Source organism: Acomys minous (assembly GCF_964271855.1).
Source record: "Acomys minous genome assembly, chromosome: 5".
Taxonomy (NCBI): Eukaryota; Metazoa; Chordata; class Mammalia; order Rodentia; family Muridae; genus Acomys; species Acomys minous.
In genome coordinates, this window is record NC_140494.1 from 94,926,754 (window position 1) to 94,998,842 (window position 72,089).

The 72,089-nt window shown below is 40.9% G+C and overlaps 1 long non-coding RNA gene across 1 annotated transcript; it reads right to left on the minus strand.

Moving 5' to 3' along the window:
• Positions 1-31,811: 31,811 nt before the first annotated feature.
• LOC311597678 lies at positions 31,812-43,064 on the minus strand. The gene is made up of 3 exons (XR_014779319.1): positions 42,988-43,064; positions 42,386-42,507; positions 31,812-31,928 (listed from the first exon to the last, which is right to left on the minus strand). It is a non-coding gene; the product is annotated as an uncharacterized lncRNA (long non-coding RNA).
• Positions 43,065-72,089: the final 29,025 nt, after the last annotated feature.

Here is a 72,089-nt window from a genome sequence, read left to right on the forward strand (position 1 = left end):
CCTGAAGAGGCCAATATTTTATAAGAAAAGAAAATTGTAAAGTGACATGGATTTCCAAATATTACCTGAAAAGTTGTCAAATCAGATCTAGTGATATAAAAATAAAACATGTCATAACCAGGTGAATTCAAACTGGGAACATAAATTATCTAAACAACCACAACTGGGTTAGCGGCTTATTACCCCAAAACCGCCAACCAAAACTGAAACAGGAAAGAGGAGCTAGCTATTAGAAACAGTTGATAAAGTTGAGACCCCATTCATCATACAACCCAGAAAATGTTGTGGTCTAGGAATAGAATTTCCTAAAATAAAGGAAAATTGGTTGAATTATAACGTCTTACTACTGATAAAAACTGAATCCCACCCACCATGGCTGAGAGCAAAGCTGGGATTTTTCTCTTTTTACTTTTACTCTGCCCCTGAAAATCCGATGTAAAATAATAACAAAAGAAAATAATAAACAGCTCAGGGGAAGAAAAGGAAGCATAAAGGTGGTTTTGTTATTATTGTTGTTTTGTTTTTGTGTGTCACTTAACTTAATTGAAAACAACATTTATGGGGCTGGAGAGATGGATCAGAGGTTAAGAGCACTGGCTGCTCTTCCCAGAGGTCCTGAGTTCAGTTCCCTGCAACCACATGTTGACTCACAACCGTCTATAATGTGATTTGACGCCATCTTCTGGCGTGTAAGTGTACATGCAAATAGAGGGCTCATACACATAAAATAAATACATCTTTTAAAAAAGAAAAGAACACAACATCTAAAACAATGGATATAGAAGCGTTAGGAACCAGGGTTTCTGTCATTGCTACAATCAAAGTTGTCTTTCAGAATACGTATGCTGGTAATTCGACCCTGAGTGCACTGGTGTCGGAAGGCTGGTCTCTTTAGGTCATGAGAGTCCACCCTAGAGAAGATATTAACGCTATTATAAAAGGCCTTCTAGAGAACTCATTCATTCCTAAGTGAAGATGCAGTCTTTCTTCTCTCGAGAGGACACAGCCACAGAATTCCATGTAGGAGGGAAAGAAAAAGACCAGCACTTAGCAGACAGCAAGCCTGCTATTCCCCTGACCTTGGCTTTTCCAGTCTTCAGAGTTATGAGAAAATAATTTTTTGTCTTTATTAATAGCCAGGTGTTCTGTTGTTGAAAAGCAAGATGGATTGAGACAACTATCTATCAACTATTAGAAAATGAGGTTTGAAACATCACATATCAGAAAAAAAAATCATTATATCAGAAAAAATCAAATACCTTCAATGTGTGAAGGGACCAAATTTAAAGTAGTATGCTACAAGAAATTGAAAAATGCTGTGTAAGTGGACTGATAGACAATATTCGTAATCTAGTGTGTTCAATACTGTTAACGTGGACACTTTACAACGTGGTATAAAGGTTGATTTGGCATTAACTCCCATTTAAAGTATCAGCATTTTGAGAAGGAACTCTAAAACTCACATGGTAATTGGTCTGACATGTCAGAATAGGCCAATCCCAAAGACAAGAAAAAATTTGGTAATTTTAAGATCTAAATATGAAGTTTTCTCAATTTATACCCACTGATATCCTTATGAAATCACATGATTACATAACTTAAATTGCATAATGAGTCCAGAAATAAAGATACATACATATATGTCATCATATATTATATCATGTGTATATATTAGCATATTTTCATATAAATGTGTTCATGAGTGAGTGTGTATGTGTGTGTGTGTGTATGTGTGTGTGTCTAATTCATTTCAGCAAAGTTGTCAAGCCAGCTCAGTAATGAAATCAATTTTTCTACCATACTGTGCTGGGACTTGGATATTTAGTTATAAGAATCAAATTGTAATTTTGACTTCACCACATGCACAAAAATCAATTTGATACAGAGTTCCAAATGCAAAGCACAGGTCCACAGACCACACAGCAAACAATAACCACACACAAAATACACTGGAAGTGGGACTTCTCAAAAATTAAATATGTCTTCTAATCAAAAATACATGATAAACAAAGAGGCCAGTGAAGAGAATAGTTACTATCCCATGTATTTCAAAACATGTTCCTGCATATTATGAGGGACATGGGAGAACTTATGAACAAATAGTAGGAAGAAAACACAAGGCAGAACAGACAAAATATTTAAACAGACACTTATGAAAAGGAGACAGAGTGATTACTAGTAAGTGCCACAAAACTTGCTCTGCAGTAAAACCCAACAAGCACTAACCCATTCCGTGGTAGTATCACACACCACAGGTATGAGCTAACCTACATTTGCAAACACTGATAGCAGGCAGGCCAATGGACCATAGCTTGTACCTCACTAGTGTACCCTTACTTACTTTAACCATATGGTCACAATTATTCAGAGAGGCTTCTTGGTTTCCCTTCCCTTTGCTGTGGTAAGCTACTCTACCAAGAGCAACTTCCATGTAATGAGGTTTATTTTAACTCATAATTCCAGTCTACCAAACTGTCATAGCAAGGAAGTACCGTGACAGGAGCCTAAAGGAACAGGTCACATTGCATCCGTAATGAAGAGCTGGGGCTGCCTTTCACATTCTTTTTTCAGGCTCACGCTGCTGCTCAGGATCCCCTGCCAGAGGACTGTAGCCATTCACAGTAGACTGGGCTTCTTACTTTGATTAGTATAATAAAGACAACTCCACCCAGGCCAACCTGATCTACATGATCCCCTATTGAGCACTTCTTCCTAGGCTATTTTAGGTTGATCAAATAGAAAACAAAGCAAAAACAACCACCACAAGAGGGATACAGAAATAGCTCTGCTATTATAATCCATCAGTTCCTCATATTGTAGCGCTTTTTAAATTTCATGCACAAAATTTAGATACTTATAAATGCTCTGGTGAACTTAAGCTCTAAACATTTGTTTGTTGATTTTTACTTAGAATACTAACCAGTCTACTTTAAGTTTAATATTATATGTATAAAATAGTTCTCTGTTTTTTTCCTCAAAACTTCTTATCAGCTACATGCATATCATGGGATTTAAAAATAATTTGAAAATCTCTTTTAGCTGTAATAGTTTATCTACCTGTATTTATAGTAATTTTATATGTTTGTGTACTTCTGATAGTTTTAGTATTTTTGCCTTCTCTCTAAGCCCCTTTTACTTTATTTTCCTTCTGATCTGTATATACGTTTTTTAAACTTTCCTATATTTCATGGTGAATTTATTCTTATCTGTTAAATTGTTGCTTCCTTGGTGTCTTCTGGGAACTTTTTTCTCCTGTGGCCTCCTCTTCTGGTTTAGAAACAATTCCTTCCTTTCCAGCGAGAATCATCTTAGTGGTACAGGGGGAGCTCACACAGGGATGAAGACAACACAGAAGGGGGGAGCTACACAGGGGTGAACACCACCCAGAGCTCTGTGGATGCAGAAACAGGTCTCAGGTGCTTTATTCCGTGACTAGAGAATTTAACCCTTAGGTTAGTTAGACTTTGCACGGCTTAGTCTTGTGTAAAAGAATCTGAGCACTGTTTGGGAGACTTCAGCTCTGAGCCAGTAGCATTGCTCAGTCTGGGTACCCCTACCAAGCTCACCATTGTGAAAAGCCACATTGCTTATGTGTGACATGTGACAAGTATTTCAGACACACAGAGGCTTTGCACACATGCAATGACTTGAACCTCTGGGTTTACGTGCTTTTGTGGAATTTCCTAGGTTACATGAATAGACGTGCTTTCCCTCCAGATCACCTCAGGCTCTTTGGGGGTACTAAGAGACATTTGCCAAGATTTTATACTCCATTTTATACTACTATTGTGGACCACTGGCTCATAAGTTGCACATCAGTGTCAATCTTCCATTTGTTTCAAACACAGTCATTTTATAAACATTTTATATGCTTTGAGATAATACCATAATTGTATTATTTCCCCTTTCTTTTCCTTTGTCTCAAATCTCTCATATACCTCTCCCTTGCTGTCTCTCAAAATTCATGGCCTCTCTTCCTTTATTGTTACAAATTTAGTCATTTTTAATAAGTAAAAAGAACTCAATCAAGTCTATGAACAGTAAGTTAATACAGCCTAGTGACTTCCCCTCTTTGTTCAACCCTACAGTCATATTTTTCCAATATTTTGGTGCTGTTACATTTTAAATTAGACACTAATGTTATTATTGCCTTACAGCCCAATTTAGTTTTTCCCTCATATCTCATAATTTATCCCTTAATATAATTTCCTTTTTACTAAAGAATATCTTTCAAATATTTTTATTGAAATTATTTGAGTTAACTCTGTCAGTTTAAGAGAGTTATCAGGTTTGTGTGTGTGTGTGTGTGTGTGGTGTGTGTGGTGTGTGTGTGTGTGGAGTGTGTGTGTAGAGTGTGTGTGTGTGTGTGTGTGTGTGTGTGTTGGGGACACATGTAGGAATTCATCTATATATGTGTGTGTATAAGTCAGAGGGCGACCTTGGATGTCATCCTCAGGAATGCTACTCACTTCCTGTAGACATAGTCTCTCATTGGCATGGACTGACTCATCAGCTAGTCTGGCTGGCCCTCAGACCCAGGGGTTCCTCTATCCCAGTCTACTAAACCTGGGGTTACAGATGAGTGTCACGGTGTCTGGCATTTTTACATTGGAATCAATATCAGGTTTCCATGGCAATTACTTTACCAACCAAGCTATCTCCATAGCTCCAATATTCTGAGTTTCTGTTTTAATACAAATGTATTTTTCTACTCTCTTTCTTCAACAAAATTTAGCTTCCTTTCTCCAGATTATTAAAACCATCATTTCACTGCCATTTCCATTCCACACTTGGAGTTGAAAAGTCAGCTCTGAGTTAAGCCTTTCTTCAAAGGCAGTTTATTCTTGTGTTGGGGTCTTTGAAGCCCTCTCTGTGTGATTCCTTTGTGCTGTGCAGTTATCTTTATCATCACTATTATTTTTATTACTGTGATTATAGAAGTAGTAATTTTTGCTTATGTTTTCTTAAGTATCTCAAAATCTAAAGAGTTTTTTCTAGACATTTTCAACTTTTAGGGGACTGAATAGTTTTTCTTATTGAACAGTTTCTCACATACTTATTTTGTGTGTATGTGTATGCCAGCTATGTACAGTACTCACAGAGGTCAGAGGCAGGCATGAGGTTCTGTTGGAGGTGTAGTTACAGTTGGCTGCGAGTCCCCTGACATAGGTGCTGGGAACTGAACTCTGGGCTTCTGAGAAAAGAGAAATCACCTCCAATTGCTGAGCAATTTTTCCAGCTCCTAATCAGCTCTTTGATTGTGCTTGACATAACCTCGCCCATTTTTCTCCTTTTTCCTGTTTCATATTGCTTAACTTCTGCATAAAACAGTGATGTTCCTCCAGAAACCTGTTTTTCTATTGTTATATTTCTTTGAAGTACTGTTGAATAAGGAGTTAACTAATCTACCAGCTTTGCAACATTTCAGTGATAAACATCTTCAGTATTGTGTTCCCCTTATTGCTTTCTGAAAATCCATGTCTTTATTCATATTTTACATATTTTACAGGTCCAATAGTTTCAACTACTTAACACTCCCATTTATATGCAGCTATTCCAGTACATGAGGGCTCTTTTCATTATTATTATAATTTATTCAGATTACATACCAATTGTTATCCCCTCACTTGTATCTTAGCGTTCCCACCCAGCCTCCCTCTTAGGGTCAAATATGCTGTTAGTTACTTTTGCTGTCACCATTCGTAGCCTGTTTCTTTCTGTTCTGAGATGTATGATGCAGGGTTCTTTTGTCATGTGTAGAATGAAATGCATTCAGTCTCAGCCACTGGGAGGCTCAGCTTGGCTGTGCCCTTTTTAGATCACCTATAAAACACACACCCTACAAACTCACATTTTATTTACTTTTCATGCCAGAGAGAATGGTAGGTAGTGTCCGTGTCTCCTCTATTTCAAGCCCTGTGAAAGTTCCATTCATTGCGGCTTCTGACCGTATGTATGTCTTCCCCAAACTTTAAAGTCACAATCTCAAAACAAAAGAGTTAGTAGGACATCACAGCTTTCCTTCGATCATCCCACCTCAGCATTTTCTCTTTTTGTTACACGATTGCTTTATGTTCCGCTTTGGGTATGTGGTGGTTGGTGGTTAGCAAGCCCATTTGTCTTCTTTGCATCTCAACACTTTGTTCTAGACCCGCCTGCTCTTCCCCAAAGCCTAAGCTCAGAAATTCTCAGAAATTCTAGGCCCTTAGTACTGGTGATATCTATCTCTTTAGAGCATGTTTTTAAAACAATAACTTAGTTTACTACTGGGATCCCAACTCCTCCTCTCAGTCATTTGTCTGTGGTGCATCCACCTGTCCCCTGACCTTCCTGAAGGCAGTGTCAGGAAACTGCCAGTACCTTTATTCTTCGTCCACTTCACAGGAATGACACTACTTCGGATTAGAGTATCATTATTTTAGAAATGGAAAAACCTCGTGCTGACAATTCTATTTTCCTAAGCACATTTCTCTTCCTAATAACAGCCCGCCCCGCTTTCCTGTCTACATGTATGTGGGTTTCCCACTTGCAGAATCCCCTGACCACCTTCATCCTCTCCTTGGCTGCTATTTCTCCCCAGGGTCCATTCCACCCTGTTCTAGTTGTAGAAAAAAAAAATGAAACAGTGTGCCAATTCTTAAGATATTCTATTGTAAGCAATAACTATTAAAACCAAGGAGAATCTGAGGGATTCACAAATTGTTTACGCATCTGTATAGTAGTCTCAGTGTAAAGAGAAAGGGCTGGGGCAGAAAGAAATGAAGAAAGGGATGAGCAAAGTGGCAAGCAATGTTGCTTCGTGGAGGAAAGTGAGATGAAAGTTGCAGGCTCTTTGGGAAAGCAGTAGCCATTTCTACCCAGTTTTCTCCCAGCTAGGCCACATGAACTGAACCCAGTGATAGGCTTGGAACCACAGGATGAACTAGAGGGGCTGTGTCATTCACCCTTCAAGGGCTCAGGTGTAATAAATTACATGCAATGTGCATCCCACTAGAACTTTGGCATAGGCTGATGGGGCTTGGCTGAGACCCAGGCAATGCACCAGTTCTACAGTGCTCCCAGGCAGCACTGTCTATGTGGGTGGGGCTGTCTGAAATGGCTGAGCTGTTTTCTAAGAATTGATTCATCTTCTACAAAAGAAATGATGGAAGATAAAATGCTAGAAAAAGTAAGAGAAGGAACACACAATTTCCTCCTAAAGGAAGAAAGAGGGTGGAGGACCTGGCTGAGTCTTTGCTGGCTCTGTGACAGGCTCTTTGCAAGGCATCCATGGCCATCAGAACCTCAGACCGAAGCATAAATGTGTGATAGTCACAGCTACTGCAGTTCTTGGCACTCTGGGATGGCAAAGGAAGGGACACAAAAAGAAGAACACAGAATCTTCAGATAAGCGGCATTCACTCCTCTGGATCTCTGAATTACTTCCTTACAATGTGAGCGACATAACAATGATTCCAGTGTGCAACACCCCAACACAGTCTGTTGATTAAACAAAGCACTATTCTATAAAGAAAAACGCAGAAATATTCCCTGAATACAAAACAAATGACAGCGATTAGAGTAACAGAATTCAATGGAATATAAGGGAAGAGGTTTCTTCCTGTTCGATAATCTTTCCCTTCAATTAGTTATGTAATGGATATAAATTCTGCTTTGCTTAAATGAGAGGCAAAGATTCTGAAGATGATGCATTGATGCAATCCCAAGCATTTGTGTGCTCTGCCATCTTGGTGTGTTTCCTCTTTCATCCAGTGTGATGATTTGGATAGTAAATCTAAGCATTTACACATCATCAGCTGTTTGCTGTGGTGACTATATCCTTCCAAGTCAAGTAAAATCCAGCTCAAAGCCTCAGTCAACAATATTTTTCAGATGTTGAGTACAAATCATTTTGGTAGCTTCTTCCTTTCATGGGGATGCACATATTCTAAGAGAATGCAGCCTGAATGGGGATGCCTAGGGAGACTGGTAACTCTTACTGCATACTGACTTCAGTCATCACCACTGGACCTTCAGTCACACAATATAATATACAAACAGGGCTTTTCGATGCTATTGAGCACATAGAGATGATGGACCCGAGAGGGGCATTAATTCTTACTATATCTCTCAGGGACATGGTATTCAGCACTCAGCATTTGACCCACCATTGAAATGTCACATGAGGTTTAGATACCTTCAGAAAAAGTATATAGGGAAATTCAGGTCTCGGCCATTTTACATCCCACACTTATTCCCTCTCAGAAGTGTGTTCCATCTTTCACAAGCTCTTCTCTCCTTCCTTCCATTTCTGTGTGCACAAGTCTCCATTCCTCTCCAACAGGGAGAATGCATCCCTGTCCTATTGATAGGCCAGTATTCTCTAACAACCCGTTCTATAACATTCTCTCTCTATAATATATTATATAATACATAAAAAGTTATATATTAATGAATTAATAATGTTATGTGTTGATTCATTTATACATAATTGTATATTAGGTATTAGATCGAGTGAATGTTATACACACACACACACACATACACACACACACACACACATTTCCAATGTGCATTCTTTAACATTCTATAACAACTCCCTGTGAGTTTGTGGGAAACAAAGACCTCAAGGATGCAAAGATATTATCCTTTTGAGATTTTTCTGTTTGTAGGTCATCAGTCAGTAGCAGAGAAAATAAAGCAGTAGTTGTGGATGTTAATGAAGGAGAGATAAATATGTTTTTTTGTTTAGATCACAAGTGGGGAGTGAGAAAAGGACTCGTGAGAGAGCAGGTGATATTTATCCCCTTAGAAATCGAACCACCATGTGGGGGAGATTGGTTGTTAACCAGCTGAAAAACATCCTTGAACAAATTCTGAGAAAAACAGGAGGCGGGGCCTTTGGAGACTTGGGATAGTTTTGGCTGTTCATCGCTCTAGGGAAGGCTTCGGGGCTCCTGGTTCTGGCTGAGCCTCCGGGTTCTGATTGTTCCAGATTCCAGCAGAAGAAATTCTGCTGGTTATGCCAGGAGAATTGTTCCTTGGAACTGATATCCTTACAGTTTCATTATTGTACTCTTTAATCTCCTTTTCCTATTGTTTAGGTTAGTTGGGTTATAAGTGAAATACTCTCATTTAATAAGTTCTTACTAAAATATAATTGTTAAGAAAATTAAGCCTACATGTTAACATCACTGTCAACTTTCCATCACTGGGACAGAATGCCTGAGACGCTTCACATTAAAAAAGAAAAGGTTGGTTTGGATCAGTTGTATAGGTGCTAGTCCAAGAACGATAACTCTTATGTTACTCTTGGTCATGATAACAAAGAGTCAACAGAAGTACTTTTGAAATAGTATTGCCAAGCTCTTACCTAGGTATTTGGTGATGAATGGGACACAAAGATGACAGAGTCATAGCTTAGCCTTAACCCAATAGCATGCAAATCCGGAGTACTCAGGAAGACCCACGAGTTATGGTACTTTGTAATCACTCATCTAGTCACGTCTCATTCCATTTTCCTCTTCAAACTGCCACTTTTGATCAGCTAGATCTGCAGGCAACACGCTGGTTTCATACTTGAGGGTTTGTCTTTGTCTCCGAAGACAAATTATTAATAGAAACGAAGGAAGCAGAAAACGAAGTCCTGGGAAGGAATAAACAAGTGTCAACGCTTCGTAGGAGAATTACGTAGCTGTAACTGTGGGGTTTTATTTGAAAACCTTGGTGAGGAGATGGTCAGAGCTGAGAGCACAAAGCTACCCTTTGAAAATTGTTATTTGAAAAAAAGAAAAAGAAAATTGCTATTTGTATCAGACATACTTTTCATCTGTAAAAGAAATTGCTTACCTTCCTTCATCCATAATGAATGTTTTGATGGAGAGTCCTATTTTGAGTTAGGAAACATGGTCTACTATCACCTCTCCCAATACCTGCCTAGATTTCTCTAAGAAAGAACCATGCAGTCATAGACCATGCAGTCCTATGTCCCCTCCTAACTGCCCTGCTCCAGATGTTTCTAAGAAAATGAAAGGAGGTTTAAGAATACCTAGTCTGAACAGAAGTGACTCACTCCAAATGACTCAGTGTTTCTGCATAAGGGAGTCCCATATCACCAATCACTGATTGAGTTGAAAGCCTTCCTTTTAGCTAGTAGATTCTGCTAATTAAACTACAAAGTGTGGGATGGTATTTGTTTTGTTTCTTGAATGGAAGCATCTTTCTGAAGAAGCGGTCACCATGTTACAATCATCTCACAGTGCTCAAGTGATGAAACAAGTCTCTCCCCAGAAGTATTAGTGTAGAGCAGTAAGAGCCCAACACTTAAACACTTAAGTTGGAAACAATGCAGTTATAATCCAGAGCGTTGACTTGTTCTGAGTAAACTACTTTACCCTCCATTGTCTTAAAGAAGGTTTCAAAGGCCAACTCCTTTGATGAGCGAAGAGTGCCTGGTGTAGAGCCTGGTATGGGTGGAGGATGGATGAGATGGTAGGTGCAGGCTATGTGCTGTCACTTTGCTTCTTGTCAGTGTGAGATCTAGTGGGTGAAAGATAAGCATTTGGTATAGTAATCACACATTCCATCCTGAACTGCTAGACTCATCCATCAGCCAAAAATGTATATTGTAGTCAGCCCCATGATTAGAATTTGGATCACAAGCCCCTTTGAATATATAATTTAAATCATCGATATTCTTTCCCCTGAAGAAAAATACACATATTTCAAAAACATTACCCACATACTCTATGGTTCATAGCGATTTTATTCGCCGTAGCCAAAAATGGAAACTTCTGAAATGTTATACTTGAAGAAACAAAATATGGTATATATTGAGAAGAAAACCACACTTAAAAAGAGAAGAGAACTCAGATACACACTACAAGATGAACCTTGAAGCCATTATGCTAAGCAATAAACTTTGTCCAAGAGGCAAACAATGCATGATAGCAATTTCATGAAATACCAACAACAGCAATGTTATGTGTAATGACAAAAATCTAACAGTAGTTACCAAGGGACAGGAGGATGAGACCATCATCCAAGTTCAGTTTGAGATGATGAAAACATTCCAGAAATGGATGATGATGAGAATAGCACAGCAATATGAATACAGATAATTCCTGTGCTGTCTATCACAAAGATTAATGTCAATTTTTATGATGTATCTACAACCTACAAAAAGCCCACACACAGAACCAGAAAAATCTGCTTTTTAAAAAGATGTTTGAATGCTTTGCCCATGTTTACATATGTACATCTGTGCAGGCCTGTTGATTGAAGAGGTCACAAAGGGGCACCAGTTCCCCTGGAACTGGACTTTCAAATTGTTGTGAAGTGCCATGCGCATGCCGGGGGCTGTACCCGGGTCCTCTGGAAGAGCAACCAGTGCTCTTACCGGCTGAGGCATCTCACCAGCCCTAGGAGTCTGATTTAATACATTTAATGAAAAGCTTAAATTTTTTAAATAAGTCATATCAAGGTAATATTCACATAGTTTAAAATTCTTCAGTGTTAAGGAGACAATCGATTCAGTATCAGTTAATTCAAGTAGATGTACAATCAGTACCATAATCCAGCTGCCTGATAACTTTTATTACCGAAACTTGTGCCTTACATCCATTTGCGGTGGCTTGCTCTCTTCAAATCTGTCTCAGACAAATGGCTGCGTGATTTCTCTCTCTTTAGCTTTGTCTTTTCTAAAAGTTGACACAAAACCCATGATACACACTACTCTCTCTAGTTTCTTTTCTTGTTATTTTTAGATTCATCCATGTTGTTGTAAGCATCAGGTCCTATCTGATTGCATGGGTATGCCACCAATTTGCCAGTTAGTTGATTGACAATGGGCTTGCTTCTAGTGTGTAGCTACCATAAGCCATGTTTCTGTGAATCTTCCCTGGCAGGTGCTTGTGTGAACATATGCTTTCATCTCTTGTATAAATTCCTGCAACATAACCTCTACTTACTTGTTCAGGAAACTGCCAGACTGCTTTCCAAATCATTGGAACCTCTCATATCCCACCAACAGGTAGGCCAGTTCCTTCACAGGTTCTTTTGTTCTAGAATTTTCATTTTGAAGATCTGTAGAGGTCTGAGGAACAGCTGTGTGTAGGCAGAAGGGGCAGACAGGAGCCATTCGATTAGGATGTTTGATTGTTAACTAAAATTCTGTGGAGTAGTAGAAATTCATAATCCCCTCACCAGCTTTTTCCCTAAAAAAATGTTAGAAAGATCTGTAACTAAATTATCTGGCTTTTTCCATCTTTCCCTTGGACTTTGTCTACAAATCTTTTTCTAAAGTCACTATACACTTTGACCACAGAAGATGGAGAAAGCAAACTGGTGCTGATCTGGATGCTTCATCCCTGATTTCTTTTGCTATCAGCACAATACCACAAAAGGGGTCAGTTACCATAAAGGGGTTCCCAGGGGCTCACAGTTCTGTACCAGGGTCAAGAGGCTGCATCTGGTGATGGCTTTCTGGCTGACAGAGACAGCCAGGGCATTGCGTGGTGAGAGATGTGAAGGATAAGGAGACAAAGCCAGCCTGGCTTCACAGCAAACCCACTGTGACAATAACTCATTAAGCATTAGTCACATAGATGGATGAATCCGGGGAGGCCAAGTCTCACCATCTATCCACCTTGGAATGGTCTCACCTTATCTAGTTCTTGATAAATCATGTTGGCGACTGAATTGCAACACAAATTTCAGAGGGGAAATGCTATTCCAATCCCTAATTCCTCTCGTTTCATATCCTAGGAATGTATAAATTTGAAGAAAAAGAAAAGAAAAGTCAGTTTTTAAAAGAAGTAATATAGTAAAATCTGTCTTCAAAAATGAAAAAATGAAGTTCAAGTAGGTGAAATGACAATATAAAAAACACACTTTCAGACTAGGACTTAAATTTTGATTTTTTTTTCATTGTGCTAAATTGTATTGAGCCTACTGGTATTGGCATCATTGACTTAGAAGGTATGACTGTGTGTTAGAGAACACCCAGCTGTTATTTTCTCCAGTGCCACAGAACCTTTATACTTCAGCCATACTTTTATTTTGGTGGCAAGTACTATAGTCCACTGAAACCACATGCTCTGATATGACTTGTAACCCACATCAAGCATATATTGTAACACATGAACCCAGTATTTACTTCCAACCCACTTAATTTACTCTCTTGTGAGGACACCTGGAAAACAGCCCCTGTATCTTCCTATACCAGGTGCCTGTCTCCAGGCACCAACATTTCAGGCCTCTGACATGAGGGGCTTAATTAATGACCATGACAACCATAGTGAATGTGCCAGCTTTCTCAACCCATTTAGGATCTTCCGGAAGCTGTACCTTAGTGATGCTTTGGTTAATGGCTTCTGGGAGAACTCAACAGAGACCCAGGGACACGGAGATATGGGGGGCTGCAAACTTGACTTAAAACTTTCTTCTAAATTGCATATTGCATGGATATGATAAGAACATAAGGATTTATGGCTTAAAAATAGAAATGAATTTAACTGAACACTGAAGAAAAATATCTGCTAATGGGAATGCAAGGAATGATTTATACCTAATGAGTCTTCAACTTTACTAAAGACAGATCTTTCTTCTACCTTATTATTAATTTTGGCACACTGACTTTAGTCCAGATCTCAGTCTATCACACAACATAGCCCTATACCAACAGTAGCTAACACAGAACAGACTGTGCATATTACTCCTTTTGAGTGCTTAGAATAAGGATGATACTCTTCTAAGACCATCCTTCACCATGGGTATCATGTGTTCCTTACATAAATATAATAATTACTAGATTATATCTATTACATATTAATTATTCTGTTCAATTTATATAAATATACTTGTTCATTTACACAAGAAGAATCCACACAGGTGACTTGGGTACTGAGCCATCTGTGAGACACAACCCCCAATGACCTAATGGCCCCTTCTAAGACCTAACTCTTAGAATCTGCATCATTTGCATCATTTCCCAGTAGCTCTATGAGATGGAGACTAAACCTCTAACTCATGTGCCTTTAAGAGATATTACATACACATGCTATACTACTTCTTGTTGAAAATATATCTAGCACATTTCTCTTTTGTTTTTACATTTTGTCTACTGGTACCATATTACTATTAGTAGCATCAATAGCGTAGTTTGATTTTAGATTTAGAGGCAATCAACAGATGAGTGAATATGATATTTTTTCTCTCAGTTTTAGATGCCACATTGTTATATGCTTCACTTGTCCTTCATGTATGTTTCCCCTGCCTCCTTTCTTCTTTCTTTTCTGCTTGTCTTCTACCCTCTTCAAACTACCAACTTAGACCACATACCAAGCTATGGATTTGATCACTGGCCTTCACCATCCTCATTCTCTGCAGGAAACATTTGGAAACACCCCTGGCTATTCTCATTGTCATTTGAGGAGCTTGGGGACTGCTATGCTGGCAGCTAGGGGATGGGACCCAGGGGTACCACTGAGCATCCTACACCAAGAAGCATAGCTCACTTGAAAACAGACCTCTGCATACCATAACAGTTGAAAAGCGGGTAGTAAGATGTAGAATATTCAAAGATCTTACAGCAGTTCATTGTCTAATGGTGGGGGCAGCTGAGTGAAAAAATGGCAATAATACATATAGTTAAGCACCTTGATTAAAGTATATACAAGGTATATGGATGACACAAGGGAGAAATGTTCACATGGAAGTGTACGTGATTGGTAAAGAAACGGATTCAGGGCCTGAAAGTGTGAGGCTCAGTCCCAGGTTTAACCTAACTTTGCTGGGGTGACAGAAGGAAGAGCTGTGAGAGTGAGGAGAAAGAAGTGGGGGTGGGTGGACTGTCTGTCTGGGGAAGCTCTGAATCACTGGGATTTCTGGAGAACTGATTGCAAAGACCTTAGATTTAGCACTAGAAATTCACCCTTATTCGTGGACAGTGGAGAATCATCGCAGTGGTTAAGGTAGTAAAATGACAAGGTCAGATGAACTCACGGAAAGGTTACAGTCTACATCAGAGACTCTGGATTAGAGCAAGAAGACACAGACTGCACCATTGGGAAAGATGCTGTGGCGAGAGGCCAAAAAACAAGGGAGGGGATGTGAACCGTGGCGGTAGGATTTAGGATGGAGCCGAGGAGAAAAATGTGAGGAAAATTTTACAGACAGAATCAGTGACCCTAATGAGAAACCTGCAGGTAGTGGAAGAAAACAATCAAGACAAGTCTCTTGCTTTGGACCTGGGAACCTGTGCAGAAACCATGAAATGTGATTCAGACATAGACGCTCAGCTCCCTGGGGTGGTTGGGTTCAGGAGGGTCACTGAGTGTTTTAATGAGCATGTTGAGTTTATGGAAACCGTGAGTCATATAAATGGAGATTTGGGGGGAAGCTTTTTGGTGAATCCAGCACTCAGGGAAGCGTCTTCGGTGATAGATATCTGGGGAATAGAGATGAAAGCTCAGCTTCGGAGGGGCTGTCAACTCTTCACTATGCCGCAATGAAAGAAGAAACATACAGCAATATTAGGCCTTAGAGGTGTTGGACCTATATGGTCCGTTTTGATGGACCGGCCCTGATAGCAGGATTTCTAGAAGGAAAAGATTCATAAGCAATGCTATGTAATCAAATTGTCATTCAGAATACAGATGAAAAGTCAAATGGAAGAGCTCAATCTGACCCAGACAATCTGGATGATTTGAGTTAAGACTCTGAGCTAAGCAGGAAAAACAGTCAATAAATAAGATATAAATGCAGGCCAACCCCCAAAGCTAATGCTTCCACACACTAAGGGCTTCTAGGTATCAAGTACTCCTGCAATGACCAGTTGACTTCAGGGTATTCCTCACTAATAATCCTCTCAGTGGCTGTGTGCAACTATGCCATGAAGGGATCAGGAAACTTGGGGCTAGGCCAGGTCACTCAGTTAAACTTGCCTCTGAGTTGCCCCTCCAGGCAGTGCCCTATTGAACACAGCTTAGTCTTCTCATTCCATATAATTTAGTGGCATTGTTAGAGCCGTGCCTCTTGAGCTGTCTGGTAAAACTGCCCAACTCCTAAACATAATACAGCAGTCATCTTGAATGAACCTATCACTGGCAACTCTGCTTGGCTTCAATCATGTTTGTTTCCTTTTGCTCTACAAACCCAACTTTCTATTACTTTAGTGTAAGCCATGTCACCCTAAATTACAACTGTAAATTACATGACACATGTTTTTCTTGATCCTCCCAGGGCCTTGGATATAGTAAGAAATCAATCAGACTCAGATGATTAAAAAAAGAAAACCAGCAGTGACTTCAACTCATGGTGTGACTTGTGTTTGTTGATGGCCTCATCTTTTAACTACTGATCTGGTTCGTTTAACCTCCAACTTTTCAAATTTTGTTAGCCTGTGTACACACACGCACAGAAAGGCACCCATTTTTGTTTGCCCAATACTAGACTCCATCTCTTAAGCCAAGTGCTTCCTTGGTCTGATAACCTATCTCAGACTCCTCCTTTTCTTCCTGCTCCACTGGGCACACTGTGGGGCATGGAGAACTATGCTGAAAATCCAGTGTTCAGATCATATTTGTCAGAACATGCCATGTTTCTCTTTCCTGACTCCCATACTTATAAAAAAAAATGTGATGAGATTTCCAAAACAATGTACAAATTTAAAAGATAATAAAGAAGAGATCTCTCAGCTTGGGCCTAAGCCATCCCACTACTGAGTCTTGGAATTGCGTGGAGCCTTATTGCGACAGTCCCTGGCAGCCAGGAGAGCTCAACTGCACATGGGAAGGGAGCCTGGGAGAAGGAATGAGGGTCAGAAATGCCTTGAACATTGCTCCTTTATGTTGTCTGGAACAGCGTTTGTGGCTCAAGTCTGAGCACTGTAGAAAACAAGCTACAGCTATAACAGAACTCATTTCTTTTCCAATGCCATAGTCTCCTGGGAAGCCCTAGAGCCCAGTCTGTGGGGTGTTAATAATTTGATGACAAGGGTAGGGAGGAGTCTTCTGTCTAAATTTATACTCACCCCGGCTAAGCCTTGGAATGTTGGAGCACTCTATGCTGGCATTGAAAGACATGCGGGATTTGTGTCATTGGCACAGCTACCTCATAGTAGAAGTTCCCAGAAAAGTAAGAGTGTGGCTCTTTCAAGCACTTTAGCAGGAAGCAGATAGTCAAGATGGCCTCAGGGAAGAGGCAATACTCCCTGATAATGATGTGTAGCTATTTGGACCAGAGGATTGTTTGCAAACTCTGGGGATAAGGCTGCAAGTCACCTGAGGCAACAACTCAATATAACTGAAGGGTGACCGTACTTTTGTGAAAGCAGGTGGCAGCTGGTGTTTATGAAAGAATTACTATTAATTACACAGTCACTGTAATCACAATTGGCAAAGCCGGGGAAGCACATTTCAGTTTTCCACGTAGAAGCATTTGGGTGCTAAGTTACTGAGTGATAGAGAACTAAACAACACATTTTTCTCTTCCTTTGCCACAAGTTTTTAACATATTTTCCTTTTCCAAAACTATTTTTCATACATGAGTGTTTTAAAATCACCATTTGCGGACATTAGCCACTGATTTATTAAGTATTTTCCCCAAGGTTTTGGGATATAACGGGTGTGCCGTAGGACTCCAGATCCGGGAAGTTTTGGCTCCAGTCCAGTCCTCAGTACTTACTCCCTGGTGGGCACTGGAGTTTTCTTTTCTCTCTTCCTCTTTTTTAGTCTATGCTCCAGTCTCTACCTAAGTAGAATGGAAATAGTACAGATATACACAAGGACACTCGCCTCCAATTGTTACGAGAATCTGTTAACTGTTTATGCCAGTATATAGACACAGTAGTTTCTTGGCAATATTAACTACCAATGTCCATTTTCACTTCCATCTCTACTGACATGATGTCCTACTGTATTCTGTGAGTATATAGAAGCCAACATCCATTACTGTCACAAATGCTAGTTCTTTCTTTGCCTTGATAGAAAAGCTAAGTTACCTTTTTTCCCCTAGACGAGTCAGGTCATGAACAGACCTTTGTCCTCAGGTCAATTCCCTCTTCCTAGCTTTTGCAGTGGAGGGCTGCTGGCTTCCTTCAGAGGTTCTGTTAGTCAGTGAAGAGTAACACCATGGTATTGCTCTGTTGGCTGAATATGGTTTTCTATCTTTTCCTTACCTGTTTTTCCTTACCTGAAAGGAACACGGATGCTGGGAATGAAGAAAAGTCTGAGAAGGGTGACTGGCCTGTTCTGCCTGCTGATGCCTCCAGTTTTCACAGGTGTGAAAATGTTCATCCCTGGGTCACTGTCCTTGCCTTTGGACATAATCAGGACTAGATTTCCATTAGTTTTAAAAGAAGAGATAGGCATAAATTAACTATTACTTTCAACATGGAAAAAAGTGATAATAGTTCAAATGTCCATCCACTAAGGGAGGGATAAATAAAACATGGAATATCCATATGATGGAACTTTATTTGGCAATAAAAGAAATGTGATGTGATTGCATACAACAATATGGATGGGCTAGGGAGCAGGGTGCTAAGTGAAAGATGCCAATCATTGGAGAACATTTAGCATAAATGTCCAGAATACAGAAACCAGTTAGTCACTTCTAAGACCAGTATGAAAGTAGGTTGGGGCAAAATAAATAGAGACTGCTAATACACATAGAGGTTCTTTCTGGTAAAATTTGAAATGTTCTAAATTTTAATTGTAGTAAATATTGCACAATTTTGTTTTTGTTTTTGTTTTTGTTTTTTGAGACAGGGTTTCTATGTATAGCTTTGGCAGTCCTTGTCCTGGATTCACTTTGTAGACGAGGCTAGCCTCAAACAAAGAGATCTGTCTGCCTCTGCACCCTGCCCCAGTGCTGGGATTACAAGCATGCACCACTGTGCCCAGGTAATGCTGCACAATTCTGTGAATACATTAGAAACCACTGAATTGTTGATTTTAACTGAATATACTGTAGGCATGTAAATTCTATCATAGTAGAGCTGAGACTTAAAAATTGAATGATACAATATAGATAACAACTTTCACTTGTACTTCTATTTAAACACACAGTAGACTCTGAAAAATAAGCATGAGTTGTGAGAGCCTATCATAGGTAGAAGGGGTCATTTGGTTTCCCTGCAAACTTGGAAGGTTCCTGAAGAAACCCACAGTTAGGATGGTGAAGAGACCCAGTACTGAGTACCACCCTGCATCAGGGCCTCTTTAGGATGGCTTTCCATCACACATGCTATAATCATAGTTAGACAGTTCTTTATTAGCAGAACAAGGTACCTTGTGATATTGTCAAGACAGTAAGTCTGACAGAGGACAGCCTGGAGGAAATCTCCTTATCATAGCAATCCACAGTCTCTCAAATCTGGAGAAGTCAGGGAGTCACACAGGAGAGGGAAGGAAGCCACAGTATAAAGGGCACAGGAGAACCGAGACAGAGCCTTTCCTCTGAAATATCCCATCTTCTAGATTTAGCAGATGCCCTTCCTGGATGCTCTGAGACAGAAACAAGGAAAGCCATCCCTTTTCAGAAAGTGGTGGGACCAGAAGCAGAGTTATCCCAGGATACTGCTGCAGAGGGAAGAGCTTTTTGTCCACACTCTCAGCCCATGAAAGTTGGCCTTGAGTCACAGCAGGTCTAGGCTGGGAGCCCTCAGGAGAGACAGGAGCAGCAGACTGCCTGGGAAAACTCGGGGCTGCATTTTAAAACAGATGCATCTGTTTACTTTCACCTGAACAGAAATCAGGAGAGCAGTGCTTAGCTCAGCATTGAGGGAAGAGAAAGGGAAACAGTGAACAGACACTGGTGTGGTATTCTTTGCACACTTACTGCAACGCTTCTGAGTGGAAGCCATGTCCACATATTATTTCTGTTTGATGCTCAAAAGTACTTCATATAGTATTAATTTTAAAGACATGGAAACATGTGAAGACAGGTAAATGAGTCCCCAGGATTCCACACATAACAGGGGGTGACAAACCTCTAAGTTTAATCCATAGCTATTAGCTCTACCTCATCCTTTTTATTCTGTGAATGGAATTTCTTATAGCTTCACAAAATACCAGAGAACACATCCTGATTTTTCTCTAAATATTTGAAAGTTTTCTCTGTGGTCCATCACTTCAACTTATACTCATTATGCATTTTTCCTGAATTTTTTTTAATTAAAACATTAGTGTGTATGAGTGTGCATGTATGTATTTGTGAGTGTGCACTCGTGCTCACTCTCACACATGCGTGAGCACATGCATTCGTGCAACAGATTGAGATCAGAGGACAAACCCAGGAGTAAGTTCTCTCTTTCTTTAATGTGGGTCCCAGGAATCTAACTCGGGTAGCCAGGCTTCCTAGCAAGCAAATACCCTTACCCACACACTGGGCTATCTCCGTCATGCTTTCCTGAATCCTTGAGCTCTTATTATATTTACTCAGAGAACTTCCCATTTAACATCTACTAGTGGTCTTTCCCTTGAGAAATCAAACACTCAGGGACAAGAGCTGAGGATAAGACATCACGTGCATGTATTTATTGACTCATAATTAAGTATTCAATAAATACTTGTTAAAGAAAGGCATTCTTCAGGCAGTTCTTTATTTTGTTTCTTATCATCTTTCTCATTTTGAGCTGTTTACACCTTAGACACTATGATCTGCACAATTCATGAATTCTCAAGAATTATCTGCTCTTTCCACTCCAGGAAATTGAGACACAAAGGCACAGGATTTCTTCTCACGAGGATATAAAACTTATACCTTCTTCGGCCCCATCTCAAGCCAGTACAGATTTTTGCTACAAGACCACCCATCAATGTGGTAATGGGACCTTAAGTTGAACCCAAGAGCCTTGGCTTGTTGGCTGCCGCCTCATCATTAGGCCATCCACCAGGGGAAATCAGCTAGTCAATAAGCGTGCATTCCCGCCTGACCATTTCCCTCCACCTGGCTGACAGGGTATTCCCCAGTTGCTTTCTACCCTGGCACGCCAACTACACGTTAAAAAGCCAGAGCATCAAACTCCAGCATTAGCGCGATAAATAGTCCATCTAATCACCCTACTAAATCATCATGCCGAGCCCCCGGAACGCTAGCTCTCCGTCTCCCCATCCCTCCCCATCTCTCCTGAGGCTTTCATTCGAGCCTTTCCCTCCCAACTAAAACCAGATATGTAAGGATGGCATTATATTTCTTCACAGCTAATAGCCAGACTATGAAATCATCCAGCAAGCAACTCCCAAGCCATGTGAATCAGTCGTAACAAATTTCCTTCATTTTTATAACCCTGGAGATGGAAGAAGGGCCCGGAGGTAGATGAAGGGAAGGGTGATTGCCAGACATTGTTAACGTTTTCCCTGGGTAATCGGAGAGAGAGAGCAGCTAGTTCAGAAGAGAAGCAGGATCTCCCTGGAAAATCGAGGGCCTACGGGGCCGGGTTGACCCATATTGGATTGATTATGATGCAGGAAGTGAAATCTGACGTGACTGACACTTAACACTCTCACCGCATCCTGTCTCCTAGACGATGAGAATAAAGATATTGTATTTTCAGTGGCACTGACATTTTTATTCCTCTTAACGGAAAGGGAAACAGCATTTGGGGACTCGGTGAAAGGATAAGGAAGAAGAGAACACCTTCAGTGCTTCTGGGAAATTGAAACTTTTAAGCGAGAAGTTGTATAGCAAGTAAACATCCAATCCTACGTTGGGGGTAAATTAAAAAAAACTCCCTGCCTTTGCCTGCACAAATAATGGCTTCTTATCCTTTGGTTCTCACCCTTCCTAACACTGCTGCTCTTTGACATAGTTCCTCATGTTGTGGTGAAACCCCCAACTATACAATTATTTTTGTTGCTATTCCACAAATGTAATTTTGCAACTGTTATGAATTGCAAGGTAAATATCTGATAGGTGAACCCCGTGAAAGGGTTGTTCAAGCCCCAGAATAGTCCCAACCCCAAACGCTGGATTATATAAAATAAAAGAAATAAAAAAATAAACCGGAATTGAGAAATCCCAATATAAGAGTGTGTGTCCTCTGCAATAGTTGAGCTTTTAATGTGATTCATTCTCAACATCTTCCCAAATTAGAGAAAGGGCATTGAAGACTGCTAGAGGATGCACAGAATCCAAGCCTAGCTGTTTCTGTCCGCGTGATAACAGCATAACCTTTGGGGGATTGCTTCTGAGACAGGGCCCCGCTAGAGAGCCCAGGTTGGCTGTGAGCTAGTGACCCTCCCGCTTCTGCTTCCTAAGAGCTTCGCTATCCTGCCTGAGGCTTTGAATTACTCCCCGGAAATGATCCCTTCCCGCGGTCAGCCTCAGCTCCATTCCAAGAACGTCTCCTGAACAGAGGAACACAAGCAGGGAACTAATATCTTGCCATCTTTGGGGGAAACAATGGCTCTGTTTCTTTAAGTGATGTATCCCCAAAATAAAAACAATTAGCTTGCTATCTTTCCATGAGATGGTGGGAGGTGACAATACGGAGGAGATCTGTTCTCTGGTCTCTAGAGGGCTGTTTGCACAGTCTCCCCTACAGGAAACAAATGCACAGCCAAATGTGTTGACGCTGAATAAACCAATGGGATGCCCAGACAGGAGCAAGGAATAGAAAATACAACGGCAATGACAGTGACGGTAACATAGGCCGGAATTTTATGGTTCACGGAGAATTGGACTCAATCTATTCCACGTGATAGACACTTTAATATTTTAAAATATTTTTATTTCAATTATGTGTATGTACGTGTGCAGGAAGTGTGTGTGGTGGGGGGAGGGTGTGCATGTTGGAATGCAGTGACATGGAGGCCAGAAGATGGCATAGGGGCCGTTGATGGACCACATGATGTGGACATTTGGGTTCTTGGAAGAGCAGTACCTGTGCTTAATCACTCACGCTTCTCTCCAGATCCAATTTAATACTTTTTTTTTTTTGTCATTTATTTGTTCAGTTGTTAGTGTTACAGTTTGCAGTCTGACATAGGAGCTCTCAGCTGCTGTTCCAATCCCCTCTGCGTCACGTGCTACCTCAGCTCTGACGCCTTAGACTGTTAAACCCTCTGAAACAAAGTAGCCAAGCAAACCTTTTTTCTTCAAACTGCCTTGGCCATGGAGTTTTATCACAGTACTAGAAAAGTAAGTGATACAGGAACTATCCCTTAGGTATTGTCAATGGCTTTTGGATATATTGTCTCTCATTGTCCTAGAACTCACCAAGTAGCCCAGGCTGGCCCAGCCAGTGAGGTCTAAAGGTCGCCCCATCCGACCACCCCTGCTCTGGGAATAATAGCTTGTGCTACCAGATATACTTTTTAAAACTTTGCTGACTGAATTATTTCTGCAGCTCTGAATATTGATTTAAAAATGTTTAATTCTCTTATAACTTATCCCTTACGCTATCACAAAATGCTCATTTAAGAAAGACTCTGGAGAATCCTTTTTTTTTTCTTACTGAAGCTCTCAAATGTTTATTGTTTTAGTTTGTTTTTTAATTTAAGAAAATGAATTTAAATTCTCATCTCTAATGCATTTCATGCTCGCTCTGATTGTTTTCAGTCCTCCTTTCCACGTCTCGAGAGGAATTCTCAAGCAAGCACGGTTTTCTTTTTCTCCTTCTTACCCAAGGGAAGTAAATGCCTTGAAATATTTGCATGACCCCCTCATCCATGCAGCCTTACTGGCATTCACCAGGAAGTGGAACCAACTCAAGTGCCTGCCATGATGAGTGGGAAAGAAATCCAAGTGTTTCCCTTCCTTTTACTTTGAGTTTATAAGAGCCCAGAGCTGTCTTCCTGACTATTGTTACCCTGTGGCGTGTGCCTCACCATTGCCACAGCCGTAACTCCGTTTCAAAGCAAAATCAAAACCCTGGCAACTATAAACTCTCAATAACCTCATGGTTAGCTGGATCAAAAGTCACTTATTAGAGTGTGTACAACCATCCAGGAGACCTAGCATGGGGTTACTATTCCTCACATATTTCCTCTTGGGAAAGCCCCTTGTTTCTTTTTAAATGTCGGGCACTACTATCCGTGTATTTCTACCCTATGTACCACACGTGACACCTCTACTCATTTGCTAATTGTTCTTTTTAGAATTTCATATGTACATACACATATATAATGTTCTCTGACAAAATCCCCTCCCCACCTCCCTCTGTAACCTCCTTCCCTCTCCCACCAAGTTCCCTTCTTCCCAACTCCCTCTTCTTCTTTCATGCCTTTTGCGTTGCGACCCACCATGTTCAATTGCGATTCCCGACGTGAGCATAGGTCTGGAAGTTATTTGCTTGAGTGGACAATGATTCCCTTACAGAATGCACCAGTGGGTAACTTACCCGCTGAGGAACATGCCTCTCCCATGTCACTTTCAATTGTCTATGACTCCTTATGGAGGCATTTAGCCATGCAGCCTTATTAGGGTCTTCCCCCCTGGACCTATGGCTTTCCCAGCCATTGGCTGTGATCAAGCTTACAGTCCTAGGAATCAGTTCCTTTTATGGAGTGGTTTTTAAATCTAATCAGACAACTCCTATAATCAGTTGATGATCACCATAACAGTCATGCCACTGTTGCAGCAGTGAGCATATCTTACCTGTAGGGCTGATATTTTAGTTCATAAGAGTCACAGCTGGGTAAGACCATTGACCCAACTTCTTCCACAGCAGCTTATATAGCACCTCCCACCATTATGAAAGCTCCCTGGGAACTGGAAAAGTCTCAGTTTAGTTCCAGATTGGCTTCTCTGTATCTTGAAACCAAAATGTCTGTGTCTTCAGCAATAGGGTATTGCGTGTAGAATAACCTTATTTATTTAAACAAAGAATGAATTGGTTTATAAGAAGAACTGTAAGGTGAGAGATATGATGGAAGGTAGATGACCAACATCTCCCATTGGTCAAAGTGCAGGAGGGAAGAAACTTTGGGCCTTGCACACCAGAAGAGTAGAAAGCATCTTCAGGGTCGAGTGTTAGACTCTGGAATGGAAGCTGGGGCAGGGACTACTGACCAAGCAATCCTGGAGGCCTGTGCAGAGCCTCTGGGATCTTCCCCAATGCTCTCTCTTCTCTTCTCTTACCCGTCAGAGCTGGGAGGAACAAAACTGCCTACTTAGAATTCCCATCCAGGCAGAGCAAAGAATCCTCAAGCGACTGACTAGGGGACAGTGCTGGAGATTGAAGCCCGTGTTTGAAGCATGCTAGGCCAGTACTGCACTTCTGAGCCATGTCCCTACTCTTTGTGATTATTTTAAAGTCCCACTTTTAATTTACAGCAGCAGCATTTCCCAGTGGCTCACTATATGGACCGGAGGCTTTGTATGTAGGTCTTCTGAGTTTCTCATCATGTAACATGGCTTGACCTTCCTCGGCTTCTGTTCTCTGTTCTAATAACACATCACAAGGCTCCTGTGATGCCACCCCGTCCCCACACAGCGCATGCAGAGTTCTTAGAGGAACAGTATAGGCACTTCATAAAGCCACTGCTGGTTATTGCTAGTGATAATGTCACAGTTGTCTTTCGAATGTTTCTCTCCTACTCTGAAAAAGACTTACTTACAGCATCTGCATCTTCATTGGTTGGGGTTGGAGTTCTTTCACTACTCCAATAGTTTACAATCTATGTCAAAGTTTCATCTATAAACCTCTTTTTTTCCTATTTGCGTTATTGGTTGCAACTGTAGTGTTGTTTTTTGAAAGACCGACAGGCACCTCTCTTCACACGTGACAGGAGCGTTCTAATAAGAAAGATGCCCAGGATGCAAGTTCTACTCCTTTGTCCACCTGACTCTCATGTTTCTAACCTTTGGTCATAAAGAGCCACCGTTTGTAGAATCCTCTTGTATGACTGCAGTCTGGACCACACACCGTAGTTTGGAATGTTAAACAGAACTAATAGTGTGATTGATCTGATCTTCAAGATGGAATAACATCGAGGACTTCTTTTGGAGGTATCTGTCCATTTTCTCTGAAATTCAGGGAAGTGGTTACATTGTCCTTTGCCTTGGCCTCTTGCCAAGCTCCAAGGCAATTTTCTTTTCCTACCCCAAAGTTCTAATTAAAACATAACATATTGATCCTCAGTTTATAATCTTCTTCTTGCTCTTATTTTAAAACATATGTAACAGCAAAAGAAGCAACAAACGAACCAACCAAAAAATATAAACAAACAATCCAAAGAAAAAAATGCTGAGTATGTCTCCTTTCCCCCAAGTTTACTGTTTTTAACTTCCTCCTGTCTGCCACTGGCGAGCAGAGGTTAATGCCAATTACGTTCGTCACAGAGCAGCTTGGTAGTGAGATAGACTCGCCACGGAAGCTTTTGCTTTTCAGGACTTTCTGCCTCATGGCTTACCTCTTACCCTGTCTTTCTTGCAGGTCCACTGTTTTCTTCTTCCTTCTTTGACCACTAGCTACATTCTGTTTGGTCCTTCCTGCCTTTATTTCCCCCTTTCCCTGGGGCTTGCAGCACAAACCTCATGCTCTTAGCCTGTATTCTGGTGTCTCTGAAACTCAGGACAGCCTCCCTTTGGATTCCAGCTCACTCAGAGGACTAGGGTCCGAGCTTTGATTCTCCTTTAAACGCTGCTTGGCTCAGCTCCAGGTTCCTTTCCTTTACATGTTCTTCCTGTTGGTCTGTGTCGTTTCTACCCAAATTCCTTCACTTTTTCCTTCCATTCCAGAACTCAGTCGAGTCATTCCACAACTTGAACTTTCTATTTAATTATCTTAAAGTTTCCCTTGAAGACTTCCTTTTCCTCCTCCTCCGTGTACCTCTGTCAAATTTGTGTCTGAGAAATTTAATTTAGATTTTACCAGAGCATATCTAAAATAGGCGTTAGGATTCACTTAACACTTCTCCAGCTTCACCACTCTGCCTGTAAATCTAGTCTGCTCTCTGCTTCTGATTTTCTTTGGTCAGTGAATGTCAAAGATAGGTCATTCCAACAGTGGCTCGTGTTCACGGCTGTGTCAGAAATCTGTCAGCACCATTCTTTTTGTCCTGTGTAGAATTTCTTATATACATGGCAAAAGTTATCAAAACAATTTTATGTTTAATGAAAATTTATGGTGGACAGCATACTGTACAATTTTATTACATCAGCTCTTTTTTTTTTTTTTTTTTTTTTTGGATATCTAACTGTTGGGAACTCTATAAAGCAAGTGGAGTAATAGACTAATTTTATACTTATTTTGAAACATGGTCTTGCTCTTTAACTTAGCCTAATCTTGTATTTATGACAGTCTCCTGCTTCAGCTTTCTAGGAGCTGGTAGGAATGCAGCAACATGCTTGACTTATGAATATTTTAAGATTTGTTTTAAATTTTTATTTCTATATGTGTGTAGGCCCTGCGTGTGTGTGTGTGTGTGTGTGTGTGTGTGTGTGTGTGTGTGTGTGTAGGTTCTCATGGAAGCCAGAAGAGGGCACCAGACTGTGAGCTGTCCCATTCTCTGAAGAAGCAACAAATACTCCTAACCACTGAACCAGCTCTTCAACACCGGCCTAGAGTTTTTTTTTAATAGATAGAAAACAGTGCCTGACAAAACAACAATCTCCTCAGTGGTAAAAAGCCTCCCTATTTTCACTGTGTCACACAACACATTGTTTTCCTTTACTATTTTCTCACTAAAAAATAAAGTTGTTAAGTATTTTTGACACACACAAAAAAACAAGAGCAAATAAATAAGCTAGCAAATTGATCAAACATGTTAACATTTCATCATGTTTATTTTAGAGGGTTTTTTTGTAGTAGTGTTTTACAGAAATAAAAGTATCATTGAAGATAAAAGTGCGGACATTATGGTCTAGCTCAGTACCATGCAGAATTATTATTTCCAGTCTGTACACAGTGCTTTGCTGGAGGAAGTGTTTGGCACTTGTCAATTGACTTAGCTTGCATTTAGTTTGGGTTGCTTTATGTCACTAAAGGCACGCTCTTCTGATTTCCGTGCTCTGTAACTTCTGCTGGCAGTGTTGGTGAACGGCCAAGGTCGGGAGATGCAGGCACAGGGGAAGCACTGCCTGCTCCACCGGAAGTGAGACAAGAAAGCTGGCTCTCAGGTTCCTAAATCCTAAGAGCACTTTGTAGCTTTTGAAATGTCTCCAGGTCTCCGTTTTGCAACATTAGAGTCAGTGTTTGAATAACGCTATAGGCTGGGCAGTGCGTTAGTGTTTGGTGTGAGGAGTCTTTATGTATGGCCCTGCGGCTCAGGGTCTTGTGCTCTTAGTCGCCAGTGACTTTTCAAGCGGCACCAATGAAGCAGTTGACACTACGTTCTCAGCTATGAGCTTGAGGCGAATCAGAGCACTTTGTATATTCTAAGGTCACCCATGGGAAAGCCTAACTGGACTCTCCCCAGATAGACTGGTGGTCTAAGAACTAGGCGATTATGCTGTTAAAAGTCATGGGCCTCAGTTCTCCCCACATTTAATAAGCCCGACAAAAGTACTGACACACATAGTGTGGTGCTCGCCTTTAACCTCAGCACCTGGGGGAGGCAGAGACACGTGGGTCTCTGAGTTTCAGGCCAGTTAGGATTACACAGTGAGAGCCTATCCTTAAAAAAAAAAAAAAGATGTTTTTATTTCATTAAAATATAGCATGTTTCCTCCTCCCTGTCCTCCCTCCAATCCTTCCTGTGTTCCTCCTTCCTCCCACACTCATAGCTTCCCTTCTTTAACCATCTTTGTTACATATTTATATAACCAAATGAGCATATAAATGTAACGCACCGGGTCTGTTCAGTGTTGCCTGCATGTGTTTGTTTCTCAGGATGAACACATGCTACTAGATCAGCAATCAGGGGCCTCATGCCCAGGGAAGACTAATTGTTCCCCTCTTAGCAGCTGTTCACTTCTTGTACCTTTTCATGTAGGGGTGGGGCTCATGAGATTTCCCATAATCTACCTAGGATGCCAATTGATATTGGAAACAGTCAAGCCTTCCTTAAGTAGCCATGGTGTTGAGATTTCATGGGTGCAACCTTTTTGTCCTAGCTACAAGGCACACCCTCGCAGAAGACTTCCTGGTCGACTGGTCCTTACAACCTTTCTGTGCCTTCTTCTAAGATGCTCCCTGAGTCTTAGGTTTAGGAGTTGTATTGTAGATGCATCAAAGATCCTGGTACCCTAAGGTCAGTTATTCTCTACACTTTGACTTGTTCTTGCTTTCTGTAATGAGATCTGGGTTTAAATGGGGGGGGGGGGGACAGAGAGCTCAGCCTGATTAGGGAATCCTGTAAGCTTGGAGGAAGATTGAAATTTTCACTAAAATGAAGAAAATTCCCAATACTAGCAACAACATCTAGAGCTCTTTAAAATTAATAAAGCTATAGGAAAGCTGGCCCCAATGGGGCAGCTTGGGTAGGCAGGTACCACTACAATGAGCAAGTATGTGGTGGAGAGACAGGACAGAAAGAGAAATAGAAGGGTTTGGGGACTATGAAGAGATGTGGAACTGGAGACAGGAGGGTGTAAAAAACAATCTGATGTGGGTAGCCTGCACTGGCATCTGAGGCCATGGCGATGTCCTGCCTATGCTCCTGACAAGGGTCATGTCTGGGTCTGTGGCACCTTAGTAGCAGGAAGGTTTGTGTCGATGTCTGTTGTCCATGTTACCACCAAAGGAGATGTTGATATCCCTGGTCTGGGCTGCTGCCTGGGCCCATGTTGATGTCCAAGAGCTGTGCAGAGCTGACACTGCTTGCTCTTCACCAGGTATAGCATTTGGGAGAGCTGGCTCTGCTCCTCACCAGGCAGGAAGGTAGAGCTGGCCCTGGTGGCATGGGCTCCGGTGAGGCAGTCCTGTGGGCACGAATGCATGGGCATTGGAAAGAGGACCCTTGCTCTGCCTCTTGACGCCTGTGGCTAGTAGTAGAGCTGACCCTACCCTGATGCCTAGGAAACAGAGTAAAGCAGGCCCTGGTCAGGTGTGTGGGGAAGAGCTAGGAGGCTGATCAGAGATCTAGGGCTTTGAGTTGTCCCACTTCAGCATCTACCCCACTGCTAGAACACATGAAGGAGCTGTGGGCTCTCCATGACAGAGGGCAACAACAGGATATAGAGAGGTGTCCTGGTGAGCATCCAGTATTGATGGGGTAGCAGAAGCCAGAGGCCAGAGCCTAGAACCAGACCAATGACTTATTGCAACGAACATTAGCAAGTAAAGCTGTTCAGGGAAAAGGATAGACTGTGGGACACATTGTGACATACCACAGCTTCCATGTCAAGATTTTTTTTTTGTTTCTTTGCTTTTAGAGGGGAGGGTAAAGGGCAGAAGGCAGATATAGAGGGATAAGGAGATGAGTGGTATTGGAGTACATGATGTGAAATTAACAAAGAATCAATAAAAAAGTAAAAAAAAAAAAAAAACCAAAGGTAATTATCATGCACTTATTTGCAAAAAGAATGAATTATTCTGTTTATGTTAATTAATACAGGAAATTATTACAGCAGCAGTTATTTGTAAACCAATTAATTTCCAAATAAAAGACACAGAAACTTGTTAGATTTATTATAAGCCTTAAAGCACTAGAGCTGGGCAGATATCAACCCTCTAAGCTGTCTTCTCTGCTTCCCATCCACACCCCCAAATACTGAGCATGTTCCATTTGGGCTGCTTCTGCTCCTTCAAGCCAGTCCTCAGCTCAAGCTGCTCTTGGCCAAGTGCTCCTGTTTACCCCATGGCGACCTCCTGTCCCCTCTCCATCTCTGTCCTCTTTCTCCCTCCTCATGGTCCTCTTGAGACACCAAACAAACCCAGAAACCCTAGCTCCACCTACCTTTCTTCTGCCCAGCCCCACTGCCAGTAACTTTATTAACCAATCAGGGATAATTGGGGAACATTTCTGACACCACATGAATACAGGAGATGGTTCAGTTCTTTGGTTAAGCATTCTTGGTCATATTTTCAAATAAGAAAACTGAGACTTCGTTTTAAAGAGATATGCAGAAATTCCCTTATGAAACAAACTAATCCTGTGTAAATCATATACTCTTTCTGTATTTGTCACTTTGTCTCTGTGTCTGAAATTCTCTGTTTCTCTCTGTTGCTTTCTCTGTGTCTCTCTGTGTCTCTCTCTGTCTCTGTCTATCTATCTGTCTGTCTGTTTCTCTCTCTCTCTCTCTCTCTCTCTCTCTGTCTGTCTCTGTCTGTCTGTCTGTCTGTCTGTCTGTCTGTCTGTCTGTCTCTTTCTCTCTCTCTCTCTCTCTGTGTGTGTGTGTATGTGTGTGTGTGTGTGTGTGTGTGTGTGTGTGTGTGTGTGTGTGTGTGTTGAAGACGAAGTCTCATTATTTAGATTTGGCTAGGCTAGAACTCACTAAACAGATCAGACTATTCTTATTCGTGCAGTAATCCTCTTGTCTCTGTTTCCCTGGTGCTGTAATCATAGGTATCAGTCATCATTCCCCACTCTGGAGATGCTGCTCTCTTGCCCATCCCACTGGAGGGTGACCTTTCTTCCCATGGGGACCATGAATATTTAATATATTGTTAAATATAATGTTTAAAGTTTCCAAGTAAAGCGAGAAAAGTAATGATTAAACTGGAAATTACTCTAGTCTTCTGTGTTTCTATAGCAAGTTCTGCATAGTAGCCACCTTGTCCAGCTTGTGTTAAATTTCATCTTCTTAACCTTTTGTTTGACACATCATGCATCAGTCAGTGTTCTTTTATCTTGCATAGAATCTAATGTGCATCACATCAAGCACCAGTGAGGAGACATTTATAATAATTTGTTTTAACCTTGGCCAAACAATTCCCAAGATCCAAGGACTGACTGTCACTTTATTCATTGTACAGCCCTGTTCTTCACAAAGTTCTGTTGCTTTTATTTTCAAATAAGAGATAATCATGATGACGTGCATGACATTCTTGGAAGGCCATTATGCCCCTCGGATACAGAAGATGGCAGACGGAGTTAGATTCCCAGTTAGTGCAATGCCTGGAACAGAAAGTCATCAGTCGATGTTGCACGGTGTTACCATCTTTAGTCGAGTCATTATGACATAATAGAGCTATACCAAGGCAAGAAGGGGATATATGGCATGAAGGACAGATATGTGACAAGATAATGCACAGAAAACCATTAGTTATTCCTTGAGTAGGTTCTAAATTTCTTTTTTAGGCTTAAAAGACTTACTTAATGTTTGCAACACAGAATTCCTAATATAAACTATTTTAACCAGACTCTTATTTATTTTCTTCCTAAAAGATACTCATGCATCAAATGGAAGAGCCTTTGCTTCTGTAGGAATTTATATTAAAGGAAAATATTGCCGCAGGCTCAGCCCCTGCTAACGGTAATTTTCATAGAATTTACTTAGGATTTTCACACAAATTACTTTACCCCGTGGAATGCTGTGATTGAATAGCTGCAGCAATTTGCAGATGGGGAGACTGAGAAAGAGAGGTTAAATAGAGTAAGTGAAGATGTGCAATAAACAGCCCGCATTTTCCCTCATCAAGTCCGGGTGATTCTGAAACCCAGCCTCACATCTGTGGGTGTGAAGCCATTCCTAGCACTAATTATCATAACAAATTGAGGCGAAGCTACTTCAAAACAATGGGTTATTACATTTGGGTAACAGCAAATAATGGATCTTTACCAAATTAGTACATTTATAATGTGCGTGATAATTGAGAAGGGTTTTAGTCCTGTGGCTGGCTGCAGGGCTGAGAAGCTCATTTTACTGCTGTGTGAAGACTTACTGACTGGCCACTCCATCAGGACCTCCCATTGGGCAGCCTTATGCTGCTCCTATCTAATGCTGAGTCCCCCAGACAGGCTGATCTATCCCGGGTCTCATAAAGATTAGACCCACACCATAGCCTGAGGCTTTGTCTTCGGCTACCTATTAAGTCAAGGATATAGCAAGTCAGGGAGCAGATGCCTCGGGTCAGAAGCTGGCAAGGTCTATACACCCTCGAGGTACTTATGAACATGACAAATGGCTTTTATGTAAGTTGGTTGAGTGAGTTGGAATTTGGACACGGGGCCCTGGATTCCTCATTCAAAAAGCCTTGGGAGTCAGTTCAGGAGCAAGATTCTAAAGAGTATGATCGAACATTAGGAGATAAGAGATGGTAGTTTCAAAATCTGAGAGAAGTCTGTCAGCACCAGGCTCTGCACAGACCACTGGACAGATGGGTAGACAATTTCAAGTATATAGGGACAGGAATGTAACTCACCATAACCTTATCTACAAGTGATTCTAGATATATGCCCCCTTTGTTTTTTTATTGTTGTTGTTGTTGTTATCATTATTGTTATTGGTGGTGGTGGCTTGGGGATTTTTTGATGCAATATTAAAGGAAAGAAACAGTGGAAAAGAGGTATTACATCCCACAACTCCTGCTGGACAAAGGAGAACAACAGTAAGTGTCCTGAGAGTGCAAGCCGTGGAAAAGCTTTTCAGAAGATCCTGCGGGAAAGCAAAGAAGAAGACAGACGCCTCTGGAAAACCATCAATTGGTTTGTCCACTAGATGAGTAGAAAAATCTTCTCTTAGAACCACAAGAACAGAGTTCACAAGCCGCAGTTGGAGTGGTGACAGATGGAGTAGGGCGGTGACAGGGACAGTCACAAGAATGCGTGCATCGAATTAACCAATTTTGGATTGTCATCAAAAAGTAAATGTATTGACCGAACCAACATCTGTAATAAACCGTGTAATAAAGCCAACATGAGAGTATCTGGGAGTATAGTGGGTACAGAAAAGTGAAGCTTTATTTCCAACTGCAGCTTTTAAGATGTGATGCACAACTTTTTTAAAAGCCCCTTAGGTCTGGTAGAATCAGCATACTACTTAAAAATATAGAAGCAGAGATTACACAAACCACCCTAAAGAGTTATGAAGCCTTGACAAAGAAGTTGAAAGAGCTGCAGAAAGGACTTAGTGGGACAGGGTGCATCTGGGTAAGACTTAGAAGAAATATTTCACTTTAAGAATTACAGTTTTATTGACATTTATTTTTAAAGGAAGATTCTTTAGCAAAAGCGGGGGAATAAGGAGTGCTGTTGTCCCTTTGGATCATGGAAGTAGCCTTGAATCCTTTTGCCTAGCTGCTGTGGCAGTGTGGACAGAATCCAGTGTCAGGGATCTGACTTGTGGATTTGAAGCATTGCTTGACAGTCCTCAGATCATGAGCCATGAAGGAAAGGTTACCAAAGGTTGTAGCCTTTTCCTTTCCTTTTCTTGGTTGCCAACACCCATCACTGTAGACCCAAGCCTAGGTTCTTTCAGCTCTGCCTCAGCTGTGGACACGGGGAGCACTTCCTCTCTCTTAGCTCACTCTACCCTGGCTGCCCTCATGGGAAGAGAGAGGCTGATAATGAGCTGAACCATGGCAGTGACTTTGCCCATTAATCATGTTTGTGACAGTCATCCTATCTCTTCCATCTTTTCTGGATCTGATTAGTCAGGGCAGCCTTTGTGTTCTCTCTCCCTGACAGGCATATGCACGCATTGCACAGATCTGTGCACCACATCCATGATTCCTTCCTGCTCATGAAGCAGATTGGAGGGATGAGAGCCAATATTTAGATGTTGGCTTTGGGATGCCAGAGCTAAACTTAGCCCGATTTGGACATTGGCTCCAGGAAGGTATGCCAGACTAGTGTTTCCAGAAAGTTCCGTGATAAAGTTTGGATCTTGACCCAGTTTACAACACAATTTGCCTTCTCATCGTTTGTTTCATGTGGGTCACTTAGAAAGTGAATGGGAGCTGGGCATGGTGGTGCACGCCTTTAATCTGAGCACTTGGAGGCAGAGGCAGGCAGAGCTCTGTGAATTTGAGGCCAGCCTGGTCTACAAAGCAACCAGGACAGCTAAGGCTACACAAAGAAACCACGTCTCAAAAAAACCAAAAACCAAACCAAACCAAACCAAAACAACAACCACAAAAAACAAACAGAAGAAACTCAATGGGTGTGGGTAAGATAGATTTAGGGCAAGATTGTAGTGAGCCTAGGTCCCAAATTCTAAATAATATATATGTATACTGTGTTATAGGCTTTTTCTTATATTTCATTTCTCTTTCTTTCTTTCTTTCTTTCTTTCTTTCTTTCTTTCTTTCTTTCTTTCTTTCTTTCTCTCTTTCTTTCTTTTTTCCAAGACAGAGTTTCTCTTTGTAGTCTTGGCTATCCTGGACTCCCTTTGTAGACCAGGCTGGCCTCAAATTCACAGAGATCCACCTGCCTCTGTCTCAGTGAGTGCTGGGATTACATGCATGTGCCACTGTGCCTGGGTCCCCATCAATTTAAGTTTTTCTCTTTTTAGTTTTTTTGAGACAGGGTCTTTCTGTGTAGCCTTGGCTGTCCTGGATTCACTTTGTAGATCAGACTGGCCTCAAACTCACAGTGATCTGCCTACCTCTGCCTCCCAAGTGCTGGGATTAAAGGCATGTACCACCATGCCCAGTTTCAACAATTTCATTTTCAAAATGACAATCACATTCTTTGTACCAGGACAAGATTTAGATTTATTAAAGCAACTCATTTCAACCCAGTAGGTGAGGACACAGCACAGGCCTGATTTCCTGCGGACAGTCATTGAATCTCTGTTACAAATACCACATGGGTATTACTCATGGAATAGGTATGTAGAAGTATTATCTTAATTTCTTAGAAGGTGAAAATTTGACACTTAAAGTTCACTTCCTCAGTAATATTCCCTTATGAGAAATGGAGAATCTGAGACTTATTTCTCAGCTACATAATAGTTTGATTTGAGAAGTGAGTGTGACTCTAAGGCATTCTCACTGGAAATGGGAAACCCAGAGTGGAAGCTTGCCTCCAGCATCTCCATCATGAGCATTGATACAGTGATGATGAGTGAAATGCAGTGATACAGTGATGCTGAGTGGAATGCAGTGATACAGTGATGCTGAGTGGAAGGCAGTGATACAGTGATGCTGAGTGGAATGCAGTGATACAGTGATGCTGAGTGGAAGGCAGTGATACAGTGATGCTGAGTGGAATGCAGTGATACAATGATGCTGAGTGGAAGGCAGTGATACAGTGATGCTGAGTGGAATGCAATGATACAGTGATGCTGAGTGGAATGCAGTGATACAGTGATGCTGAGTGGAATGCAGTGATACAGTGATGCTGAGTGGAATGCAGTGATACAGTGATGCTGAGTGGAATGCAGTGATACAGTGATGCTGAGTGAAATGCAGTGATACAGTGTTGCTGAGTGGAATGCAGTGATACAGTGATGCTGAGTGGAATGCAGTGATACAGTGATGCTGAGTGAAATGCAGTGATACAGTGATGCTGAGTGAATTTCTTCTCATGGAGGCTCCTGCTACTTATCTAGCCTCACATCTTAAGCTTAGATGCTTTATAGCCAGGAAGTTATGAAGATGAGTTGAAATATTAATCTTTTAGTGAAAACTCTTTAAACAATATGCTATTTTAGTGTCTGCTCTTTTAAGGGCCACTTATTTTGACATTCCTAGAATCTCAATCCATCTCCCGGGTCGATGTCCATTCTGTGTGTTTTTTGGATATTTGTGATTCTAACCATGAGAAAGAAGGAAGGAGCTCAGATTTCACTCTGCACAGCAAGGTAAGAGAGATTTATGTGCAATCTCTCTTCCCCTCCTTTCCCTTCTCTTCCTTTGTATGGATGGCATGTCATAAAGTGAAAATTCAAATGGCAATAGTATGCCTGTTGATCATAAAAATCCCAACTACCAACAAAAAGCTGCTCGTAAATGACACAGAAATGATCACTGTGTGATCCCCTGAATTTTGCTAGTTTTACTTATTGTCTCCTTATTATAAGTGCCACTAATATTGTTTTGCATTACCTCTATCTAGATAATGAAGTTACTCAGGCGAAATAAACCAATTTAGCAAAGGAAAGCGAACCATCACTATGGTAGCTACTGTGGAAGAACTGTGAGTAAATGAATGATATTGCCTGCCATAATGGGCCCAGCAGGGGAAACTGGCATCTAATTACTGACTAATACATAGCACACAACAATAGACATTATGACATATACCAAGCCATATGGAAGGAGAAGACATGAGTCTAACAATTGCTAATACACATGTGAATGAGAGAGATCATTAAAAATTACACAGAAGTTGCTCTTACACAGTGCTCTCACACATTTCCCCCACTTGATCTCATAAACACAAACCATGCATGACCCATTTTTAAAGTCCACAATATCTCTCAGTCACAACACACCCTCGAAGCTCCACAAATTATTGTCTGCACATTAAAATTGGTCTTCTAAGTGTCTGTTCCAAATACCCACTCCCAGAAACATGGCCTCCCTGCAACACAGTGCTGTAGAGCATTGCCAAAGTGGTTAGCAGAATGTAGGTTAGGCCAGGAGGCCTTTGTGAAAGAGTAGTTGTTGGTGGTTTGGCTCATGGACTGCAAGTCTTTCCAAGGGTGTCTTTGCTGGTAGCTTTAGAAGTGATGGATGGAGGCCACAGGCTGTTCTGGACTCAGGACTCAGAAAACATTCATGAAAACTGACATTATTGCACTTGGAGACTATCCTAGAAAGCCCCTCCAAGCTCACACAGGGCACAAGCCCTCCTTTGGTCAGAGCTAGAGGAGAGGGTTTTTTTTTTCTTTTTTAGCCTACACACCCTTGTAAATGGCTTTCCAAAAGGCTGTACATGAACAGGACAGCCTGAGATATTAACATTTCTCCACACACCGCACCTCCCACTGAAAACCACAGAATGGGCCACCCATTCCCTGACTCACTGTTTGGCACTGACAAAGCCCCTGCTTACCACAGGCTGCAACACTAGGAATGACAAGAATTCTTTTCTGACCTCCCTATAGAGAATATGCCAGACGATGATTCTTTGGTTTATGTCTTCATCTCTTTCCCTCTACAAAGAGAAACAATATCCATTGCATTTCAGAAAAGTTCTGTGTTATAAAGAAACAAAATGTGAACTTCTGACCAGGGCATGCTCCCCTGTTCCCACGAGCAGGAAAGAGATGCAGATCCCACCTGGGAGATTTTCAATCAGAGTGTGCAGTATATGTAGGATTAGGCATTCCAATATTGTTCTTTTCAAACAACTTTGCTCCAGATCACCCATGGAACACCATTTGAACCTCAGCCATTACAGAAGACATTGGAGATTCAAAAATGGTGGAGATGTGTCCCCCACACCCAAGGGACTGAATGAATCTAGGCAACACTCCTCACAGTGACTTGTGGGGGAGTTGGAACATCTGCAGTGCCATGGGCACAGAGGTGGTGCCCAGAGGGTGGGCAGACTCCCAATGTAAAGCAAGATACACATGCTGAGGTAGAGGAACAGAGTTGGGGTGGTTATAGGCACAAATGAATTGATCCTGTCAAACTACCTAAGTAGAAAAATATGGCCCAGAGAGATGCACCGATTGACCTTACTTTGAATGACTGCAAGTCAGTGACCTTGCTGTCAGACAAGAGCAAAGAGAAGGGAAGAGTTGCAGGGCAAGCCACTTGAGAAGCTGGGCTGGCCTAGAAATACCCAAAGCATCTGGAAGAGCTCACATTTGAAAGAAGATTTCAGTGCTTTTTACAGAATCAAATGAACCTCATTGACGGACTCTTCTGTAATACACTAGAGGAGGCTATCCCAAGAAGACAGTACAAGGGAACAGAAAAGTGGGTGAAGCTGTACAGAAAAGTTCGATAGGACAATTAATTTTTATTCTTTTGATTTGTAGCCACTTGCATTGAGTTCCTATTCATGTCTGTTCTGGCTCCAGATCTCAAAATGTTCCTGTAAGTGAAATAACATCTTAAGAAGTCACAGAATGGCCTATGGTATTATGGCCCGGGATTCAATCATAGCACTACCATTGATGAGTCATTGTGTGCATGGTATTCTGATAAGGCTTGCATTGTATAAAGGAGCCCCTAGATTACAGATGGATACTATGTCTACATGGATAAGTGAAATAAAAGGAAGGCTGTGAAATGGGTCCTTTAAGGTTTAAGGCATTTGCATGTGCTCTCTGCAAATGCTTCCATTACTGCGCTGAGCATGCCTCTTCTCTCCTATCTGACTGACGTCATTCCTCAGTGCTTTCCAGTCTGTGCTGGCTTCTTTTCTCTTGTCTGTAGCCTGACATTCCTCTTTCCATTTGGACTCTTAATCTTCCTCCATGTTTCCACAGCTTTGGGGGTAAGGCTGATAGCATCCCAGGATGCCGTCATATCTGCAGGCGGCTCACAGCTACTGGACAGCAAACTCAGGCACTTCTTCACGAGCTCTAGTGCTGTCCTTAACATGTTTCCTGGCAATGGTGGCAGCATCACACTTGTACCAGTAATCTGGACATCATCATGGTGTTCTCTATCTCTCTCTGACCTGCATACCTTATAGACCACCGTCACTTCTGATAAGTCTGTATTCTTCCCTATGCCTTAGCTAAGAGCCATTGGCCTCAAGGATCAAAATCTCAGTCCATACTGACTGTCTAAGGGACACCTTTGAAAAATGATGGCAGAGCAGTGCATGGGTGATGGAACCACCTGGTCTACAGAGAAGCTATGACAGGGCTGAGGATATCTCCTCCAGCACTTAGGAACCTGGGAGATGGCTTCTTCACTTTGTTCCTGCCTCTACCCTCTTTCAAAACCACACTTTTTGTGAAATGGCCCTTGAGTTCATAGATACAGAGAGTTAGTCTTCCACACATGTGACCATAGCTGTTTTAAGCTGTTCTTCATCTTTACCTCAGGGATTATCCCATTGGATTCTTACTAGCTGTGGGTAGCTGGCTTACCCACCATGTTCCCCACAAGGCTCCTTGTTTATATTTTTATTCTGCTGGATGCTGTATAATCTATGATATACAGTAAAGGCATGGATACTGGTTTCTACCTTCTAAGGGTCAGCTTTGTGGTAACCTCAGTATAAGCCATATCATCATGAGGTCACTACGCCATGCTCACCTCTGTCTTCTACTACTTACCTCCTGACTGGATTCTCCCATGTCCCTCCTCTGTTGCCCATATTGCTGATGGAGTGGTGACTTGAAACCAAAGACAGATCCCAGTGTACACCTGATCAAATGTTTTGATGACTCTGCACTTTACACACGGGCTTCTGTTGTCATGGGAGTCCCTGAAGGATTTGACTCTTTACCATCGCCTCCTCCTCAGCTCCTGGTACTCTGCAGTCACCCACGCTAGCACCCATACCGTCCCCATCAAATACCACCAGGGAGGCACCTGTCCTTTCTCTGCACATGAGACCTGTCCCAGGTAACTTCATGGTTGCCCCTTCATTTACAGCCATGTATGGCCTGACAGATGCAGAAAAGCTCAGGTCCTTCCAGTCAGACATCATCATACACTTCTTTCTTGCTGTGCTCTTTCACATGCTATTTTTCAACAAACACCTGTTACACATTTTATATTAATTTTAGACCTTGTGTGTCATAACATTTGACTGGAGCTTAAGCTGAGAGATATTTTAATTTGTTCTCTGCTGTGCTCCCATGTATACTACAGTCTCTGTCAACTTATAGGTGCTGCAAAAATATTTTGTATGGATTTGTAAGTAACAAAAATATATCCATGGTGACTTTCCCATTTATTTCTCAGTTTGACCCATTCTTCTAGCTTTCTTTTTCTTTTCTTTTTTTAACATTACAATTCCATTGTTTGTTGTCAAATAGTCCATACATTCGCAGACTTTGGTTGTGGGGGTTGGCACTCAGGATTTCTCTTTAATATTTCAACTCAAGAATAGTATCCATCCTCCATACCAGAAAAAAAGGGATACATTCCCACAGTGATGGGTGGGTAGAAGAGCTGTCAATAAGATTAATAATTTCTAAAATAATTAGATGTGTATGCATATACTTGTGGACTATGAATATGTTCATTTTTGAATATACTTGCCTTAGGTGAATAAACAAGTTTGTGTCTAAGTGTGTGTGTGTGTGTGTGTGTGTGTGTGTGTGTGTGTGTGTGTGTGTCTAGACATTTGCAGTTCTGACCACCAGACGTGTTGAAGGACATCCTAGGGGGTAAAAAAATGCTTGGTATCCAAATCCTGGTGTCTCAGTCTGAAAAAACGGATCCTTAGAGCAATGGCTGATGGCATTGTCATGAGATGTTCCAGAGGTACTTACACCAGGAAGTGAGGAATTGATTGAAAGCATAAGGAGAAAATATGTCATATGGCGATGGCAGTCATGCTAAAAATATCCCCACTGGCTACATCTGGAACTTGGAGCATCATGGTTACTCAGTACAGTAGTGGGCCATAGACTAGGAAAAATCCATGAAGGCGTGAGTTCATATAGATAACAAGTGAACAAATAAATTAAAAAGATGGGAGTGCTTGGTGCCAACTTTAGGGAGGTTGGGGGTAGGAAACCATATTTGCAACCACCACAGTAAAGACTAGCTACTATTAGAATAAGGATCATAGATCTCAGGATTAACTTTGACAAAGAGCTGAACAGTGCATTAGTTTTAATTCCCGCTACACATTGCTTATTGCAACAAGAACGACATTGCAATTGCACGGTGGAGAAATGAGGCATCGGAAACAGGTGATCAAAATTTCGTTCATCAGTAGGAGGCATTGGGTATGGTCTTTCCCTAGGTGGGCATCGTGAGGTGGATTCAGCGTCATCTAGGACATCTTCATGATGGTACTGAATAGTGTGTGTTCAGGACTATGAGTTTATGAGCCAGTTAGAGCATGGTAAGAAACACTTTCCTTTTGAAGGGATAAGTGATGTTCTTTAACTATGTCAATTTAATTAAAACAAAGAGGAATTTAGAGTTGCTGTAGATTAGATACAGCCACAGGGACACAAACTGCAAATATAATTAGTGGGCTCCAGGATGCATCTTATTGTGGAGGAAAACAAGTGGTATTGAGGACAGCATTGAGCCATTTGACAGCATTGTGACGAGGGTGTCAGATTGCAGGGTTGCAGGAATGTTGATCTTACTGACAACACCGGCAACAGCTCTGCAGTTAGATATTGGAACATTCTGATAAGAAAACGTGCACCCTTGTGTTTAAAAGTGAAATTCCGTGTATATATAATTTATCCTCAAGCGTTCCTATGAAAAGCATGATAGTGTGTTGATGGACTTACAGCCAGTTATAAATGTCAACAAGAGTCTATGGAAAAGGTTTATGGGTGACTTTGCACTGTGAGTCTTCTTCATGTTCTGTTAAGTTTGAAATCATCTAAAGCTACAAAATCTAACTTGTTTTAAATGCGGCCCCTCCCCCTGGTTTAGGGAGCATTCCGCACACCAATAGACTCCATCCCTGTGGCTGCCCCTGCTATATTAGCCCTACATCACTGGGACACCTGATGGCCACTTCCCTCTGCCCCATGCAGGTTGACTCCCAAAGTGTGAGCAATACAAAGAGGATACCTTTAATGAAGACTTGGAGATTGGAATCATGGCAACTTCACAGGACAATGAGCTGTTCAGAGCAGCAGGTGTGGCTCAGTGGTCAGATCTGTGCTTAGCTTGTGTGAGGTCCTAGGTTCAATCTATAGCACTAGAGGGGGTGGGGGGGGGAGAAAAGAAAGAAAGAAAGAAAGAAAGAAAGAAAGAAAGAAAGAAAGAAAGAATCAGAAGACAGCATGCTACTCATTTCCCCAGCCATCTGGTTTGCTGGAAGCCATTCTAAAGGCTTGTTATTAGGCCCATGGAACTTCAGATCTCCCATCTCTCTGTGTCCTACATCATGGTGTGTCACCCTTACAGAACTGACCCAAACTTTCCCAGTGAGCTTGTTCATCACTGCCCGTTTCTCTCCCTCCCTGCCCATCAAAGCCATTTCCACCTAACCACTGGCAGGTGCAGTTAGCCCCACATACAGACCAAAATGACTGACTTCAGAGTTCTGTTGTAGAAATAAAGTTGTATTATCTTTGCCATGTCTTCTACTCTATTAGTTTATTTTCTATCGCTGTGGTGAGACACCATCATCAAAGCAAGTTAGAAAGAAAGAGTTTAATTGGGCTTACAGTTCCAGAATGTCAGGATCCGTGGTGGCGGAGTGAAGGCATGGCAAAGATAGGCTGAGCAGCAGCAGAGAGATCACATCTTGACCCACAAGCAGGCAATAGACAAAGCACTGGGGATGGCTAGCATCTTGTGAACTGTCAAAGCCTGCCTCACGCAACACACCTCCTCCAACAAGGCCACGCCTTCTGATACTTTCCAAAACATTTCACCATCTGCCAACCAAGTATCCAAACACAGGAGCCTATGGAGGTCATTCTCATGCAAACCATCACAGTTCGGGATTGCGACCAAAGAAAGACGAGGCGACAAATTGACTGTACAGTGTATAGCCCCAAACTATACAATATTCTTTACAGCCACAACTGTATTCCAACCTTGTGCCCTACCCCCAAATGTAGTCATTAATAAGATTCCCCCTTTCCAGGTGATGAAGTCAGAAGTTTGACATATTTTGGTGCCTGGCCTCTTTAATTGTCTATTTTGAGTCTCGGCTACGTGCTTCTACAATGGCTGACTTCCAGCATCAAGGAAGGTCACCAGAATGAGCAGGTGCAGTGTCTGGAAGGAGATGCCACCACAGGGCAGGTGCAGCACAGGCATCTCAAAGATGGTTTGCTGGGCTTTAATTAGCAATCGCTGGGCAGTCTGAGGTAGCATGGGAAGAACTCTGCTGCCATCTTGTGGCCACACTGGACTATGACCCTCCCTAGGAGGACTGGAAGTTTCTTCCGTGTAAAACCAAAATGTGAAAATGTCACTCAGAGGTTGAGTATCCATTTCATTTTAATATCACATTTAAAGAAAGAGGCTTTTAAATCTCGAGCCAAACTACAATTGCTCCTGGAAATTGGCCTGCAGCTCAGTGCCAAGACTCTCTTCATCATGTCTCCCTACTGGAGCAATGTTGTTTCTTTCATTTTGTTTGCTGTGCTTCACATTACTGAAGAGTTTATAAGATTTAAAGCCATATTCTAAATACTTAACCTTCATAACACTCTGATGGAGTAAGTACCACTACTTTATAAATGTAAAAGATTGCAACAGGAAGGCTTTGGCTGTCAGTTCCCACAGGCATACCCTGGGAACCAGCCAAGCCCGGTAGAGAAGCAGCTAGAAGATGTTCGGATCCCACACTCACTCCTTACATCCAAATCCAACCCCAAGGTCGCATCCACAGCTCTGTAGCAGACTGCAGGTGCTGGTCTCTCCCGACCCCTGCCCCCAGTCTCAAGGGCTAAGCAGATCCTAGTGGCATGCCCTGCTTTCCTATGTCCTGTAGACCCCCTCCAGCCCCTCTCCATCCCTAAGTGTCAGCTCCCAATTCCCCCCCCCCCCAAAAAAAAAAAAAAGAAACCACATTCTACTGCAATCCCCAGTGGCCAAGCTTGGCGGGATCTCAGATGCATTCTCCATCAGACCAAGCAACCCACAGCCACCACACTCTCCTAAGAACCATAGAGGGCAACAGAAACCAAGGAATGGAACCCCCCTGGCCCCAACAAACATAAGACCAGGTACTAGCACCTAGACTTACAATAATCCCAAACCCAGATGCTAGATGCCAGCACAGCCAATAACAGCCAGAACAATGTCTCCACTAAAGCCTGGCAGCCCTACTACAGCAGGCACTGAGCAATGCAATATAGCTGAAACACAAAGACTTCAAAATAGTCTTTATGAATATGCCAGAAATCCTTAAAGAGGAAGTTAATAAATACCTTAAAGAAATCTATGAAAACACAAACAGTGGATTGCAGTGAATAAAACAGTTCAGGACTTGCAATTGGAAAGAGAATCAACAAAGAAAACCCAAACTGTGGGGGCGGGGGGAATGGAAATGAGAAATTTAGGCACTGAAACAGGAAAGCCAGCGGTAGGCTTCACCACCAGAATATAAGAGAGAGAAGAGAAAAATCTTAATCATTGAAGACACAGCAGAAGAAATGAATACCTTAGTCAAAGAAATGTTTAATCTAAAAATAAAATTAAAAAAAAAACAAGCAAAGGAAAAACAGGCACAAGAACTGTTGTGGACATTTTAGGTTATATGTAAACAAGTTTTCGTTTTAATCTCAGGTGTGGGATATGGGAGCTGCTCCAGTTTGTCCGCAGCTGATAGTTGCTTCCTGAGAGGGCATGTGATGTTTGTCAGCTGTGAACAATTTCATGCAGGGGCAGTGGGGATAAAAGCCAGACCCAAAGAGAGACTGGGGCCTCTGAGATAGAAGAAGGCTACCCTGCTCCTGGTTGCTGTTAGTGCAGTTTGATTAGAAGTTGGAGATAGCCTGAAATGAGGATTTGATTTACCACAAGGAACCAGACGACCCTGAGCAGAAGGAAGCAGCTGAGGAAAACTATGCCCTTCTCCCCATCAACCTTCATCTCCTACATGCTGTTGGGGTGTCAGAAGGGATTGGGGTGGGGTAGGGAGTAAGCGATTTAAGAAATCCAAAATAAAAAGAGTTGTGTAAAAGTATATCGCCACAAAACACCCATTAAGTCTAGGACAGTGTGAAAAGACCAAGTTAACAAATAATAGAAATAGAGGAAGAGAAAGAAAACCAGGTCAGGGGTATAAAATATTTTAAATAAAATCATAGAAGGAAATTTCCCCACCCATGAAGAACAGGGCACCTACCAAGGGAAAAGAAGCATAAAGAATATTAAATAGGCTGGACCAGAAAAGAAATTCCCCATGCCACATAATAATCAAAATGCTAAACATATAGATCAAAGAAAGAATATTAAAAGCAACAAGGGGAAAAGATGATGTATGATATAAAGGCAGACCCATTAAAATAATATTCAACTCTTCAACAAAGACTCTAAAAGAAGGAGAAGACTGAATAGATGTTTTACAAATTTTAAGGGACCATGGATATCAACCCAGACTACTGTATCCAGAAAATCATTCAATCCCAGTAGATGGAGAAAGAAAGATATTCCATAATTTAAGCAGTATTCAGCCTTACAGAAGGTGCTAGAAGGAAAACTTCAACCTGAAGAAGCTAACCACAGCCAAGAAACACAAGGAATAAATAAGGCAAGAAAATCAAAGGAAAGAGGAGGACCCACCCATAACAGCATAACAACAATCAACAAACACTGATGATTTTTAACTCTCAATTTTCTAGGAAAAAGACACAGACTAATAGAATAGGTGTGAAACAGGATCCATCTTCCTGCTGCATGCAAGAACCACACTTTAACATCAAGGAAAGACATCACTTCAGTGTAAAAGGACAGAAAATATATCCCAAGCAAACAGACCCAAGAAGCAAGCCAGTGTAGTAAATTATAATATCTGACAAAATAGATTCCAAATCAAAATTAATCAGAAGTGATAAGGAAGGATTCAACATACTCATCAAAGAAAAAAATCCACCAACAGGGCATTGCAACTCTTAACTTCTATGCACCAAACACAAGGATACTCAAGTTCATAAAAAGAAACACCACTACATCTTAACTCACACATCAGCTCTCACACAGTGATAGCAGATGACTCCAAAACCACACTATTGCCAGTAGACAGGGCATCCAGCCAAAAACAAAACAGAGAAATGGTGTCGCTAACTGGTGTTATCAACCGAGTTGACCTAACAGATATTTACAGTCCATTTCACCCAAATGTAAAAGAATATACCTTCTTTTCAGCAGCTCATTGAACATTCTCCATAACTGACAACAAACTAGGGGACAAAACAAGTCTCAACAGATACAGTAAAATTGAAATAACACCCTGTATCCCATCTGATCACCACTATCTAGAGAAAACTTACATACCCATGGAAACTGAACCACTCACCACTGGGTGAAAAATGGCTCAAGACAGAAATTAGGAAAGGAATTTAAAACTTCCTAGATCTGGGTTTCCTCACTCAGGATGATTTTTTTTTCTCCTTCCATCCATTTGCCTGAAAATTTCATGATGTCATTTCTTTTTTCAACAACTGAGTAATACTCCATTGTGTAAATGTACCACATCTTCTTTATCAGTTCTTTAGTTGAGGGACATCTAGGTTGTTTCTAATTTCTGGTTATTATGAGCAAAGCTTCTATGAACACAGCTGAACAAGTGTCCTTGTTAGAGTATATTCCCAGGAGTGCTGTAGCTGGGTCTTGAGGTAGACTTGATTCCCAGTTTTCTGAGGAACCACCATATTGATTTCCACAGTGGTTGTACAAGTTTGTACTCCCACCAGCAATAGAGGAGTGTTGGGGGAAAGAGGAGATAGGAGGGTGGGAGGATTGGAAGGAGGGAAACTGTGGTCCAGATGCATTGACAACAGAATTTTCTTTAAATGACAAAAGATGAAAGCTTCTTAGAATAGAATGAAAATGAAAAGACAAGACACCCAAACTTATGAGACACGAACAGGCAAGTTCATATTACTAAGTGCTTACATAGAAACAAAACAAAATAGAACAAAACCAGAGAGATCTCATTAACAGCACACTTGAAAGCTCTAGAACAAAAAGAATAAGCTCTCAAAATGAGTAGAACATAAGAATAAACTCAGTGATAAAATGAAGAAAATACAGACAACAATAAAAAACAATGCGTAGAATAAGTGAAACAAATAATTGGTTCTCTGAAAAAAAATCAATAATATTGACAAACCTTAGCTAAATTAAAAAAAAAGAAGGAAAGAGAATATCCAAATTCACAAAATTAGACACAAAGACGGGAACATAACAATAGACCCAAAGAAAATCCAGAGAATCATAGTTTAAAAACTTGTATGTATCAAATTGGATAATCTAAAAGAAATGAATAATTTTCTCAAAATATACCACCTACAGAAGTTAGATCAAAATCAGATAAGCAATTTAAACAGACCTATAACCCCTCATGAAATAATAAGCACCAATTAAGTCTTCCAACCAAGAGAAGTCCAGCACCAGATGGCTTTAGTGCTGAATTCCTCCAGACTTTCAAAGAAAAGTTTAGCCTAGTACTCCTCAAATTATTCCACAAAGTAGAAACAGAAGGAATGTTGTTCAACTCTTTTTATGAGGCCACGGTTACTCTGATACTTGAACTGCATAAAGACTTAAACAAAGGAAGAGTTACAGATCGATATCTCTTATGAACATAGATGCAGAACTTCTCAATAAAATAATGCAAACTGAATCCAAGATCATATCAAAAAGATCATCCACCATGATCCTCTAAACATTGAGAAGCTGACAGTCTGCCCTACTACACACTGTAGGAGGCTCATTTGTTTTTTAGAGGTTGTTATTGTCATGGGTAGCCTTCCCTTGTCTTTGCCTGGCATATTCTTGTTTGTTTGTTTGTTTTTTAACTAGAATTAAACAAGGAAGGGCAGATTCAAGAGCTAGTAACCGTTGGAAGAAGATTTGATAATACCCTGCAGAGTCAAGGTGGCCTAGCTTTGTTAATCATTTTCTGGAAGCTCTAGGCCATAGACATTTGCCCAGGCCAGAAAATAACAGCCTTGACCCTGGCCCTGCTTCTTTCTCGCTGTTCTTCGGTATTGATTCTTTCTTCTTCATGAACTCCTTGACTCTGAGAATGGACACAAATAGCTCCGTGCAGGAAACCCATTACATGTTTTCCTCCGGGCTTCCCTGGGAGCTGAAATAACATCACAGGGGGACAGCACTGCAAAGGAAGCTCTGGGTAAATTCAGGTCTGGTCAGTGACCGTGACCTTGAGGTTATTCCCAAGCAAGGCTGCAGCCTCTCTGTCAATAGTGAGTGAAGTTCCCTTTAGCACTTGAGGTGAAGGAGGGGGCCTTTCTCGAAGTCACCCTCACCCTCCCATGTCCTGTGGGGTCTCCAGGTCCTGCCTTGGGCCTGTACTTTTAAAATAGTTTCCTAACTTCTTGTTACAGCACCCATGGACAGAGTTGTTGGGATCTGTTGGTGTTCACTTGCTCCCTGACTCTTTTCTGGTGTCTCGAGATTTCATACCACATGGCTCTGCATGTCCTCAGTGTGCCCAAGTGGACTCCCATGAATACAGACCCAAATCCAGAGTACAGAAACATATTATGAAAGAGGCTGCATTCTTAAAGACTAATTCTCCTTCACTGAAATGGTGCGCCAATCCCACTAAATTAGCTTCCTGTAATTTTTTTCCCAACCACTAGGATTTTGCTACAGGGAAAAGTCCATTTTCTTTCCCCCTTTCAACCTGGCAGGGTCCTAAGTCCACAGGGCTGCACAGCTCCATTTGACCCTGCAGTAGAAGCTGCCAAGCAATGGGTCAGTGGGTCCAGATGGCAAAGGTTTTGGTTCAGTGGCTGCCAGCTGGGTAAAGCTAAGCAGCAACTTATATAGTAGTTCTTGAGTTCAGGTTTAAGTCCCTGTTGGAAAGGCAAGGTCTGGAGAGCCAAGGTCAAGGAACATGTGGCTGACTGTGAGAAAAGGTGTAAATGAACTTTGTAAGGCAACAGATGGCAAGGGCTCCTTGGCACCTTCTGGGAAAGCCTACGCTCTTCCAAGGGCCTAGTCTTCTGTGTAGTAATGAATTTGGTAATTTCTTCTTTTCTCCAGATAACGCTGCAGCTGGATGTCTATTAACCACATCATTCCTTTTCAGACTTGGCCAGTACAGAAGCAGACATTTTCTGTCAGACTTGGCCAGTACAGATGAAATCCAGGTGTGGGTGTTGGTGGTGTGGTATTTTCTGCTTCTATAGCCCAAGAGTCTGTTCTGGTCCATATATGAGGTTAGAATGGCCAGTGTAATCTTTCTTTCATGTCAAGGATGTCACTCAAGCCTGCCTAGCTTATAGAAGTGAATACTCCTAAAAGGTGACCAGCCTTATCCTTAGGTACAAATATCTGGTGAGGACACATAATTGTATTAGCTGTCATCTTGCTGATGATTGGAGAATTTCATTATAGAACCATCAAACTCACTGGGCCAGAGTTCATCAGTGTTGGGTCAGGGACAATTGTGAAACAGGACAGGTGAACTTGTGCCAACTACTTTCCTCATCACTCATTTTACTCACTTCTGAGTAAAGATCAGTGGGCCAAAGCCCCAAAGATCAGGAGTCTTAAGTGTCACTCAGGGCTTTTATGTTTCCATATGTATGGAGTGTGAATAAGAGCAATTATTGCTAAATTTTAGATCACAATTACTATATTTTGGCAGCCATTCAGTGTGTTTTATGTTTACTTAATAATTGATAACAAGTGACTTAAGTTTTTAAAGGCAGGTACGCTGTTAAGCAATAGAAATGTGGTCCATAATAGCATTAAATAAAGGAAGTGTGCTGCATCAAAATGATGCCTTCCCATCCCCCAAATTCTCACAGTATCACATTTGTTAGGAGTGTTTTGAATTTGTGTGAGCATTGGCTCTTGTAAAGTCAGAAATTCTCCATGAATGTTTTGTTGTTGTCTGTCTGTTTTCCTGCAGCCTGTTGATGAGACAACTTAAACTCCTTCTTGGATCTCTGTATATGGGTGGCATGCCTATTCCACTAGTCAGAAGGCAGTAACACGTCATGACCTTTTAGGAGCAATTGGGCTGTTATTCTTTTAAAAACATGTTCTTATTTAATGTATTTTATAAAACAATAAAGTTTAATTCTGTTATAAGGCCCACTTTTTTGATGAGGGAGTAGTGTTAGGAAAAGTATTATCTAAGTTTTACAACATGTTACACTGCAGTATGGCAGAGACGACTCAGGGCAAATGAAATTAATGCCTATAGCATCACCTGGCACATTGCACTACTTTCCGATGCAGCTTGTGGCAGGAAGAAAATGAGAAGATGGATGCAGACAGCTCGTGGCATACCCTGAAGCATCACGTGATACTAGCAGATATTAGAAGTGTGGCCTAATAAATGTTTATTATTAGGCTATAGTCACTATAACAGCGGTATTTTCTAACCTGCTATCAATCACTAAAACCCAGACACCTGTTATATTTTAAAATAGCCTTGGTTCATCCGGGGCAGGGCAGATACTAATCACCTAAACTACCTCCCATACTGGGGCAGGTATCCCATACCCTGCCCCAAGCCATACCGTCTGCTTCTAATAATTTCTACGGAGTTACCTCCCATCCATAATCCCAGATACTTGCTAACGTTCTTTATCTGGGCTGAATCCTCCATCCTCGTCAGCCAAATGCTTCTCCTCCATCCACCTCACCCATGGCACCGGCCTTCCTCCTCTCCTCTTCTCTTGTTGTCTCCTCTTCCTGTTCCTGACTGTTCTTTTCCCCAGAACTTCTCTGTCGGACCAGCCTGGAAGCTTCGCCACACCTACCTCATTTGCTCTGCCCTGGTGTGTTGGCTTTTAATTGGTCTAACAGGAATAGGTTCTTAGGAAAGGTTATAAACATTTTGAGGTACATGAGTCTGCCTGTTTGGGCGGCAATGAGCCCAAACCCCAACAGAGGTACCCAGAGAATTGGCTGGAGGTTTCCTTGCAACTTTTATTTCTATCCAGTATGCTGCTTCTCTCTCTGATCTTCATAGGCTGATGGCCATTCAATAAACACTGTAATCTCTCACTTCTGCTTACTCTGAGCCAGCCTCTCAGTAGCTCAGTTCCTAGACAGTCCTTATGGGAGCCAGAAAGCTGAGTGGCCTCTTTGGGGATGTCACAAGAACGAGGAGTCTACAGCTTTGTACCCCAATCACTGATCAGCCATGAGATGCAGGCTGCCCAGGGAAGGGGTGTGACTTTCTTCAGCTAAAGCCATCCTCAAAAGGCTCCACAGCTGAGTCTGAGAGAACATTTTCATTTTCGTTCCTAAGATGAAAGGGAATGTCACATGCCACACACACCAATTTTAGTAATAATTGGATATCTTTTTAAAGGATTGCTGAGTCATGCAATTTTTATATTTAAATATCTTTTTAATTTTTTATGGCTTATGCTTATTTAGTGTTATTTCAGTGGGAAAACTGCATTCTAGCTATATGTGTTAAGGAAGATTTGGGGCCATCTCTGTAGCATCTACCATCTGGGTTAGGTCTTTTGTCCTTTGGTCTTCTCTCCCATAAGTGCTGGGTGAACCATGCCCACTCCAAAGCCTCAGCCATTTCTAGGTGAGAGAAACAACCCCAGATTTGTATTTCTTTCTTTTGCTGAATATCCGTACCTTTCAAAACCCAGACTTCATCTGGTAGACATTCAGATACCAGAGATGCCAGTAGATGAAATAGGATCCACCTTGGGGCTGTGGGATTTATAGAAATAGGATTCAATAGATTTATAACCATGGAGGCCTTTGGAAAGATTTTTTGCCGTTATAAATTAGTTATAGGAGTAGAAGATGCATTTCCCTGGAAGGGAGCATGAAGGCAGGGCTCTCCGGGATGTTGTTAGCACTACAGGCGAGTAGTCCTTACCCAGAATGCTTGGGAACATTCATATGAGGAGATATCTCAGGGGTGGGGCCCACAAAGTTTATATTTATATAAGTCTTGAATGTATAACACAAAGGTTATTTTACATTATATCTCAGATGCAACTGCATTCTATCTGTAGCTAAAGAATAAGTGTGGGATTTTCTGCAGGTGATGTAAACATCCAAGCTTCAAGTTTGGGGACAGTTTAGCTTTTTGATTAAAGGTGCTCAGTTAATGAATACTACCATTATACAAAACATGTAGAAATTGTGAATGTGTAACACACACACACACACACACACACACACACACACACACACACACAACTATAGAGATAAAATGCTGGAAAATGATCAGCATTCAAATGAAACCCAAAACTTAAGAAACTAAAAGGAATGGGACTTGCATCCTTGTTTGTCAACATAAGAACACAACTCTCACCTCAAAGATAATAAAAAGTATGGTATGATGTCAAATAGATTAACAATGGCCTAGGAATTAGGCTTTGGGTTACCTAAGAGATTTAGGTAACCTCAGACCATTCCATTCTCCAATACAGTCTCAGTTTCACGAAATTTTTACAGTCACAGAACAAAGAAGCTATAAATCCATTGAGAAAGTTATCAGATTAGCAGATCACAGGGGAGGGAAAAGTCTCAACTCTAGATCTCAGATGGTATCTGACCACATTCTTAGACTTTTCTTCAAAGGTTGTTAGACTAAACAGGAAAGTAGGCAAAGAGTGGCCATCAAAGGGGGTAAATAGAGCCCAACGTACACGGAAATTAGACTTTAGATTGGCAACATTCCAACATCCCCACAACCACTGAGGTTCTAATCAGTTGGTCAGCTTTCCAGAGATCCAGTGTAAGGTGTGGTGTTGCTTTTGTTTGCTGTTGTCTTTTTATTTGTTTACTTTTGTTTACTGTCCCCACCCTCACATGTCTAAATCCTATCCATCCTTCTATACATCTATCTATCTATCTATCTATCTATCTATCTATCTATTCATCCATCCATCTATTGATAAAGTCTCACTATGTAGCCCTGGCTGGCTTGACGTTCACTATGTAGACAAGGCTGGTCTCAAACTCACAGAGACTACCTGCCTCTGCCTGCCAAGTGTTGGAGTTAAAGGTATGTGCCATCACCATGAAATGCTGCTCTAATGAGAGCTGGTGCAGCTGAGCACAAAATGTGGCTCTCAGCTTTCTTGTAGTTGATGTCTCAACACTCTTAAAGCTTCGTAAAGGGAAAGAGACAATGAGAGCTGACCTCTAGGCTTTGGGATCCCCACTACAGATGGAGGCATCTAGGACTTCTCTCCCAATGTCAGGCAAGAGTCTGAAATTTCTCTTGACAGTGCGAGGAGGTACATGTGTGTTCGCGGGGATGGGTGTGAGCATAATCGTGTTTGCCTTATTTTCATGAGGGGGAGGCCTCTGGCGGCCCAACATCTCTGGACTGATCACCTGTGGTGAGCAGCATGTGTCTCTGCCCTAGGAAGATTAACAAGTATTAATGCTGAAAGAAAAAATTCTTCGCCAATACTAACTTCTAGGCGGATGACAAGTGCGATTGTACAGTTGTCACTCTTGCCCTAGAGGCAAAGCAGGATGTATTAATGAGAGCCTGCTCGCTGCAGGCTCACTGTCCCCCATGGAGGCTACTTCTCCATCATTTAACTATCTGTCCACTCTACCTCTTGCCCATGGTCTGCTACAGAGATTAGAGATATAAAGATGGGAATAAGAAGATAGAGAAAGTCATGGTTTTAAGAAATGTGTTTCCTTTTGAAAAAGACATTAGGAAAGCACACTGTGGAGCCCCCTTGGACAAGTTTTCTTGGTTAGGAACTTTTGTGGTTATTTCTTTAGACACCCGAAGGACCCCAAGGGTCTGGCTATATGGTAATCACTGATGTAGATAAGAGCTATGTTCTTGGAACTTCTGGGTACCTCGGATTATTGGCTGATGCCATGAGAGTTGGGGTCTTTCTTTCCTTTTCCCTTTGGTAAAACAAGAACCAGGCTGTGCCCTAATGGATCACCTTCAAAGACAGAGCATATACTCCTGATCAACACACCGGTGTGACTATTTGAAAAAAAAAAAAGATTAGGATGGTAATAGAAACCAATTTTAAAAATAACATATCATCCTTATAGCAGGCATGGTTAGAGTCTTGCTTTGGTAGCGGTATCCCAATAATAAGTAATGCTTGGTGAGCATTTGTTAGGTACCTAGTGCTGGGCTAAGCACTCTGCATGGCTGATCTCCCTTAATCCCTCAACAGCCCCAGGCAGCAGGGACTATTCTTAGCCCTAGTTTGTAAATGAGGAAATTGGGGTTTAGAGTAATTTGCACAAGATGATTCAAATAGCCTAGTGGATGCTGACCTAGTGAGGTCTATGGTGGCGCAGAACTTCCCAGCGAGCAGCCATCACGCTCCACTTGCTTTCATTAGTAATCAGAGAATAGGCAGAGAGAAGAGTGATTTCATTTCCACATCTCCAGGCTTCTCTGTGGCCCACTGTGGTGTCTTCACACCTCCAGATAATTCTTATTAGAATTTGAGGTAAAAAAATTGTAGTGTGCTTTATACAGCTAGGCAGTCGATTCCAAGCAGCCATGGGTATAGCTCAGACTTTCCACTTCTGACCTTCACTGCATGCAAATCTTTCATGCTCACATCAGATTTCACAGGGCCTCTGACTACAGTCAGACTCTTGACAGTCAAAGCCCTTTGTGGTCTGCTTCTAGGTGACCTGTCCCACTCTAGCTCAGTGGCTAGCCCACCCCACCTTGTGCCCCATGGGCTAGAGCTACCTACAGCTACCTAGGCACACTCAAGCATGGTCCCCTCTCATGCCACACCCACTAATTTTCTTTTCCTCATCTTGAGAATCTCAACCTACCTGTTCTTGAGAAATCATTCTAAGTGTTGCTATTGATGTGAATTATGAAGTCCCTCTCAGAGTAAAACTGTGTTCCTGCAATAGTTTGAATAGTTTTCTATTTCAAACCCAGATTCTCCAAAGACTCTGACCAATAGAATATGGATATCTACACACATATCCTTCATATATATGTGTGGATATAGATGCATGTATATATGCATGTGTGTATTATCATCTGTTTTGTATTTAAGATGTTAACTCTATGTATGTATGTGTGTCTCTGTGAGGATGTGTATATATGTACTAATGCCCACAGAGGCTAGAAAAAACATAATCTCCTAGCACTGGAATTAGAGGCTGTTGTAATTCAGGTACTGTGCTGTATGTGCTCTTAAATTCTGAGTCATCTCAACAGCCCCTATCATCTTGTTCTGTCAATCTATCTTTCTATTCCTTCTCCCGCCCCCCTCTGATCTATCTTATCTAATCACCAATCATCTATCTACTTATACATCCACCCATTATTTATTATTGAAACATTTAAGAGAATTAATTTATGCAGAGATTATAGTGTCTGACAAGGCTGAAATCTGGAGGGTCAGCGAGCAGTCTGTAGCTTCAGGGAGGAGCTGAGAGGTCAGTTGGATCATGAAGAACATCTGTAAGGAGAGATGTCTTTGTACAGGCACCAGAGTCTTTTCTTTGAAGACTGGCGACTGAGTGGATGAAGGTCTTCCACATAAAGGAGAGCAATAAGTCTAACTCCAACTGTACCAATGAAAACACACACCCTATCTAAATAATATTTTCAGGGCAGCAACTAGACTAGGGTCTGACTAAACTTAGTATGACACTCGTGCCACACTGACACATGACATTGACCATATCCCATTCTGATATGTTCTTCAACTATTCATGTATATGTTGGTGAGCTCCTCAAGCAGGCGGCAATCATCAAGTTCAAGTTACATTTTGACTATATGTAAAAACATACACTTGTTTATATATATGCAACTGCAAGCATTACATCTGTTCTTAAAAAAAAAAAGTCCCTAGAGTGACTCAGTGGCCAGGACAAAGATGGCAGGGAACACATAAATGACTATAGGCATCTACCATAATGAATTGTTACAGCACACTAGGGAGCTCACTACATTCAACTGTGAAGCTAGGTTTTCTGATGAGGCCTGCACTTTCTGTTGGCCATGTGACATATCCCATGATTATATGTGCCCACCCCTTGCAGAAAAGTAGACTCTGGTTTTTAGAAGCTCAATGGACTGGTTCAAGATGCACCCTATTGGCGGACTGGTAAATGAAATCTCCCAGCAAGATGGTTTTAAAACTTAACTTCTGCTTTAATTGTGTTCTACCAAGTTAGCTCTCTGGAGTGATGAAGGGTGAGGAGGCATCCCATACCCTGCTGTCCACTAGGTGGTGGTGGAATCCCACCTCTGGCATTCTTGGCACGTTCCGCTCTCTGACCAAAGCCTGGGGAGAAAACATGTAACCCAGAGCAGAACACAGTTGGGAATTTTAGGTTAACTGAATAAGGCACTTTAATTTTCTTGGGAAAATAACTGCACTCACACATAAGATAAGAGGTTCTTGAGGAAGCAAGACCTGTGGTGTGTGCAAGACGGGTTGCCTTTTCCCAGCCCCTGTCTTTTCCACACCATATACAACCTTCACCTCTCCATCAGTAGCCAGGCCAAGCCTTATCCTGGCACCAGTCCACTGAAAACCTGCTAACTTCCCTCCCCAAGTGAGGGAAGAGCTGAGGTCTTGTTCCTTCTGTTGGTGCCTTCCAGTGCCCTCTTGGGCTCTAGCAGCTTCCTGTCCACTGCTGCAGTAGGAACAGGCTCCCACTTAGCAGGTGACCACCTACTGCAGTCATCGTCACCCTCTTCTTTATGGGTATTACTTACTCATTGATGAAGGCCCAGGAAATATAAACAGTAAAAACTAAACACAACCTTTAAATGAGCCAAAACTTGAGGTTTAGGTATTAAAAGATATTTTTCTTTTCTTTCCTTCATCATATCTTTTTTTCTTATGACTATATTTATAACATCTCAACAACTAATTATTTTTGATGGATAACCACTCCACAGATGAGGATAATTTGAAGTTTTGGTTAATCTGGTGTGCAAGATATGCAATGAGGTGCCATGCAGAACACATGCTCATGAATGTTAGTCGATGCTGACACATTTTTTTTTCTGAAACTTTTATGTAAGATCTTCCTTCTCCACATGACTTCAAAGTCCTTTACCTAGAGGATCTCATTTTCCAGTTAGTGATAACAACGGCCAAGGATTATTATTTTCCACTTATAGGTAAGAGCAGTATATCAGAGAAAAACCATCTGCCCAAGAATAAAAAGCAAGTCAGGAAGGGACACTGCCCAATTCTCTGTACCAGCGGCCTTTCATGCCTTATCCCACTGAAAGGATACCATGTTACCCAAGCCCTCAATCCAAGATGGTACAATTAGTATCTCTTCAAGGAGTGTGGAAGTTTGGACTTTTCATTTCATACTCTCCTGGTGGCCACCACTGCCTCTTGTTCTTGTCTCTTTTTACTGCTCCCTAGTCACCAGCAGGACAGCTCATCAATGCTGTCTTCAGGTGGATCAATAGCAACAATATCTCATTACCGGGAGAATCAGATCGCTACAACAGGCTAGTTCTGATTTCCCTCAAGTCAGAACATTTTAGGGGATTAAGCATGGTTCACTTCCAAACTCTTCATGCCATTGATCTGAAACTCCACACAATGCCATCCTTTGAGATGGGGCACTAGAAAGCAAGTCCGTAGAGTAACGGTGATGTGACAAGGATTGTAAACTTTGTCACAGGTGAAAGCTGTCTTGGTGGGCTTTGCCCTTAGACATACCATGGGTACTCCCTGAGATTACCCTTGAGATAGACTAGGTGGAGCCATCCTGGGCCTGGAATTCAGGAAGCAAACTTGGGGACTCCACCTGGACTATTGTGTTTCTAATCGACCCTCCATGGGGGGAGGAGACCTGCCCTTGCACGTTAGAGACAGACAGGCAGCAAGGACTAAGGGGGCAGCAGGTTAAGACTGAGCTCAAGCTCACATGGATCAGGAAAAGGATCATTGAACAGGATGGACCAGTGTGCAGGCCAGAGACACCTAGGCACCCGTCCTGTGGAACGGACACTGGAAGGTTCACTCTTTTTTCCTTTTAACCTTTCCCCCCTCTTGTTAAACTAGTTGGGTTGTATAATAAAGTTTAATTGTGAAGAAACAGAGCCAACATAGTGAGACAGATCCTCAGACTGTGCAATTGCAGTAGAGTCTACAGATGCGTTGGCATGTCATCTATAAACCATTCTGCCTACGCTCACCTTTAGTTGATATTAATTGGTTATTCCTTGAAACTCACTGTAAATGTCATGGCTATTTGTCTTAAAATCTCTTGTACAATGTCTTATATTAGAGCTATATATCCAAGGTTCTTCTCCATTGCTACTCTTACTGGAACCATGATCTCCCAAGGAGCACAAAGTATGGCCTATTTGCCTCTTGCTACACCTGGAGAGAACTCACTGATTGTCTGCAGCATGGTGACATAGGGCAGTGCTACATATCCACAGGAAACTTAAATAAATGTTTGTTGGATAAAATTTAATTCTCCCAACTGCATGCAAAGCTTTTAGCCATATTCAGTACGTTCAGAATTAGGCCAGATTCATCTTCCTAAAACAGCACAATCTTCATGTCACTTCTCTGCTAAAATTTTCTTAATATTCCCCTACTGCCCATATAATTATGTCTGAACCAAGGAGCATAGAATGAAAAAGTCAACTTGATTCACTTGGATCCTAGTTTTCCAGTTTTTTTTCTGTCGCTACCTCCAACATTTCATCTTTTACTGCCCATAGGCTTTGTGCGCCCTTTGAACAATTATTTCATAGCTTTTCCTACATGCTGTCATTTTAAAGTCATGTTTGCACCTAAATTTTCCTCTCTGCTTCTTTGCTTCTCACATTCCACTCTCTCTTAAAGGAAGGCGATGAACGGGGAACAGATTATTAGATTTCATAGAGAAGAGCCAAAAATGAATTTTTTTGTGTGTGTAGTTGGCACCAAAATTAGATCCCTAGAGGCAAAGAAAGGGGAGTGAGAAAGGCATATATGAGTCATTTATTTATTTATTTATTTATTTATTTATTTATTTTGACAGTAAGCAGTGTCACTATGGAGGAAACTCAGTGGCTACAAAGGCATTGTGCTTGGGTTATTCACATGGGCTGTCTCCAGTGTGAGTAGAAATAGTAGCAATCTCTGGAGAAAGAACTCAGATGCCCGTGGAAAGGGACAGACAGCCTGAGTATAATCGCCTCCCTGCCAAAAGCTTAAAGCTGTGTCTCCAGCTTCTCCCCAATGCTGGCTGGTTCCACCCTAACTTTGTCTTCATTTCCTACACTGTGCTTGTCAGATTTACCAGCAACACCCCTTCCTCTCTGCCTCCACGCTAACCCGTAGTCCTCACGCGTAGCAGCCATCCTTACTTCATAAGACTTCAAGCTCTCTTTCTTACTACTGTTATCCCTATCTGTTGAAACCGCGATGGATGCAAACGTTTATTATCTTGGTTCTTCTATCAGCAAATCAAGTTGTAAAAGAAAACTTCATAAAATGATACATACTCATTCCACATTTGGTTTCTATTACCATGTTCAGGTTCCCCACAACTGCCACAGCTGTTAGCAAATTTTGACTTCCACTCCTTTTCTCACTCACTAAAGTTTCACATTTCCTCCTAGAGTGTCTATACTATTCCTACTTTTCTGCTGTTCTCTGCCCACACCTCCCCTGAGACAACACACTTCGCGCCTATTCCCTTTCTCAAACAAGGACCTCATTTTCTCTTTTTTTTTTTTTTAAGAGAACATAGAAACTGTTGGGTGGGAAACCTGTCAGCCTCCCATGAGTAGAGCATTTCCCAAGGCCTTCCTCTTTGCTTTCCCCACTGTTACACTGAAATGCCTCTCCTCCCTTCTAAGACACTGGCTCAGTCTGAGCTCTGGGGCTTTGGGGACAGGCCACTTCCTGATTTCTTAGACGTCACCAGCCTTTGCTTGCCTTCTCTTTTTAGCTTGCTTTTCTCAATTTCAACCTCTCTATCTCCTTCTCAGCCCCGCTTATGCTTAGATCTTTCAAAATAACAGTCTAAGGCAACAAGTAATCTACATCTTGTAGTTTCTATAATATTGGTTTCCTAGTTTACATCTTCGCTGATATTTGGGCAAAATTAAACGTCACTGGCCACACCATCTTTCTCCAAGCTCCTCTCTCCATGACACCATACCCTGCCTGGCTATCTATTTGGCATCTTTTTAATTGTCTCCTTTGCATAATCACCTTATAACAATGGGTATGATAGATGATGATGATGTTAGTAATAATTAAGAAGCAATAGAAGAAACAACTAATATTTGGCAAGTGCTCATTATGTGGACACACTGTTCTTAGGACTTTGCCATTTTATTTAATACTTGCAAAGCCCTGGGGGGTAAGTATTATTAGTTCTAATTAGATCAGTTAAAGAATGGTGAAGCTAAGGGGCTGACTGAATTGCTTGAGGCTGCACAGCTAATGTGTAACAGACTGTAATTTACAGAAAGGCAATCTGGACTCAGAGTCCTAACCCTTTCTGACTGGACATTAGTTTCCTGTATTCTGACTTACTCAGGGATGGGAAGATGCCACAGCAAGCCCTTCTGTGTGCCCTAGACTTTGCTGATCGCTATACAACACTCACTTAGGAGTTTGCTTCTCTATTCTCTACTTGTCCCTCAAGCCCCAGACTTGAGGTATAGTACCCGACAGTTCTCTGCCTATTTGATGTATTCATTTAGAAAGCATAGAGGCTTTCCAGAGTAAATCCAATCCAAGATTGGTACCTTTTCTAGCAGTTTTAGCTGACAGTGTCATCATTTGTTAGGGAGCTAATGCCAAGAACCCAGGAGTAATAACCTTCAATAGCTGTTACCTTCTTATCTCTAGGTGGCATATCAGATACAAATTTGTCATCTTGCTTAAAATCACTCCATGGTTTTATATTGATTCACTGACAAAGAAGGACAATTAAAAGCAACTAGAAGAAAGGATTGTGACCCAAGGAGATGTGTGTCATACCAATCTCTCAGTGTGATGTTGAAATCTGGCCTCATGTGAGCAAGCAAAAGGAGCCATGCCCTTCTTTACCTCAGGACCAGTCCTTCCTTCCACCTGGAATGTTCTACAGGTACTCTGGATACTTTCTCCTTAATCTCCAAGAGTCCCAGTGTAAATATTTTCTTATAATACCTTTTCTGTCTCTCCAAACTCTCAGGTTTCTTTGCTACATATGCATATCACCTACTTTTCATTTAAGATGGAGCATGCTTTCATATGGAAATATTAATTTTATCTTAGTTATTGCACAAAAATCATTTTTTAATTGGATTGTAAGCTCCACGAATCCATCACCCTGAAAGAAAGAGAAAGAAAAAAGAAAAGAATTATTCAAGCCCATGTTAAAAAAATCTCAGGGAACATGACCAAAAATATTAGGCAATATGCCTAATAAAATGTATTTTCTCCTCTATTTCATGTATGGTCTATTTACAGGAGTTCTGCTTGTGAGAGAATATTGAGCCTGTTAATCATGAAAAAATATCTCTTGATTATTTTAGTCTCAGTTGAGAAGGAATAGTAAAAGGTAATGGTGTGTGTGTGTGTGTGTGTGTGTGTGTGTGTATGGGCAAGTTAATAAAAGAGAAGAAGATATGGCACATATACTTCTGAGATCTTATAAAAACACAGATGCTCTGAGCCCATCCATATGAACCACTGATAATTTTCGAATAGATGTGAACTTTGTCTTTCCTATTACATACGGCTTTTGACATGGAGAATTGGCTTCTTGGCATAAGCAATCTGAAAATACTCTGCAACTAAATATAGAAATACCTAGTAGGAAAAAAAAAAGAAAAGAAAAAAGAAAAAAGTTGGAAGTGAAAAGACAACATGCATCACAGCTTATAGTGAAGGAGACTTTTGAGTTCCAGTTATAGATTATCTGCATCAAAATGATGCAAGTGATGCAGTTGATCTGGAAGCTACTATGTTTTCAAGTTTTAATTGTTTGTACCCTGAGATCTTTACTGTATTTTGAGCATATTCTAACATACACCAAATGATGCTGTGCAACCTTGCCTCCAAAATTATTCCTGATTGGCCAGTAAAGTTGATTACATCTGGACTGGGCAGAAGAGATAGGCAGAGCCAAAGTTCAGGGCTTTGATGGGTGGGTGGGAATCACAGAAGGATCACGAGGAGAGGGAGGCAGAAGAGAAAGAAGAGAAAGGAGCATGTCACCATGGGTTAGCACAAACCGGAAGCACCTGCCTGGGAGGAGCTTGCTCTGAGAATTGGGATGATGGAAAACATGTGCAAGGATTTATGGAAGTTATGTCTGGGGAAGTACAAGATATCTTAGAGGATAAAGATCTGCCCAGCCCCAGTGTTTTAAGGTGCATCAAAATTCTAACAGGTATCTACGTGTTTTATTTCTATAATATCAGGTAAGAAATGCCACTTATTAATAATCATATGAAAGAGTATTAAATAGTAATAATCCTTCTACATTAGCAACACAGGTGAATCTGTCTCAACAAGTCATGAGCACCTATGGAGATGCTGACACAACTTTAAAGATTACTGGACACTAAAAGTCCACAGCAGAGTGTTTGCGACTTGTAGGATAGGGAGGGCTTCCTTTGATCAGAAGTTAGAAAGGATAGAAGTAGAATAGTCAAGTTCCAGAGATGTTTTAGGCATGTCTCCCTATGAGATCTGGGCCATGGGCTAGATGGCCTAGTGTCAGTGCTTACCTGTATAGAGACAGATAGAAATTGATCACATGAAAAGCTGATTCATGTCTGTGTTTATATAACAGAAATGACCTATGTCACCACTTGCTTCTCCTCTCTAGATGTTAGATGCCTTTAATCAGTGTGTTTCTTCCATGGTCTGCCTGTCCCAGCTGTACTTCTTGCCTTAAAAGAACCTTGACTAATGTAGCACAAGATCATTATTATCAGCTCCAGAATGCTGAGTTCTCTCTCTGTGTCTCTCTGCCTCTCTCTCTCTGTCTCTGTCTGTCTGTCTGTCTGTCTGTCTGTCAGTCTGTCTGTCTGTCTCTCTCTCTCTCTCTCTCTCTCTCTCTCTCTCTCTCTCACACACACACACACACACACACACAGAGAGAGAGAGAGAGAGAGAGAGAGAGAGAGAGAGAGAGACAGAGAGAGGCAGAGAGACAGAGAGAGGCAGAGAGAGAGAGAGAGAGAGAGAGAGAGAGAGAGAGAGAGAGAGACAGACAGACAGACAGACAGACAGACAGACAGACAGACAGAGAGAGGGAGAGAGCCCTTAAAAGGATGAGATGTCAACAAAAACAACAGCAGGGGTGGTCATGGAGCAGAATGTCTAGGGACCTGCCACTGTGTGTTATCCATGGGACCCTGAGCTACAGTGGAGATAATCCCTAGGGAAGGACAGTCTATTATGTCACTGTAGAAGACCTGTGAAGGAGTGAAAACACTTTTTTTAGATAGATCTTTAAGCCACTCACATTGGAAGTAGTTGTCAGACTTCCAGTCACCGTATTCCCTTTGGACCCTGAAAAGCCCTGCTTAGCTAGAGATAGCCCCTGCACTGAAAATAGTTGTTTGCCCAAACAAGTAGGATCCTGGAAGTGAACACAGGTTTCCCTGCTCTCACACCTCTTTGGTGTTGGATTTTGACATGCCCTTTACATCTTCCAAAGATGATAGCATTATTTTGCCGAGCCTATTACTACTGTCAACCATCTTCTATCCAGTGTCTTGTTCTTCCTAAAGCACACGAGTAGGTCTGACCCCACTCTCTGCCAGTTTGGCTTATCTTGTTAGGATTTCACCACCCACGTCCAGCTATGAGGCTGAAATTTCACAGATGGTGAATTTCATGGCCACGATAGCCTCACAGCAAGGTTCCGTCACCTATTTTTGTGCTAGTTTCTTGGTTTAGACTGAGCTGGGCATCCAGGCAGGAATCTATAGTGAAGATGTTTTAAAACAAGTACAGGGAGAATGGCAGGTCAGTGGTACATGGGAGGTGCTCAGAGGACATTAGGGCAAAGAATGGAAGAAACAAGCAGGAGTTGAAGGGGATCTTTGCCTTTATTGTCCCACTGAAGCAGCACATGGTTTCTGTTTTTCTGAATCAGAGCTAGAAGAGGGAGAAAAACTTACAAAGCCTTTGGGATCTACTAAAAAGAACGCTTAGCTATATCTCACTGCTTGGGATAGCTTCCATTAGAAAAAAATGTGAGCATCAGTGCCATCCATGTGATGTTAAGTGTTTGGGCTCAGAGGACATTTCTTGGCAGTGCTTTCTCCATATCAGAGTTCAGATGCACAAGTTGTGCAGACATCCCTCATAAGACCTTTACAGCAACTGGTGTAGCGACACAGAAAGAAGTAAAGACCCACTGCTTTCCTGTCTTCTTCCTCTTTCTCTCCATACATGTCAGTGTTTCTTGAGCTGTGCTTGAATGGAGGCTCACTTAGAAAAGTCACACTATTGGTATTTTCTGCGGAAAGGTAGTTTTAATAGCAGCTAGTGCTGGAGGCCAGCTCCTGTGCTTAAGGGGGGCTTGAGCTGCTTTTGAGCATATCCTGCCTGTAGCTGCATGCCAATCCAGCATCCTTAATTAAATCCTTAGCTCTCAAAGTGAGCTTCTCTCCGGGTGCTCTGTCCAGTGGAAAGTGCTTCCAAAGGCAAACACCGACATTTCTAAATGAAAGATACACAAAATAATTGACCCTTAGCCAGAGCAAAGCTGCGTTTCAAGATCTTTGCAGCACACTTTTATGTAGGAGAATGGTTCCTAGAAACACATTAAGCTTTCTGTGGACAAAATCCACACCAGGCAACTGATTGTAATGCAAAAAATACATCCAACCAAAAAAGCATTTCAATTAGGCTAGATCAGGCTTGACCAAGGCAGGGTGGACAGGAGCAAGATCTGGAGTGAATGGGCAGCCATTGATTTCATGTGGAATTTGTAAATGCTTTTAAAGTCTCAGTGAGTCACCTTTTTCCACCTGTGCAAAAGAAATCATACACATATCCTTATGGTAAAAATTAGTATAATTTCAACTGAATTTTCATTTCATTTCAAAACCCTAAATTGTTAGTTTTGTTGATGCTGTTTTATCTCCAACTCTTTGACTATTTTGTATGTATTCAATTCAAATTTGTAGTTATGCATCTATGGTTAAGTGAGAAATATTACACTAAATAACAAAGGTGCAGTGTGTGTGTTTGTGAGTGGAGTGTGTGTGTGTGTGTGTGTGTGTGTGTGTGTACACACACACGTATACATGTGTGTTTAGTAATGGCAGTGGTATTTTCTAAAGCTTTATTCTGATTATCAAGTGAACCAGATTCCAACCTGAAGTAGCCTTAGTTTTACTTTGACATCAATGTCTCTATTTCTGACATCTAGAAAAGATTCTTTATTTTTGTCAGTCTTACAAAGAAAGTCTGAGAACCATTGAAATGTATAAATTTTGGAGTTCTCAGTTTTTAGTATTACTTAAAACATAAATGGGTATCCATATATATATATATGTATATATATATATATATATATATATTTAATTGCAATATTTATTCCCCCTTCCATCCTTCAAACCCTCCTATATATCCCACTACACTCTTCTTCAGACTCTTGGCCTTTTTTTTCTTCACTAATTATTGTTGCATGCCTACACATATTTGTATATTTACATAAATATTTCTGAATATGATCTGTTGACTCCATATGTTACTTGTATGTATGCTTTCAGGCTTGAGTCAAGGTATTTTTCTATGTAGAGCAGGCTGGTCTTGGACCCACAAGGATCTGCCTGTCTTTGCCTCCCAGGTGCTGTCATTAAAGAGATCGCTTTCCACGCCATGCCCAATACTACGTGTTAGTAGTCCAAGCTTCAACTTTTTTTAACTTAGTCCTTTAAATGTATAATATTAGATAAATCATCTTTGAGACATTACACATTATTTCCTTTGAAATGCTCTGTTTTAAAAATTACTAAATAATTACTCATGTTGTCATCAATCCTCATTTTACTAATGAACTTCTGGATTGGTACTTTCCCCACAAATGATGTAGGGGCTCTGACATAACCAAATGTCATTAGTGTTCCCTCAGATGAGTCCCTGATTTGTTACTGTATCAAGATTTGACTCAGTAGGGAGGGACTTTTCCAGCCATGACATAAATAAAGTGTAGAAGAAGGAACTTTTAATCTCCTTTTCTAGAAGGTTCAGTGAAGAATGAAAAGCAACTGGATGGGGGGAGGATATGGTGAGCTCCCAGTTGCTTTATGAGAGAAAGGGCCATCTGTTACCATGCTTTGTTTTTCTGTCCTGTCCCACATTTCACACTTCCCATAACTCATTGTTATCAACTTTGGGTTTGTTATGTAACTAGAAAATTCTCATTAAATTTTTTTTTTCTGGGGAAAAAAACTTATAAATAACTTTCCAAGAGAGGCTAGTATTTCCATATTTCTTCTTCCATTTTCTGTCTTTTTGGCACCCTGAGTCCGGGGGGCTCTTAATTATTAATGAAATTTAGCAGCATGCCACTCTGGGGTTTTAGTGTGATGGGGAAGCTGTAATGAAAAGACAGCAGGGTATATGAACAGGCTCCGGGAGGTCATACCGTTGCTATTCCTTAAAGTCTGCATCCTCTATGCAATGCTCCATCCGGCTTCCCAGGAAGAAGCTGGCTGTGCATAATGACTGGATTTGGAAGGGAGAGAGTTGGTATGTTACGATAAACCAATGCACCTTGCAGATATTTATTTGCCGTGCTTAGAACTCAATTTATTTCTCAGACAGCCAATGAGCATAACAACAGAGACAGTCTATGGTTTTTATCTATTATGGACAGCACAGAACACTGCTCTGGTAAGCATAATGGGTGGAAATTATGCTTAGAATTCTGGCTGGAGAGAGCTTGCCATTGAAGAAAGAAGATATGAAAATTTCAGCCGTCTGAGGATAGGAAGGCCAAGTGGTTTCTTGTAAGTGGGAACCTGGTCTAATACTTGATGTTGCTGCTTTGCTATTAATTGCAGATCTGAGCTTTGTGTAGGACTGTGTGAGAGTTAGCATCACTTCCTCTAAGTTCAGACACATCCTGTCACCTTTTCTCTCTGTGCCACAAACTGAAAGTCCATGCTGTCCACCTAAAATGCTAATGTTAGTGAGAAATTCTCTAAATTTGCTAAAATTAAAGCAAGGGTTCAAGAAGGTTGGATCACAAAGCAGAGCTAAAAGAAGTGGAGATTTTCCCATAAGGAAGGATAATATAAGAAAGCTTTGAAGAAGGTACCAGGAAAAAAAGAAGCTAAGTAAAACTAATGGAAAATTGTAATCCCTGCCAAGCTTCTGAATATAATTCCAATATCCCCTTTTATATATAAACATGATGCATGTAAATGTGCAATAAACAAGCCTCTATTTGATTTTGTGTGTTTCAGGGTATAGAGAGTGCCACTACCTCACTTGAGCCTCCCTTCAAGGATTATGGGCAAATGTAATTCTCTTTATTGTGCTGTTATGAAAACTAAAGCCCAAATATATGATTTGCACAATGTTACAGAATGAGTTAGGAGATCATCGCACAAAATGCTTGACAAGTAAAAAGCACCAGTCAAATAAGCTCAGTCATGGAGGATTCTGAGCATAGTTTAGTTTTGTTCCCTAATACAACACAACATTACACAAATTCCTACTCACTTGGTGTATATTGTCAGGCAAAGGAGAAGTTTGACACACCCTATCTAAAAAAAGTTATAAGCTTTAAAACTCCCATTGTTCATTGCTTGGTGCAATTTTAAATAAGTCAGCAGTTGTATAGCTGTATGTCCCCCACCCCTCTCTCTCTCTCACACACACACATCTGTGTTAGGAGCATGTATTAAAATGCTAGGGATCACACAGAGGCTCTTGATATGTAGGCAAATGCTCTACACTGAGCTACACCGGACTATCAGTCTTTTTTTTTTTTTAATGAATGATAATATGAGTTATCAGAGTTGAATCTCATTTTTCTGGAAGTTTAATATTGAGAGAAGGAGACATGGACTAATTTTCAGCTCCAGGTGGTCTGCTCGTTGAGTTGCTTTGAGTTATGTAGAAGCACTAGCTCACCTTTCTTTATACAGGTCTCTAGAAATTGATGGAGGGTAGACTGAAAATTATATCAAGATCTATAAACTGAAATGAATCTTTCAGTGAATTCCTTACACCGAGTCACTAAAAAGGCATTTTTGGGAAGTCAGAGTTCATAAGGAGAAATAAAAACCAGGACAGCAGAAGACTCACGCTTCTGGCCTGTATGACTGCAAAAACTATTTAATACAAACAACTCCCAGTCTTATAAATAGAGATGTTTATTCCAAAAGTCTTTTCAAATCAGTTTCTCATATCCAATGCAACATATCCAGCTGGAAACAAACAAAAAAAATGTATAAGGCCTTCTGAAAATAAGGAGAGGGGAAATAATGCAACAAATAAAGCAAGCCTCATAATTAGATATAATCACAGTGTTGGAAGAATCAGATTGAAAGATTTAAGTAAGTTTGATTTGTATGCCAAGACTCTAATAAAAAACTATAGATGACACTTAAGAAGACATAGGCAGGGTAATCATAGTGATGGAACACTAAGAATGAATCAAAATAAAATGATTGGAAAATATCTGCTGTTACTGAGCATGGAATAGCATGTCTGCAATCCAGAGGACGATGGCAGTAGACTCAGAAGTTCAGAGCAGCCTTGTATATACAATAAATCCAGCGCCAACCAGATGACTCAGATAAAACACTGTCCCAAAAAAAGTTTTAAAAATCTACTTTTATTGAAAAGAATGTCTTTACTATCCCATGAATAGACTGGACAGAGCAGAAGAAAGGATGATGATCTTGAAAAGAAGGTCAGTAAAATGTCCATTAAAGTGTAAAGAAATAGAAATATGAAAGTCATTGAGCCAATATGAAAAACCACAAAAAATTCATCAAGTGTTAATAAACACCTACCCTAGAATGCTAAAAACCCAAGGACAGAAAGAGTGATGGAGAATAAAAAGCCTGAAGTAATAATGTCAAAATGTTTCCAAATACAATTATAGACATTTTACCACAAAGACCAGGAAGCTTGGTAACAGCCAACAGGATGAGCAGAAGACAAAAAACAAAATTAGGAATGTCACATAATTATGCAAAGGCATCATTTGCTGAAGACAAGAGCTGGGGACACTGCGTATCTATAGAGCAACAAGGAGGCAGTAGGTATTTCAAAGAGTGAAATAATTATTCAGATTTAATGAAGAACTGAAGACTTCCAAAAATGAACAAAAACTAAGGAAATTTATTACTGACAGAATTCCCTTTAAAGAACTCTTGCAAAAAAAAAAAGGTTACCACTCAGAGAAAAGGGGAATAAAAATGTAAGATTTAATAAAAAATTTATTAGAGAAAAACAAATGAGAGTAACATATTTTACATTTCTTAATAACTTATTTAAAACACGGCTATTTTAAGTAAGAAAATGATTGCTCCCGTAGGAATGAACAGACTAAGCAACCTGCATTTATGTAAAGTAAAGCATCCTACAGTAGATGTAACAGACTTCAATTGCTTAACTGTGGGGTGTGTGTGTGTGTGTGTGTGTGTGTGTGTGTGTGTGTGTGTGTGTCTGTCTGTCTGTCTGTCTGTGTTACTAACTTCAGCATTAGGTATATTTCAGAGGAGAGACTGTGAAATCTTATAAAACTAGAGAAACCAGAAAACAAACAAACAAAAAAAAGGGAAACAAATGGAAGCCACTTGCAAACAGTAGATTTTATGTCAGTAATATCAGACTTAACTTATATATCAGTTATCAAAATATAATAAAAATGATGATTCTCACTATGATGTGATTGAAAAAGAGATGAACTTTTACATTGTCTAGAAGAAGCTCAGCTTAATTATAAACAAGACAGAAGCACAACAGTGATAAGAATACAAGAAAATAGGAAATAGTTATGATTATTTTAGACAGAGTAGATACCATAACCAGAAAAAATTCCACGCATTACTTAAAAACAGTAAGTCAGTTCTTAAAAAAAAATAGAAACCTAAACTTTAAAGTGAATATTACTTTTATAAATGCTATATTAAGCTTATGAAGCAAGAAAAGAGGCTGAAAAAGAAATATAGACTAGATAAATATGTTCTCGTAGGTGAGGACTTTCACTCTTTTACTAGTTGAGAGATCAAGTGAGCAGAAAAGCAGAAATAATGTGTGTGACATGTGCCGCACTATCAACAAATCGATCTAATTGGCATTTCTACTATCGCTCCCACAACAATACCTGACTGTCCCTTTCTCTCACGCACACAGGGGATATTAACCTAGAAAGATCATATTTATATCTAATTTATAGAAATATATTCATATAGTTAAAATAATAAAATCAGAGAAGCGAAATTTTTGAGCTACATTGGAATTAAACTAGAAACTCATAGCAAAAACAATGGAAAGATCTGTAAGTATTTTTAAATAAAAAAGGCAGTTTTAGATCTTATCTAGGTCAAGGAAGAAGCAAAATCCATTTAAAACCTATTTGGGACTAAGTAAAAATTATAATGTAACATATCAGAATGTGTAGAATGCAGAGAAAGTGATGTTTAAAGCTTTGGAAAAGGAGATCCCCCCACCCCCACCCCACATTTGCACATTTCATTGTGCAAAGCAAAGATGGATAATGAAAGCAAAATCAGTGAAATTAAAAACAGAAATCAATACAGAAAATCAAACTCAATGTTACATTTTTAAAAATATAAGTAAAAATGACAATCTATCCAGGTACAAATTCAAAATACATACAGAGAAAAGTGAAAAAAAAATCACTCTTTATATCAAGGATATTATAAGGGAAATAAAGAAATATTTATCATCATATTTGCACAAATTTGATAATATGAGTGAAATTATCAAATTACTTTAAAGATACTACCTACTAAAATTCACATGCGTAAAAATGATCTTTGTCTATACCCACTAAGGAAATTGAATCAATAATAACTTCTCCAAAGAGAGAGAAGCAGAAACGCTGCATAAACTAAAGCAGTGTTAATTCTTTCAAGCACTTAGCAAAACATTTTCAATAATCTCTGTCATCAAATGAAACTAAAGGCTGTTGTCAGACCCTGGTAACTCACCAATCTTTTTTTTTTTTTTTAATTTGTAGGATGATTGGATTCTGTAAATCTTTTTCTTTCTTTTTTTTTAATTAATTTATTTAGATTACGTCTCAATTGTTATCCCCTTGCATGGGTCCAGATCCTTCTGTTATGATGTTCTTCTTGTAGGTTTCTGTGACCTTCTGGGTCCTTTCATTTCACCATTCTCCTATACTTCTCTCACCTAGAGTCCCAATAGGAGGTCCCCACATCTATCCTAATCTTCTGGTAAGGGAAGACTTCCAGGGGGCATCCCTGTTGGGCTAGTGTCCAATTATAAGTGAATATATACCATGTGAACCTTTCTGAGTCTGGGTTAACTCACTCAGTATGATTATTTCTAGTTCCATCCGTTTGCCCACAAATATCAGGATTTTCTTGTTTTTAATAGCTGAGTAGTATTCCATAGTGTAAATGTACCACAGTTTCTTTATCCATTCTTCGACTGTGGGACATTTAGGTTGTTTCCAGATTCTGGCTAT